We start from the raw sequence: 70,203 nt of genomic DNA on the forward strand, positions 1-70,203 counted from the left end.
TAGAAAGCAACAGTGATCCAACAGCAACAGGTGGAAATTAGAGGTAGGCTCAGGAAAGCAGACAGGTGAATTGTCCAGGGCCCAGGGAGAGAGGGGGCCTCAAATTTGGTCCTCATTAGATTGTATGTATTGAATGGGGGCCCCTTTCAGATGACTTTGTCGTGGGCCCGGCAGAAGCTGAAGCCCTGGGTAGGCTAATGATTACCAAGACATCCTATGCAAAAAGTTATTCAGATGGTGTCCAGACACTTTCTTCATATTCTTTCTGGCTGATGTTTTGGTCCCATTTGCATTTTGTGAGTGTTTCACACCTGAACACCCTGAGGCATTGTCAATCACCCACTGAAGTCTATCATCCAAGTTGGCACATCAATGCGAGCTGTGGCAAGAAGGCTTGCTGTGTCTCCTAGTATAGAGACAAGAGGCATTTGTATTTTTGCTCTGTGTGTGTGTGTGTGTGTGTGTGTGTGTGTGTGTGTGTGTGTGTGTGTGTGTGTGTGTGTGTGTGTGTGTGAGAGAGAGAGAGAGAGAGAGAGAGAGAGAGAGAGAGAGAGAGAGAGAGAGAGAGAGAGAGAGAGAGAGAGAGAGAGAGAGAGAGAGAGAGAGAGAGAGAGAGAGAGAGAGACCAGAATGGTGAAGAGCGGTGAGTGTATGTAAATTCAATTGCACTTGTTGCAGAAAATTACATACAGTTTTTTAAAAAGCACCTACTTTACAATGATTTTAAGTGTACCCTCCTTCTCTTTTCAACTGTATCCCTCGTGCACATATCATGTTTGTAAACACAAGTTTGTAAATATATGGAAACTGTGTCTGAAGAGCCAGTGCGCTTTATTAAACTTATATGTAATTATTTTTCACAAAAAGACTGTACAGTTGTAAATTGTGTCAGAGTTGTAGATTAACAGAGAAGCTACAAAAGGTGTGTCAAAGTGTTTAATTTATGATTAGGAAAAGCGGGTATATCCATTCCTCTTTCATAAACACTTGCATTGAGAGGAGGCTTAGGCTTGTATGCATAACTTGCCAACTGAAGTAGCAAATAGCAGTGCTCTATCGATCTTCAATGCAAAATCGTTGAAATGAATTTGTTGGTTTAAATAATACATAATTTGTAGCAACCTTTTAAAAACACCTACATCAAAATAGACTACACATAGTTCTTGTATTGAGCATCTTTTTGTAAGATACCATCGTAAGTACAGAAATGGAAAGAATAGTCTCAATCACTTGAAAACATATGAGGAGAATCAGTATGAGGAGAAGTTCAGAAGAACAAGTACTGTATATAAAATTACACTTGATTTCCATATTCAAACTAAAATAACATGAACACATGAACCACAATATATAGTCTTCTATTTTCTTGTCCACTGGTACAAAATTAAAGAATCAACAATACTTTTACTGTGAAAAAGAATAAACACGTTGAATAACTCATCCAAAGGCAAAATGGCAGGACTTGATTTCATCACTTGTTCAGTCCCTCTCTTACATCAAGTATACCTGTGAAAAAGGAACAGTGACAAAGATTCTTAGTTGATTACAAAGAAAAAGAAAATTGCAAGTTTTACAGCAAGTGGACAAGGTGGCAGGTGGATCCCCCAAGTTGACTTAAAAACATAATGCATTCTTCACGGAATGTCACCTCACTTATGACATGGTTAATACTTCTATTAAGGGTTACGACTCAGGTCCCCGAAATAATATTTGTAACGATCACTACAATGCTATACAGCCCTCAGGCATAGCCCTCGATCAGCCCTTAAAAGGAAGAGTGAGTCATTTTTAAGGCCTGAGCAAGGAGGTACAGTTCACCATGATGGTGCAAAGCCCTATACATGGGTTCACCGTGTTTGTAAACATGATATTCTGAGGAGGGGCAAGACACTGGCAGCCAACCACGTGAGCTAATTTTTTGACTGACAGCGGTTTCCAACAATCGGAGGCTGAGTTGTGCGCAGCTAGTTCCGCGCAGTCAGGTTGAAACAAAAACTAAGAACCCATGTATTGTTTCAAAAGATTATTAGGGCCCAAGCACCAAGGTGCATGGCCACTCAACAACTGTGGCCCTGAAGTGCAAATGAGGGATGAAGTCCTATTGTCTTTTGAAAATTATTATTACACATGAGGTAACACAAGGGGACAGACGCAAAAATGGAAGATCAAAACTTGTTTTAATGAAACAAAAAGTCTAGGGGTTACAAAAAGGTCGTACAAAGCTCGTCAAAGGGAAGCAAAGCATCTAAGCCAGCAGTAACACACACACACACACACACACACACACACACACACACACACACACACACACACACACACACACACACACACACACACACGCACACACACACACTACAGATAAGCACTGTGAAGCCTGTGTGTGTATCCCATACTCACACATTCATCAATGTGTTGTAGTCTCTCAGCTGAAGAGATCTCCCAGTGGATCCCCAAAAGCAACTGGCGTTGCTGATGTTTGGGTGGGAGGAGTAATCATCTATCGATTGGAGCATAAATGAGTGAGATTATTTTTTAAAAAACACATTAAGATAATAGTTTGTATGTGTAGCTACCAACACCATTTCTGACAGAAAAAACTGTGTCCAGATATATACTGTACCCTACCTCAGATGGCGCACCGAAAGGATCCGTACCAAAGGCATTGTGAAACTGGTCTAAGGCTGAAGCTGGAGCTAGTAGAGCAGAGTAGAGGAGAGCAGAGTTCTTTAATTAATCCCGAGGGAAAGTAAGGTGTCTGATACCAGATACAAAACGTACACAAAGACCTAATACACGTTATTTAACATTGCAGTAAACATATAGCACACACTTTAGTACAGGTACATCAATCAGCTTTACATTAGTTCACATACACACACACACTCTCTCTCACTCTCTCTCTCTCTCTCTCTCTCTCTCTCTCTCACACACAGACGCACGCACGCACGCACGCACGCACGCACGCTGACCTTGGTTGTTGTTAGAAGTTAGTTGAGGGGTGAAGGCCGCATCTAAAGAGACTCCAGGTGGGGGGAAGGACACTGGGATGTCCGGCTGTGGAGCTACATGAAATTGTTAAATGGTAACAGGACATAGTAGGGTAACACTTTACTTTACTTTATCATAGGTATGACATTACAGCGTCATAATGGTGTCGTAATGCAGCCATGGACGTGTCATACACATTTTATGACTGTTGCCTTTAAATGGCATTCGGTTATGGTTAAGACAACCCTGTCAACAATGTCAACTGTCATCGACCATAAAACGTCGATGTCATAAACTTTATGACATTGACGTAATGTTTATGACTCGTCCATGACTGTGTCATGACACTATTAAGTCAAGTTAAGTGTAACCCATAGTGACCCCTTAGAGCGTGTTGTTCCACCAGCGGAACACTGTTATAGTGACTGCAAAAAATGTATGACCAAGATAGTATTACACCACTATGACAGTAAACAGGGCTTTTAGTAAAATATTACTACTTGGTCATTGCCATTCAGCTAACAGATCATTTATAACAGGGGCCATGTCTTACTGGGCAAAACTTACTGTACTTTGGTCAGAGAGCAGTAAGTGCTATTCACCAGTGCTGTCGTGAATTGCCATGACACCTCAAGGCTTACAGTATGTTCTACCTCTGGCCAATACAATACATCTGTAATGACTGAAAACCCCACACCAGATGTCAAGAAAATATCGTATCTCAACTACTCTGAAATATAGTCCTCAGTTACAATTTCTTTTAACACACTCGATACCCGACTCTCGCCAGATGAATGTAGTTGCGTCAAGTTCCACTGGGCTCCGCACAATTCATCTGGGATTGTGTACGATGGGAAGGACGTCAACCAATCAAAAAGCTAATCAATCACATAATTGAAATGTGAAAATTAATGTTGACTCTAGGGATTTACAGAATCAAGGATTGCAAAATGCATTTTTATAGAGGTTTAAAAAGTATGTTCTGAAAACATTTGAATGGCAAGAATTCACACATATATTATAGGACTTCTTAACAGTCAATTCCAATATTAAAATGGAAAAAGTCAAAAATGGTGGATACAGCGTTTTGGAAAAGAGTTCTTCATATGTACATACAGTATGTACGTGTCTATATGCTGGACAGGCTGTTTCCCTCTGCACTCTCCTGGTTAGACACCTCATGCTGCAACACTGGGAGTCAGAGGCCTGCCCTCTGTTCCAGCAGTGGCTTGGGGACTTGGGCAGGCATCTGCACTTGGATCGGTTGCGCCACAGCAACACGGGTAGGGAGAGGGCATTTACCAGACCCTGGCAACCACGGCTGGACAGGTGGTCGGAGGCCCAAACAAACCGCAGACCCCTATTGCCTGAGCTGTCAATGTTCTTTTATTCCTTTGTTATTTTTCCCATTGTCACGGACTTGTGTTTCACTTACCACCATGTTTTTTTTGACAGGCTGCCTCTTTTTGTTCTGTTTCTTTCTTTCTTTCTTCCTCTCTTTCCTTTCTTTTTCTTTTTTTTCAGCTGGTGCTCTTGTGGGGGTGGGGGGTTGGATGGTACACAGTCATAGAGCACGCAATGGCTTCAGCTAGAAAATAAGACGGAGCATTTATTGCTTCAACATCAACGGCAGCTCGCATTGAGGAGTCACAGGACAGATTATAGACTGTATTAACTCTTTAGAGATTAACAGAAAGATTTTTGAAGGAATTTGTTGGTGATAAGGCCGCGCAGAAGCAATAAATGCTCCGTCTATTTTCTGGGTGAAGCCATTGCGTGCTCTATGGCTGTGTACCAGGTGGTAGTGTGTGTAGCTCTGCTCCACCAGGGGGCGCCGAAGCTACACACACATCGTCTGGTGCGAACCAGGATACTGTTGGCTATCTGCCCTCTACATGATATCTCCAATATTGTACATAGTGCTCTAATAGTTTTTCAACAAGTAGGCCTATGTGCACTTCTTTGCATGTGTTCACACAGTATGTACTAACCTATATCCTGGGCCTTAATCTCAAAAAGTGATGCCAATTTAGCAACTTAGATTTAGCGACTTTTCGACACCTCTGGTGACTTAACACCTCATAGCGACTTCAACAACTTTTTAGTGGCTCTGGCGACTTTTAAGAACTCGTATTTTCATTGTCAAAATTATTGTTTTTCAACATAGTTGTAACTATGTGCCACAGTCAGAAGCGTTTCCCACGGTTAAGCAGGGCTACAGATTAGCTCTGATCTCCAAAAAGTAGCTAGCACTACTGTTTTGTATTATGAAGATAGCCATGTAGGTACGTTTTCTAGAGATCAGTGTGTTGTGCGTGACGCAGAGACGTCATACATAACATTGTGACGTCATCCAGCGACTTCTTGCAACTTTTCTGAGAGCTAATAGCGACTTTTGCTAAAAAAAAAACAAATTGCAACACTGATCTCAGTCCTTCCCATCTCTAGTTTCACGCACGGTCGGTCTAGGGGTTGTACTTACGTCTTAAGTCGTTTGGTTTGAGCCAGAATAATGTAGTCGGTTGGCTAGTTTACTTGTTTTTGGGTTTAAGTACAGCGTGATTATAATATTAGTTGTGTAATCGAACATTTCAAATAAGCGATTTAGGGTTAGGGTTATGATTAGTGTTAGGGCTAAGGTTAGGGTCGGTTGTCATGGCGACAAACCATATGAAGTAAGACGTAAGTACAACCCCCGGACCGACCGGGCGTGAAACTAGTGATTCCCCCTTCCCTATCAGGTGCGATCCCAGATGAATGTATGGAGCTCAATGGAATGCCATGGGACCTTGGAGGAACAACAAATTCATAGATCCCTTTCACTATACAAGTTTATCAACCACTGAATTAACCTCGGAAACAATATTTGATGCTTGCTTGTAAAATCTACTTTGTGTCATTTAATTGGGATAAAAACATTATGCTTCATATCAGGGATGATCCATAGGGGGGGCAATCGCCATTCCAACACACCGCCATTCAGACAGAATCAATGGCGGTGCGTCGGAATGGCGGAGTGTAACCGATCCATAGCCCATAGCCCAAATAATTAGCCACACCTGTTCTAAGTGAATTAATAAGTGAAAAAGAAGCACAAGAAGTTTATACCTTTTATGGTGGTTGATATTTGATTGATGTCAAAGTCGTCATGGTCAGCCACGTCTTGAGGTACTCCAACTTTGCTGGAAAAATACTGAGCAAATGCTTGGTCTCCATTTACGCCAGTGGGAGCAGTGGGCGCCGGGCCACTGCTAGTGGGACTACTGGCCGGGTTTGAGCCAGGCTTAATCATTTGGAAATCCTTGAACATGTCTTTCCCCATCTTTTTCTCCTTTTCACCCAATGGGTCCAGAGTAGTGAAGGCACTCTTTGTCGGTTGTGGTTCTTTAACCGGTGGCTGAGGAGGTAAGCGTCTGACCGGCTGTTGTCCTCCCATGATCATAGCACCTCCCATGGGCATTGGCTGTTGTCCTACCATCATACCACCTGGACCAATTGGGAATGGCTGTTGTCCTACAAACATACCACCTCCAACTGCCATTGGCTGTTGTCCTGCTACCATCATACCACCTGTAACAACTGGTCTGTGTTGAAAGTTGTTGGCTGTGGGAGGAGTCGGTTGAGGCCAGGCACCTGGCGGAACCATGGTAGGAGGAGCCTGGCCCCACTGAGGTCCAGGTGGGACTCCGCCCATTGGAGCACCAAAGTTCGCCCATGGGGTGGGGGTGGGCACAGCACCAAAAGCAGGTGCGGTTTGGACGGGGCCTGGAGCACTGCCTTGGAAAGGCGATGCAGTTGCAACTGGTCCCCCCCACATTGGAGCGGTCAGTTCTGGAACTGTGGATGGACCTAAAGACGTTGAGAAAATCCAAACAATAATGTCATACTCTGGAAATGTTAAGTTGTTTTGTTATGTTGGGGATAATGGCCACTGATAAAGGGAAATAATGGAAGCGTAGAACAGTCAATCGGTAGACACTTTGAAGGAGGGTGGCTTGTTTAAGCCCAGTTAAGGCACTTTGCCACATACAACCTGTGCTGTGCTGTGTCGTGTCGAGCTGAGTGGTACTGTTCAGTCAGTCTGGTTTGTGTTTCCATTACAAACCGTGTTACCCGTAGTATGTTTGGAGTTAAGTTTATACTTTGTCAGGTACGGTAGCATTACTTCACAGGGTTAGGCTTGTTGATTTTGCAAGACCGACAGATATCTAATAGATTGAAGTAGGGTTTAAATAGTTTGAGCAAGATCATATTTGAATACTACAATGTTGATTTTCAGCTTTGATTTTAATAGCAAAGTAATGCAGTGTCAAACTAAAGAGAATTCCAAGATAGTTGATCTGGTGGCCACCATGATTGTTTTTTAATTCACTGTTGCAGGCACCCGCTCAGCTCGGTTCATCCAGCCGAAAAAACGATGGCTGGTTTTCGAGCTGTGCCGTGCTGTACTATATTAATCGAAATGCAGTAAACGGCGGCAGAGTCATGCTGTGCCGCACCGGGTAGAAAACCGGCAGTGGAAAAAGGCCTTCAGAAAAGTGTAAACATATAGTATATGAGTGAGCAAGGAGATCATCATATTTCTTACCCAGACCACTGGTAGGGATGGTGGTGCTGAAAAGCTCAGCTGAGGGAGGTGAATCAACTTGAGTTGTGCCCAAATCCTTTTGTTCCTCTGGTGCAAACAAGTCTGCTCCAAACAGGTCACTGGAGGGAGGCTAGAGGAAATAATGTTTTGCATTTTTTAAAATGGCTACATTTTACACCCACAAAAATCCAACCCCCTTTTTAAACACGTTTTTTAAGTTGTCATCTGCATTGCACCAATAAGCACTAAAACAAAATTACTCATTTGCTTTGTGAGTTGGTCGAAAGATTTTGGTGTTAGAAAAACTAGTTTAGTGCTTGACATACATTGTTTTTGCTTACTAGCCATTTTGGCTTGGGGTTTTCCTGAAACCCAAAAATTTGTGCAACTGACAAATCGGGCCAAAAATCACAGTGTATGCCCAGTGTTAGGCTAAGTTGGAAATGGAGGCACCTAGAGACACACATATAATATGCCCATACCAAGGTTTAGAACATGGCATTGTATGTCATGACAAAAAGGCCTGGCATCTGTAAGGGTTAACGTTCGGCGAGAAGGTCGCTACCGTGGAATAGCAGCACGACAGAGAGAATCTTTAGACCCCGACGCGGAGCGGAGGGGTCTTGTTCTCTCTGAAGTGCTGCTATTCCACAAAGCGACCGAGTCGCCGAAAGTTAACCCGCTTATTATATGGATTTACTTAAATGATTCACACATGGCGGGGACATTTCTTTAGGCCTATTTAATGTTAAGTCAAAAGACTGTTGCTGCGCAAAACAAAACAGTGCCGTTGTGGAACACCGCTAGGCAACAGCTAGGTAGCCAGGACAACAGGTGTTGTCTATCACAGCAGCTGATTAGAGTCTTGTTGAAAAGTCGCTTTAGCAGTGAAAAGTCTTGTTGCCATTGACAGCGGTCTGTTATAGACCAACCCGTCCGTTATCGAAAAATAACAGACGTGCGAACGTTGGGGAGCCCCGTTGAAATGAATGGAGCATTCGACCGATGACGTCACAACCATATAATAAAATGTGTTAACACATGTGATGCCAAGGGGTGTAAGGATTCATAAAAATAGGAGAAACCATTACCACATGGTTAGCTCTTTGGTTAGTTTCTATGGGGAATGGGGGTTGTGGAATGAATCATTTTAACATTGCTGCCTGATTTAAGTGGAACTGTGTTATGGATGAGGAGATGATGTGTACAAGACTTACTTTCACTGTGTTTGCTTCATCCGCAAGAAAGAGCAAGGCATCACCACCACCATTCTGAGAAAACAAAATCAGACGGATGTTTAAGATGCAACCGTTATGATTCTGTTGAAAATAGTTACTTTCCTGATAATTTCCTGATGTCAAATCTTGAAACAGTACAAAATGTCTTATCATAGCTGTGCTGATGACACTCAAATTTACATTGCTGTCTCTCCAAATGACTGGAGCCCCATTGAGTTGCTGTGCTTATGCATGGCCGTAACTACCATTGAGGACACAGAGGTCATGGCCTCTGTATTTTTTTCCAGTAATGTAAAATCTATGGAAGATATCAATATCTGATCAAGAATGATAAATTCATTTTACGCCACCCCCCTTTATCCTCAAGGCAGTGATTAATGAAAACAAACAAGTTTGACTGAAGTGTTTGAAGCATTCTAAATGTACAGTATGCAGTAGCCTACAGTATCTGACCCCGGGATTTGAAAATGTCTGGTTACGACCCTGTGCTTTTGCCTTGAAAAAATTACAATTTCAGGATTTTTTTCATTGCACTGGCTAACGAAGGCTCAAAATGGCCATACAAATATATTATTATTAGTAGTAGGCCTGTTATTAATAGTATTATTAATATTATTATTATTACTAAAAAAGTCTACGAAAGGCAAAAAAGTTAAATGCATACCTCCTTTACCGCTGCATCATCTGGTTTGACCTTAAGAATATTGAGGACATTAGTACAGAGAAAACACAGAGAATGTTTGCAGTAAATGTAATGAAAAATTCACTGTATTGGCCCGAATATAAGACGGGGGTCTTATATTCAGGGTCGTCTTACATTCAGGCCAATATGGTAATACTGTACTTAATACTTAGAAATGGCATTGCACGTATCAATATTTGGGTGCAAAATGAATCATCACATTGACACACAGCCAGCTTCACCACAGTCAGCATTAGTGGTGAGACAGTGGGTATTTCTCAAAACCTAGTGCAGTGCTCTTCCAAGTGTATCAGCCTAATTAGTCAGGCCCAGTGATTGGATTCTCTTTGGTGAACTCTACGGAATATCCAATCACTAGGTGTGACTAATAATGAGTATCCAATCACTGAGCGTGACTAATTAGGATGATACACTTGGAATTGCACTAGGTTTTGAGAAATGCCCAGTGTTTCTCAAAGAGAAGAGACCAATCAAGCACCAAGAACCAAGCACCACAAATTGATGCGGCAAAACAAAACAAAAAACCTTGGGTGTTCTGGGTGCTCATCTTCTAAGTGTTTAGTGAGATTGGAGGTGTTTCCGCTCATTTGCTCTTTTGCTCATTTGAGGTCAAGCCAAAATACTGCCATATTGTCAATGAGAGGAGTAACGATGTACCACGGTGTATCAATAAGATTTATAATATAGAAGTCCATAAAGCAGTGTCTTATACTGTGTATACCCACTCTCAGGGCCAGATTATTCTCGAAACCATAGTTGATAGCTACATTAGCTACTTTCTTGTTTGCAATGCAATTTCCCATTGACAACTACCAAAGTTGCCAACTTGCTAACAACTGCGCTTTCGAGAAACCCAACCCAGGTTAGATATGGCTGCATCCCTGGTTGGCCAAAAGTCAAAAATTGCACAATTGTGACTAGATGCGATGCTGAAAACTCTGTCGTATCTAGTACAGTTTTAAACCTAGTAAATTTTCCTTCCAGGAGGGCCTACAGCAGCCTAGGGGCCCAGGGTCATTTTAATCCGGCCCTGCCATACCTTGCAGAACAGAAGTGAGAACTAAGCAGTGAGTCTTCGCATTCAACCCATGTCTGTGGTTCGACAGCAACTTGAAGTACAGTAATTTCTAAGGTAGGTTTTTGTTTTTTTAAACATTGTTTTAACATAGCTCCATTATACTACTCCGTATTTACATTTTCCTAATGTGTAGCACCACCCACAGGTTTCCCAATAGCCCAGATCACAGACACAGGTCAAATGTACACTTTTTTCACCTAAAGCGTATGTAATCTAGCAGCACCCACCTCTTCTGGAGCTTGGGATTCTTCTGCTTTCATGTTGAAGACTAACTGGAAAAGGTCCTTCAGGTCCACAACTACTGGTTCCGCCTGAGAAGTTAAAGATTCTACATTCAGAATGCATTCAGCAGCAGCTGTATCCCATAGTGTGGTTCAGGAAAACCACTCACTCACTCACACAGTGCTGTCACAAAAATAGAATGTATTCAAATGTGCCATTGTCACATTTTATGTTTTTATTTTTTTATTTTTTATTTTTTGGCAAGGGCTATGTTTCCATAACCTGGCTTGCTCTCACCAGATCTGTGTAGTTTCGCTAAGTTTGATTTCATATATTGATTCTAGGTACCACTAGGGGTCCCGAACACCAGTTTGGGAACCACTGGTACAGTGTGTATGCTGTTCAATGTCCTCACCTGGTTAGCAGTCTTGATGGCAAAAAACTGATGTTGTCCCTCAGCACCGCACACATAACCAAAAGCACGGCTGTCTGTCACATCCCTGGCGATGAATGAGATCTTGTTCACTGCATGCTCATGCTCAATCACCTAACAAAAAGCATGGACCAAAAAAGAAGAATATGGAAGAATCAGTGATTGTCATGACAAATGTCTGCAGAATAATAGCAGTGAATTTAAAAAGGAAATAGTTATGTCCTTGTACGGTCAGTTCACGGCATATGATACTCTAGTTCAGTGTTTCCCAACCAGGGGTACGGGTACCACTAGGGGTACGCGAGCACACTGCAGGGGGTACGTGGAAAAAATTAAAAAATGCATGGGGAATAGTCACATTGCCATAATAGAGCATGAGTGAGGGGTACTCATCTTAGGACAAAAAGGCTTAGGGGGTACACAAGACAAAAAAGGTTGGGAAACACTGCTCTAGTTCAGTGTTTCCCAACCAGGGGTATGTGTACCACTAGGGGTACGCGAGCACACCTCAGGGGGTACGCGGAAAAATGTGATAATGACAATTGAATAGAGTATAGTCATACTGGGATAAAGGAATATATAGAGAGCATGGGATAGGGGGTACTCATGGTACAACAAAAAGGCTTAGGGGGTACGCGAGTCAAAAAAGGTTGGGAAACACTGCTCTAGTTGACAGCAACGCCAAAAATACTGGATATGAGAAAGATTACGCAAACCACGCCCACTCAATGCAAAAGCGTGGGCTCAAGTTGGGTCTCCTAAGGGGGCGTTGTCCCCTCCTTCTTCTTCTATTTTTGAGGTGTTTGCTCAAGACGTGCGCTACCGCCATCTACAGCGCTAAGGGGACTTGATTTATTCTCAACCTCAGGACTCCGAAGGTCTCCTAACCGAAGGTCTCCTAAAGGGGCGTTCACCCGACATAAAGTGGATACCGGAAAAGAAACAAAATGACGCTTCTTGGTTACATCCAGTTTCTTTGGCAACGCTGAAGGTGTTACATCATGAGGAGGGCGTGGCCAGGCTTCATCACTGCCACCATCAGGCTGGAACATTTGTAAGACTTTGTAAAGAAAACACCATTGCAGTAGCCAACTTGGAATTCATATGGAAATTAGAATGCATTATTATATTATTATCTATATAATTTCATATAGACTCATAATGCATTATGGTTTAATGTTTCACAATATGTAACAAAGTTAAAAGAATAAAATATTATGCTTATGTTATCTTGGGCCTATGCCATGGAATAAAAGTATGCAGTCCCACTTTAAAAGATGGCAAATGTGAAGAAGTTAAAGTGCCAACCCCTGCTATATCAGATCTTATTACATGGCTCGTCTTCATTCTCAACACAACCCATTTTCAAATCATTGGGGTATGCAGTTGCACATTAATCAGAAACAAGCACACCTTAAATGTTGAGTCTGCTACTTTTTAGTGACTCTACGACATCTACTGGTAAATTATTCACCCTGTAGGCTATTCATGAAATGACCTGCAAAAAACAGTGAGTTGTTTACTTGTGTCTGGCTGGTGTTATTTTCACTGCAACAGCACAGATATTCTAATGGGGCTATACATTACATTACATTACATTACATTACATTACATTACATTACACTTAGTTGACACTTTTATCCAAAGTGACTAACAGTTATTTACAGGGTAATGGTTACAGTCCCTGGAACAGTAGGGGATAAGGTGCCTTGCTCAAAGGCACATCAGCCATGAAGTGTAGGTAGGGGCAGTCATGGGTGAGCGGTTAGGGCGTCAGACTTGCATCCCAGAGGTTGCCGGTTCGACTCCCGACCCGCCAGGTTGGTGGGGAGAGTAATCAACCAGTGCTCTCCCCCATCCTCCTCCATGACTGAGGTACCCTGAGCATGGTACCGTCCCACAGCACTGGTACCTTTCGTTGTGTGCAGTGTGCAGTGTTCACTTGTGTGCTGTGGAGTGCTGTGTCACAATGACAACGGGAGTTGGAGTTTCCCAATGGGCTTTCACTTTCTTTCACTTTTCACAAGTGTAGTAGAGAGTGGGAGGCTGGGATTCGATTGCCTGATGAAGGTCTAGTACCGAAACGTCGTTTATTAAAGAAAGAACAGCGAAATGGTCAGTGTGCGGGAGTTTCTTTGAACTAAGGCTGGGATTCGAACCAGCAACCAACAGATGTAAAGCACATCTCCTCAACCACTAGGTCACAGCTGATTACATTTCTGATTACAAACCCGGTTTCACTCACCCCAGTTTTCTCATCAATGATTTTAATTCCTGTGAGGGAGATGATAACCCAGATCCGCTGCTTGTGTTTGCCCTGGGAGCGAGCAGCAATGGCCATTCCCTGTGAAATATAAACAAAAATGTAGAAATTATTTCCTGTGAAATCTGCATAATGCCGGGTATCTACTGTGAGATTTTTGGGAATGGGGTCGATTTTTGGTTCAATTGGAGGTCAATCGTGAGTCACGCATCGTGTAGCGTGTGCATGGGGTAACGACAAGCGAGTTCACCTCACGACCAGCTACAGGTACTGTATCAGCGTATGGTGGCAAAAAAATCTAAACTGTCTGAAATCCTGGTCGCCCATTTCACAGTCACGACCTGATCTGATCCTCATCTAATTCACAATATTTGTGGTTTGAAAGACATTTAGGGAGGCAGGTGCTGAAGGGAGGGACATGTGGAACTTACGGCTGCCTTACTAGGCTATAGAGGCTATTATATAGGAGCATTATTGTGACATGCTTTTGATTGTGAAGCATTTGTAGATTATCATGTCAACATGTTGACCACAGTACATTATTACCCAAAAAAACACTATAGGGCAAAGGGGTAGGTGCTTTAGCACCTCCTCGTCCCTATGTGTTGTAGTTTGAAAGACCATTTCTCTCTCCACTGAAAACATTCTAGGCCTACTGTAATTCTAAAATGATAATTAAAGGGTTAGTGAACCTGTTAGCCAAATCAGAAGGTAGTGGACCTGTAGCCTGTCAACTGCATTTCACATGACAGTCACATGTCTAGGTGCGAATTGAGTGTTGTTAAGGTGTTCACAGATTCCAAAGTCCAGAGTGTGAAAATTATGTCAGTGTTGAACTCAGGCAGGGTGGATTGTTTTTTTTCATTAACTTAAATTTACCAGGAGAAAAGACAGACATGGATTAATAATCTCTCATTTCAAGGGTGCCCTGGTCAAGCAGCACAAGTAACAAGATTTAAACTAGTGTAACATTCAGCACAACTAGCTTTAAAAAAAAAATTTTTTTTAAAGGTGTCAAGGTGTGAATATGAGTTCAGTAAACAGGAAAGAGGCCATGTACAGTATTTTGCAAACCTTCATTAATCCACCATTTGTGGTCTTTAGAGTGCCATCTTGTGGGTGATGCATGGATCAGCATTAGTAATGATCACTTTTGCACCTGTGGTGCTTACCATTGTAATTTTGTTTTCCATCCCATATTCAATTATAATAAATAAAGACTTTCATAGCTGGTTATTAGTTAATAACTTGTAGTTAGGTAGTCACCTACCCCCCACCTGCCAATGTTGGGAATTGAACCATAAAGCTTTGGGTTATCAGCCTGATTAGATGTATTAGCAATACTGCCCATCCCTGGTCTTGATCACATGCAAAATTTCATGCTTGTTTCATAATTCCTTTGGTCAATTCTGTGCAACCAATCAATTTCTAATGTCCTTTTCAGGGGCCATCTTGGAAAATGGGCGTCATATTGAGTGTAAAATCGAGTAGATTTAATTGTCTTGTTCTTGAGCATATAAACTGCCTACATGTCAATTGTCATGTTTGTATCGTCATTTGCTTGGTCTATTGTTATGTGCGATAAATTCATTTCTAGGGTCTTTTAAATGTGGCAATGTGGCAAATCAAGATATATTTAATGGTATTGGTCTTGAGAACATACATAGCAGATTTAATACTTGGATCATACTTTGATCAATTCTGTACATCCCAAGCTAGGCCTACTGTAAGCGGTCCCCACTGCAGGGTAATGACAACAAACTTCAGACGTTTGTAAAAGAGAGGTTTTTTTTTGCCAAAACGCTCAATGGTCTGCATGTGGCCCAGCAGCATGGTATTCTGACTAATATACTCTGTAAAACTTAAACAGAGACATCACATGATGCGCATAATGCATGATGAAGGAGACTTGTGTTGTGTCTTCCTTCTTCCACTAGGTGGAGTAAGAGCCTAGCTCTGCCTTTGGGCCACTATGTATGTCCTGTTGCAAAGTTGATTAGTAGGATTTGTTCCCCACTCCAAACATGCAAGAAAAATGGAAATAAAAATATAAAAATAAATATGTTAAACACTATTGATCTATCTATTGATCCATTTATTGATCTATCTATCTATGGTAATAAAAAAAAAAATAAAAAAAAAATCTATCGATCGATCGATCTATCTCTCTATCTATCTATTTCATTAACCTTGATTACACATCATCTCTTTAACAACTCTTCTTTGCTACCGCTACAACAAACTATTTGCATGTAAGGGCAAAGCCTGAGAGGAAAATCCCTTCGATTTACCTTCAACTTCATCATGGAGTCCTGAGTCATTTTATCACCCCTGGCCTCCGGGACGTCGTCCACTCCAATCAGCTTGGCTTTGTACCTCACCCCATCTCCCTGGAACCTGCCCTTTAAGTACTCATTTGTCTTTTCTGGAACTAAAGAAACAAATGTAAGTGTAAAAAACAGAGTGAAACTCTATAACAAACATCTTCACTAAAAACAAGAGCACACAGACTATCCGATCCACATCCGATTACCAGTTTGGATTGATGCTGTTGGAAGAGACTGTGAAGTTTAAAAGAAATTCTTTCATACTGTACATCAAAACATGGCTGAGAAGAAGTAAAAAAAAAAAAATGCTTCACCCTTTTTTTTGTCCTTGGCTGCAGGCGTAGTCCTGATTTCTATCGTAGGTGATGGTGTTGTATCGTCGGGCACAGCCTCAGTGGCAGTGACAGCAGCTTGATCCGTCTCTGTTGACATGTTGATGTCTAAAGGCTGGATAAAGACAACATATGCAGATATGCAGACAACAGGCATGTGATGTACTGTATATCTACTTTGGAACATTTTGGGGAAATTGACATTTTTCTATTGGGCATTGCATTGCATTACATTGCATTTTATTAAACCTAGGTTTAAAAGGTATGCTCTCAAAATATTAAAATGGCAAGAATTCACACATAGACGATAGGATGTCTGAACAATCATTTCCAATAATAAAATACATAAGTCAAAAAATGGTGCTTACGTCATTTTGCAACAAACTCTTCTAAAGTAAATAAGCCTGGTGACATGTTGTTGTGAGGATAACCAAGAAATCTTAAATTAATAGCAGTCATTTTCAAAATTGTAATCCATACGTGTTTGATATGATGAAAGACTCCCAAGTCTCCAAACATTGATCATATGAAAACAAATGGAAGAAATCCTTAACGTCCTTGCAACCTTGATAGCTAGAACATTCTTCTAGGGTATAAAATTGATATATTTTCTTTTTTGCATGGGTGTAATTTTAGGTGTGGATGGTGGGGACATGTCCATACCACTTTTGAGATGAACCTAGCTCATCTCCACCACCTTTTCCAAATATATAATGGAAAGAATAGTTGACCCAGACAACTTACCATAATGTTCCCACCACTTTCAAAGCCAAATCAACACCTTTGCTTTTTTGGAAGAATAAAACAAAACCTACCTTCAGTTCCTCGTCTCCCTTCAGCCCACACGCAGAAGATGTAAAAATGAAGCGCTGGGATAATGCTGAGTTAAGTTGTAATAGGCTCAAAGGTTGTGCTGTTACATTCCGTTATGCTGCTCTTCTCTTCCTTGTTTGCCCATGAGGGATCTTGTGACACCTTCCAGTGTGGCCAAGTGACCATATAGTCATATATTCATGCTCATTTATTACTGCTAGATTTTAACATGCAGTTAAACTTTTCAACATGCTACCTGCATCAACAACAACATACAGTCCAAATAATTGTAGGTGTAAAAAAAAAGCATAGACTTGAGTCTTTTATTTGTGTCGAAAATCTTAGTAACACCACATATAACACCACAACTGAACAGCAAGTAAATATCTAAAGAAAACCTTTTGACCACTTTTGTTAAATGCAATTGACAGTACAATCAACTTGTGCCGCACGGCTATGTATTCTTTTTTTATTTCATGGTCATACTTTACAACACAGTCCAGGTCAGAACACCCCCCCCCCTTTCACTCTCACACACTCTCTCATACACATACACACTCTCTCTCACACACACACATACACACACACACAAGTAAAAAAAAATGGTCAGCAACTAAAGGAGAAAAACACATCTGCTCTTTTGCCTGAGTCAGCACATAAAAGCTGTCCGCCTTTCCTGTTCTGTAGTCAGACTGAGAGGAGTACAATTACTGTCATTGGGTTACCACAAGACTGCTGTTGAAACATTAACTCAGATACCCAGTCACCTAGGCACTGCTTACTGCGTACGTCAAATAACTCAGATTTCTTTCTGACAACTTTGTCTTTTGTATTTGCTATGGTGTTAGTCATAACTTACTGGATATATTCATGAGAAATAATGCACGGTTGAAGGTGACGATTGTGCACATCCCAGCAAAAGGTGCAGGACAAAGGCTGACTGTAGTTTCAAAGTGAGAGGTCCGCACACTTAAAATCCTTTTTGTTTTCTTTTATTATTTAGGATTTTAAGTGTGCGGACCTCTCACTTCGAAAATAATGCACAGTGACTTTGTTAACCAAATCTGACCACATAAAGCTGAACTGTGCAGATGCATTCAAGATGTAAGATTTATATTATTACATCTCGTTTTAGTTGTATAACGAGAGTAAAATTATAGGTGCATTGCCTCCACAAAAGATAAATAAATGAAAGGGGTGTGTGTGTGTGTATGTAGCAGTGTCCCTCCTTTCTCCCCTGCTGTCGACCGCGACCACTCTTCCCCATTACAAATATCCCTTCACTGTGTGTGTGTGCGTGTGTGTGTGTGTGTGTGTGTGTGTGTGTGTGTGTGTGTGTGTGTGTGTGTGTGTGTGTGTGTGTGTGTGTGTGTGTGTGTGTGTGTGTGTGTGTGTGTGGTATCTACAATATCTAACCTAATATACTTTGAAGGCTTTTTTTCTCAGTTTCAGTGTTGGCGTAGTTTCTGCTAGTTACTTTGCCGATTTAGGGCAGCATTGCTAGGTGAAGTGCAATATGGACAATGTAAATTTTAAGAATGGACTGCCGGGTGTGCATGGCTTTGAGTGTGGTATACTGTATATAAAAGACAGATGGGTAGAAGCTTATTTTCAGCTTATTTTGAGAACGTTTGTTTTGCATGTGTGCGTTCCCACTAGCCACAGCTACAGCATATCTTTATTTCATCTGAGACAAGTTACGCGGAATTGGAAAATTAGGGATGTGTGTGTGTGTGTGTGTGAGAGAGAGAGAGCTGTAAGCTTGTTATTGTTTGTGGCCAGGCTAGTGTGCGTATCACACTTTGCATGTTCCCAAATACAGTATGCCAGAATGCTTGGCTGACTGCAGACAACAGACAGTGCACAGAACATCCCTTTAGCTGAGTCATAACAGTTAGGCCTACCTACCATGCATTTTTTGAGTTGGTTGCATGTACGAAAACTCGTCCGAAATTCCCACCCAGGAGGACATTTCACTTTTCATTTTGTCAACAACCAAGAAGATTTGGTAAAATGAGATATCTTTTTTTACTACATGTTTGATTACATTGTTTTCTGCAGCCCAAGTCACACATTTCTGCAGCCCAGGTCACACATTCTAGCGTCTGGCTACCCTAGGGCAGTCATGGGTAAGCGGTTAGGGCGTCAGACTTGTAGCCCAATGGTTGCAGTTTCGACTCCCGACCCACCAGATTAGTGCGCTAAGTAATTAACCGGTCCTCTCCCCCATCCTCCTCCATGACTGAGATACACTGAGCATGGCGTCCTTCCACACTGCTCCCTTGGGGCGCCATTGGGGACTGCCCCCTTGCATGGGTGAGGCACAAATGCAATTTTGTTGTGTATAGTGTGCACTTGTGTGCTGTGCTGTGTCACAATAACAAGGGGGTTGGAGTTTCCCTATCATATTATTGTAATTCTGTGGTAAAAGTAAGATACTATCCGAAAATCGTAACAAAACTTGGGGACATGTAAACAGTAAATGTCCCATCAGTTTTTGTGTAGTTAGGCAGCATCTGCACATCAATTACTCTAATGCTCAAGCAAATCTAAACAGCCGATTAAGGAGTAGTTGTTGTGCAGATGCTGTTGAGTTTAACTTGTTTAAGTTTTTAAAATGTTTTATTAGCCTACATTGTGACAATAATGCCACAGGTTAACAGGGATGTCTTGCAAAATTGTTTACCAGTACATAAATTATGCATGAATTTCTTTCAGTTCCATAGAAAACCTACAGTGCAACATTTCATAGTGAACTACACTCAGGCCCAATGACTCACTTTTCTCCCTAGTCAGTAGCAGGAACACTATTGCTCCACCCATGGCCGTAACTACCATTGAGGACACAGAGGTCATGTCCTCTGTATTTTTTTCAGTAATGTAAAATGTATCTATGATGAAAATCGATATGATGAACAATGATAAATTCAGTCTGTATACTGTATACTGTACACTCTCAAGGCAGTGATTAGTGAAAACAAACTTAAGAGTTTGACTGAAGTGTTTGAAGCATTCTAAATGTACAGTATGCAGTACAGCACGCAATATTTGACCTCGGTATTTGAAAATGTCTGGTTACGGCCCTGGCTCCACCCCTCTTAAATCGTGTAAAGGCCACAGGATGTCCACTCCAAAGGAATGTGCTGAGTTGGGGCTTTTTTTTGTAACTTTGATCATCAGCCTTTTTTGAAGATGTAGTCTTAAACTCCAGCAATTCCAGAAAGTAGAACACACTAAAAGTCCATTTCTTAGTCAATTTGGACGATTAATCACCTAGCTGATCAGGCACACTTTGCCCTACATTGTCAATGGGCATACAATTGAAAACAAGAAGTTTACATTCACTGAATGGGGCATGTAGACTTGGCCTTAAAGAACATACTTAGGCCTGAATATTGCCTTAAGTTCCCTCTAATTATTCTGTCAATGAGACATAATTTTGGCATTTGTTAACATCTTGATAATTTCTACATAGGCCCACCGGTAATATAAAACCGGAATGTTGTTGTATTCAGTGTATGTAAACCATGGAAATACCTCTTTCTATATTCTCTTTGTGGAAACTTCTGGTTTCAACTGTAAATAAGCCTCAGGTCTACTGTATCTAACTCAACCTGTAAAAGTAGATAGGATGCTTACTTGGTAAATAAGGTGCTCATTAAACAGACAGCTCACGTTTTACTTTGAGAAGGAGGCGACATTTTTAATAAGCACATTTGTTAACTTCAGTTGATAGCCAGCCCAGAGACTCACTATAGAAGTACACACTGTGCATGGGGGTCGTATTTTCTGTGTCCATTTCCAGTCTTCTCCTTTGACCTTGACTTCCTGCACTCTTCCTTCCGCCGTCCATGTGATCCGAAAACCACATAAATCTGACAGCATGGCAGTTGCATTTCTCTTGTCCCACAGACACTGCAGACGACGAGCCTGTCGTCCTGAAAAGCTGAGTTCCCTCTCAAGCCCTGACCTTCCAAGTTTGCGACCTGACTCCTTTCTTGAATTGCTGGCAACGGTCTTTCTTTTTGGCTTCCAGAGAGGCGTCTCTCAGAATGAGAAACCTGCTTTGGCCTAGAGTTTTTAGGCCTCAGAGTTTTTTCTTTTGAATCGACGAAGCCTTTCGTGCCTCTGAGTTTGAATTCGACCTCTTCATCCTTGAGTTCTTCAATGAGGTCACGTCTTCTGTTGATATATGCTCGCCTTTCTGCATCCATGCGCTTTGCCTTCCTCCGTTGACGCGCCTGGAAGCGAACCAGTTTTCTCGCACTTTTGTGAGATATCCCAGAGAGCTGCATCAGCTGTCCAATAGTGCAACGGTTAAGGTCAAAGGCTCCCCTCTTTTTATGGACCATCTTAATACTTGATACAAAGTCCAATCAAGAGACAGGGGAGATGGTGACACCAGGCTTTCCAGGTGGACACTGCTGAAAGCAACCTGAAAGATGATGCTAATAAGCAGATAGGAGCTGGATGATGCATTGTGACATCATCCCCCATTGTGACATCATTGCCCCCTGGACCAGTGTTCCATTTCCCATCAGAATGAGGGACTTGGTTTCCGGAACAGTTTGCAATAGTAGCCTAGCATGTAAAACGTCTTAAGTTATATCATGCAAAAAGGGCTTATCCAATTCTCTACAAAGAATGTTTTTTTTCATTTACAAAAAGAAGAAGAAAAAAAAGAGGAAGAAGAATGTCCTTCTGAGTTTAAATAAAAGAAAAAAAGACAAAAGACATGAAAAAGCCATCCAAGTAGAGGAGTCAATTACATAAATTATATAAAAAAATATGTAAATACATTTTCTTTCACTGACATGTATTATTATAGAGGTCAGTCTTTGCTTTAGATGTCAGATATCTGTGTGTGTGTGTGTGTGTGTGTGTGTGTGTGTGTGTGTGTGTGTGTGTGTGTGTGTGTGTGTGTGTGTGTGTGTGTGTGTGTGTGTGTGTGTGTGTGTGTGTGTGTGAGTGAGTGAGTGAGTGAGTGAGTGAGTGAGTGAGTGAGTGAGTGAGTGAGTGAGTGAGTGAGTGAGTGAGAGAGAGAGAGAGAGAGAGAGAGAGAGAGAGAGAGAGAGAGAGAGAGAGAGAGAGAGAGAGAGAGAGAGAGAGAGAGAGAGATCAAGCATTTGTCCACCGGTGGTAAAAAAGTGATTTGTACAAAGAGTGTCCCATCTGTAACATCAAGCATGGAGGTGGGACTGACATGGTTTGGGGCTGCATCATGAATGCCATCAACATTAAAAAGCTGAATTTCACCCAACGAAACCTGCATGTCAACATAGCCTGCTGTTACTACTGAAGCAGCTCATAATCCTCTCTATGGGATTTTAACAAAGGGTGTACTCACTTTGAAATAATTCTGAGACATGTATGGCTGCATTTCAAATTATTTTGAGTGAATAATAAATTGAAGTGGCTTCATAAGTTGTACGCTGGCAACTGTTCATTGTATGAAAGGGAAATGTTGTGGGTGTCCCATCAACAGATATACTTACAAAGCAGTAGAAATGTGAGGGGTGTTCTCAACTCTGTGACGTACTGTACATGTAAGACCGTCAATGTTGGCAGGACCGAATTAATGTAGAGGCTAGATATGGCTGCAGCCTAGGGGCCCCCACCTGCCAGGGGGCCTCTGACTGTTAAAAAGTGAAAAATTGCATAAATATGACAAGATGCAGTATTGAAAAATTCATCGGTCATGTTGAGTAGATTTGGTAGACATGTTATCCTTAATTCTTAGCATATAATTATGACATTGTCTCTGTAAATTTGTCGCGAAATTTGCTTTCCGGGGGCCCCACAGCAATTTGTAGCCTAGGGGCCCCAGGCCATCTTAATCTGGCCCTGAATGTTGGTGTAGTTACTGCACTTTGCCTTTAGGCAAAACTATCAACGTCCAGGTGGAAGTCTAGGGGGCTTGGTGCTGATGTATAGTTGTGCGTCATCAGCAAAGCAGAGGACACCGAGAGCAAAGAAACGAATGTGTCATGTGATGCCTAGATCCCTAAAGCAGTGTCTGTCCTCTCACTCTCCACTAGGGGGTGCCAATGGTCCATCAGAAATGACTGTCACTGACATAATGTAATGTAATGTAATCTAATACAATATAAAATAAAATACCTTTCATCCATGTAACCACTAAAGGGATGTAGTGGTGGGGTGGGGTAGTTTGGAGAGCAACGTCAGATAGTGAGTGAGTGTGTGCGTCTATATCTACTGTTAGTACTTAATTTTGTTTTCTTTTCTGTTTTTGTACTGTACTGTCAGTAGGACCCCCTCGAAAATGAGATGGCACATCTCAAGGGGTTATCCTTGTAATTAATAAATAAATAAATAAATAAATAAATAATAATACAAAAATGTACTGTGTAACACACTGGACTATTTACAAAAAGATATACAGTACGTAAACAAAGAAACGTATTCTGATTGTCTCTGATAAGACCAAGATTAACAAATTTGGTTTAGATGGTGTCAACCAATGTGTGGTAGTAACTAAGTGAATAGTACAAAAATCTTGTCCTAACATCCTTTGACAGCTTTTAGTCTTTCCCATATTGGCAAGTTTGGAGTCTGATTGATTGACTCTTCATGTGGTACTATGGACTGATTTTACACTGTGTGCAGAATTATTAGGCAAACATGTTTTTTGACCATATTGTCCATTTTATGCGTATTTTCCGCCACCAACCTTTATGAACATGAAAACCTATTGGATTTAAGTATTCCAGATCATGCATATTTATATAATAAGATGGGGTGTGATCAAAGGAGCCCAACACCCAATATCCGGTGTGCATAATTATTAGGCAACTTTGCTTTCTTCTGGGAAAATGGGCCATAAAAGAGATCTAACAAACTCTGAAAAGTCTATAAACAATTTTGAAGTCTTCCAGAGGGATGTGGCTGTCTTGAAATTGGCAAGACGTTGGTCACGTTAGCACAGAAGTATCAAATGCACAGTTACAAAGTCATCAGTCTCACATGAAATGTCACTGCCAAAAATTGAGAAGAATTTAAGGTGAAACTACAAGAAAATTATTACCCTGCAGTGCTATCATATTCCTGAATGCAAACTTACATCATGTGTCCAGAAGAACAGGTTGTTGAGCACTCAGAGACATAGCCAAGGTAAGAAGGGATGACACCAGACAACCATTTAACAACTTAATTAAGTGAAGACTGGGTCAATAAATACCCTAGGACAGAGTTTTCAAATATATTATGGACTGGTGAAAGTGACTATTGACAGACAGGGTGGATGAGCCCATAGCTGGATCTGTGAGGAAAACGTTTGCATCTTTCAAGAAGACAATGGTATTTATGCAGTATTCTGCTGGCATTTGAGTATAACTCAGGAACTCATCTGAGTGTGCACATTACCGATCTAGCTATGGGCTCATCGATCTGGTCCATTAACAGTCACTTTCACAAGTTCATAAAACCATTGGCAAAATTGTCTAAAGACCTTTCTTGACCCAGTCTTGACTTACTTTTCTTGTTGAGTGGTCTTCAGGTTTCAACCTGTTTTAACTTGGCCATGTCTCTGAGTGCTGAATACAATGTTCTTCTGGACACTCAATGTAGGTTTCAGTTCTGGAATATAACAGCACTGCAGGGTAACAATTTTGTGGTAGTTTCACCTTCAATTCCTCTAAATCTGGCATTTACTTTGTGAGCACAATGTATGTGACACTGATGGCTTCGTAACGGTGCATTAGATGGATATGAACAATATCTGGGCAATTTTAAGACAGCCACATCCCTCAGGAAGACTTCAAAATTGTTTATAGACTTTTCAGAGTTTGTTAGATCTCATTTGTGGCCTATTTTCCCAGAGGAAAACAAAGTTGCCTAATAATTATGCACACCTGATATAGGGTATTGGGCTCCTTCTATCACACCATCTCCTAATATACAAATATGCATGACCTGGAATGCTTAAATTCAATAAGTGTTCATGTCCATACTGGTTGGTGGCGGAAAATATGCATAAAATGGACAATATGGTCAAAAAACATGTTTGCCTAATAATTCTGCACACAGTGTACAGGTGCAGGTGAATTTTTATAGGCATCTTCTAATTCAAAATAACAAGTTGATTGGAGGTGCCAATCTAGTCTGTGGTACCAGAACTGTTAATGGACGGCCGCGGATCAAATGCTTATTTCCCTCAATGAAATATAAAATCAATTAATATATGGTTATTTTCAGGAGTTTCTTTTTGATATTCTGTCTCTCCGTGTTACAAAACACATACCATTGAAATAATAGACTGATCATGTCTTTATTAGTACGAAACCCAACAAAATCAGCAAGGGATCAAATATTTATCATTCTCACTGTAGGTACTGTTGTGGCCACAAGTCCTTAGTCATGATGATGGGTGGTTTTTTTTTTAATTTTTTTAACTTACTTTAATGATTTACATTCTTTGTTTATGATATAAGAACAACATAAAATTGAACAGCTGCTTTGAAAATTACAGTTAAAAACAAACAATTGCTGTAAAATTACATCATCTCAAATCAAGCACAGCCTTTACAGTTGAGAGGACCTGCATGACCAGTTCCCTGAGATTCGAGGATTTCATGCATGCCTGTTGGATGAAGACATGGGGCAGCCGTGGCTTAATGGTTAAGGAGATGGGCCGTATGTCAGAGGGTTGCAGGTTCAAATCCCACCCTTCCACTCCCTACCACACTACATGGCGGAAGAACCCTTGAGCAAGGCACCGAACCCCACACTGCTCCATAGACTGGTCGTTTTGAATAAACGCGTCAGGTAAGTGTAATGTAATGATGACGTTTAACTCTTTTTGAAGAAGTGATCAATAGAAACACCCTTGCCCGCTGGCTTTTTCATTTTGGCTGGAGTACGACTGGTGGCAGACTTACGGCGCGAGGCCTGAACGGTCTTACACTGGGAATTGCCATCTGACGTATTCGCTTTTGATATATTCGCTGGAACCTGACTGGAAGAAGGCAAACTGGATGACCAGGAAGTCTGCAAATCCTGTGCAAAATGATAATCGGTGTGCTCAGGCATCTCCCAGGCCAACACCTCCTGTCCACAGCTGTCACACCGAATATAGTCCTCTGGGGCAAAGGTGAACGCAGGCGAACGTTCTGAAGACGCACAAGGGCCACCATGGGTAATTGTGTGTATTGTTGCATCTGCCTGACTTGTTGCAGAACTACAAGGATCATCTGGGATAATTGTGTGCGTGCTTCCATCAGTCTGAATTGTTGTGGGACTACAGTCCTGTGTCTTCAAGGGTAGTACCGTTTGTACTACTTGCTCTGCAATTGTGCTATGCGAGTCAATTCTGTCGTCTTCACCGTCTTCACTTTTGTCCTCTCCCTTCTCATGCTGGTCATTGAGTTCCGTTGCAGTGTCCTCTGGACGTTCAGCATGACCCTGCCGAATCCTTTTGGAGGCATTTTGAAAGAAGGACATGATCTCTCCTGTTTTTTTGTCCTCTCCCTTCTCATGCTGGTCATTGAGTTCCGTTGCAGTGTCCTCTGGAGGTTCAGCATGACCCTGCCGAATCCTTTTGGAGGCACTTTGAAAGAAGGACATGATCTCTCCTGGTTTTTTGTCCTCTCCCTTCTCATGCTGGTTATTCAGCTCAGTTGAAGCAGCGCCCTCTGGAGGTTCAGCATGACACTGCCGAGTCCTTTTGGAGGCATTTTGAAAAAAGGACATTATCTCTCCTGGTCTTTTTCCGGGTTGTTGTGTTGTTGAGCCATTGGGTACTTGGGAGGATAAAAATGGTTTCTGCTGCGTGGGAGCAATATCAGATTTCAGAAAACCTGTGATTCCTCCAGACAAAGACGTCGCAGCATCCATGAATTTACTAGCCGAGAGATGCAGCAGGGTGAATGGGGGAGACCTACAGAGAAACACATGACACAAAAATAAATCAATAATTTCCTGCAAACAATCACATTACTGTATGATGGAAAAAGAGTTGTTTTCCCCTAAACAAACTTACTGGGGTTTCCTTTTCTTCAGTATTATACTATTTTTTTTGTAAGTCTTCCAGCTCAGATTTCTCCCATCATCTACTATGGAGTGGCTCACACTGAAAGGTTCCTGTAGACCAGGAGTCACACTCAAATTGACTGAGGGCCAAAAGTAAAATCTGAAATGAAGTTGTGGGTCGAACCCAATATTTATTTATTTTAAAAAGAAATAAAATTGTGTGTGTATGCACTTAATACCCATAGTTCAATTTCTCACACACACACACACACACACACACACACTCGTTCCCATCATAGATGGTACTCTCTCCACGGATCACTCTTTCCACGGGTGCACCATAGATTTCCAGTTGAGCGGAGTTCGACTGTTAACCTCTTCTGTAGTCCATCACTAATTCTTGGTTTAACTCATAATGTGTGGCAGGCAGGAACATCCCATTAGACCCAAACAATCACTGCTGTTTTTGTTGTTGTAGGGGAAAATGTTCAGGGGTCCGTTTCTCGAAAGAGCCTTTGCTATAGTCGTTAGCAAAGTCCTTCGTAAGAGCGACTCAAGTCTCTCTCGACAGCGACGCTCACCACTAAATCCAAGGGAACGGTAAGACGGTCTTAAGACGGTTAGCAACGACAAGAATCGAGAAATGGACCCCAGATCTCTACGTCCCAAACACACACCACCATTGCATTTGCTTCACTTCTTGCTAGGAGACTTATCTTCCGGTAATGGAAGTCTGCTAATCCCCCCTCTTTCCTCTGTTGGGTGAAAGGCGTCTTGGCTTTTTTGCCCTTAGAAAAGCTTAGCTACAGACAGTCTGTCTTTCTCTTGAGCATCAATGGTACTACATACCATATATCAACTGGTCTGGGAGGTAGAATTGACACTACCACATAGACATATCCACAAAGTGGGCCTAAATGTTAAAATGCTCCTCAAGGTAGCAGACCTTCTTTTTGTTATAGCCATTATCTTGTTATTGTTGTTATTATTATACATAACAGTGTGTGCTATATTTCATTGTCCCTTTTTTATTTATTTATTATCATTTGTTTTCAACAGAGTACTGTATGTGTTGTGTACCCACCTTTGGGTGGGAGGGACTTGGGTCGCTGCTGTTGTTTGCAGAATTGTGAAAAAGTATTAAGTTACAGAAAAAAGATGGCAAGGCAAGTCACGTAGGCCATGCTTTGTTTACGTACCAGGCTTGTTGGTGGTTTCCTGCACAATTCAGGCTCTTAATAAGAGCTAAGCTGTCTGTGGAAATCCTCTCTGCGTCATATCGTGCTAGGGTACAGCACCGGGAAAAACCGCCAGTTTTTGTTTCTCCAGCCTGTTTCACTGCCACAGTTAAAAGCTTTGCTATTCGTCCATTCTGTCGGAAGAAAAAAGAGCCAGTTCAGCATAAACAGCATTGGGAAATATCTTTCCCACAGACACGCCGTGTTGTGCCTGTAGATTACCCTAATCCTAATGTATCTTTTCAGTTTCAGTTCAATCTTGAATAGTTTAGTAATTCTATGCAATAACTTATTTCATATTATATTGACTAATACTGTATATTACCAACATGTCTGAAAGATAGATTGGCAAATACATTTTCAATTCGAAAGCTAGAATACTAATGTGAAAGCTTATGCCTCACTGGTCTATGAAAATTTAAACAGAGATTATTAATAGTCTGTTTTTTTGGGTTTTTTTTACATTTTGATAAAAGGTCCTCACCTCATCCCTGTCTTTGGTTAGTCTTTCCTCCAACTCCAAAGACAGCTGCTGCAGCCAGTACTGCACCTATTGAGAAAAAAAAAAAACATCCAATGAGTTAAATGTCTAATCATGCTACACAGAAACAGAATGTACTTTTTAATGAAATTTGTAAATATAGATTATGCAGAATAATACCTTTTCTTTGGTGTCAAGGGACGTCTTCCCTGGAAAATTTTTGCTACAACCAATGGATTTAGGCAGCTGTCTAGGCTTCACTGGCTCAAACTCTATCCCCCTGCAGAGGTTATAAAGCCACGGCCTAAAGACGAAACAGGCCATGATAAGCATTTCAAAAATACGTCTTGGTAATACTTCATGATAATGGTGCATGAATTATGTTATATTACCAAGTCTTTTTATGTGTGGTGGTGGTGTGTAGTTACTGTAGGCCTAATGAAAAGTGAAGTCAGTGGAAATGCCTCACGGCCTTACCCAGTCTTCATCCCAAACTTCTCTACCAAGTGCTCCAGAGGGAACTTTGACAGCTCTCCAATGTTGTCCACATTTAGCGTCTCAGAGATGGAGATGCCCAATTTACCTCCCAGATGGCGACTATGGCGACAGAGAGACAAAGGCTTGACTACCTAACATTAGTGACAGAGTCATGGAAAGTAAAAAAAAAAGAAAAAGGAAAAAAAAAAGACGAATGTGAAAGAAAATAAATGAAATAGACCATACAGAGAGCCAACTCACATTTTGCTGATGGGGAGACCATTGAACAGTTGTGGAACGGAGCTGAGGGGAAGTATAGTTTGGCGATTGGGTTTGTTTAAGCCACAAGCAAGCTTGGCAAGGACCTGGGGAAAAAGAGACATTGGAAAAAAACATTTAAAATAATACAACACAATTTACAAGACATTACATTACATTACATTGCATTTGGCAGACGCTTTAAAACCAAAGCGACTTTCAAAAGAGGACATAATCAAGGCAACATCACAAGCAAATACAAAGTGCACAGGAGATATACAGAACAACAAGTGCAGTTGCAAAGAGGGGTTATTCTTTTTTAATTTTTTAATTTTTTTATAAAGAGTAAATAACGAGAACACACACACAAACATACACACACAAACTAAACTAAACATCATGACGTTAAGATGTTATGACCAGACAGAACCAGAATAACACACATTTGATGACCTTACACTCGACCCTGGTGAGCTTTTATTGGCTCAAATAGGAATAGAGGGTGGATTCCAATCTGCGGACTTCCGTCCTCCCTTGCTCACTTGCCTGCTTGTGACCTCATGATGATGTCACAGACGACAGAAAAATAATTCAATATCTTGCAAAAGCGCAATTCTAATGTCTTTTTCTCATTAGCAATTGGGGTGGTGAATGAAAAACAGACCCCAAAAGTTGTTGTGGCTTGGCTGACAGCTGGGAAACTTTATTGTTTTCTCCACAGAGACGGGGCCAGGAGGCGGCGCGAAGCCACAAGCACAAGTGGAGGACTGGAGTGTGCATATTGGAATGCACACAGTTTTTGCCCTGCTAGGTAGCTTGGTAGCTTAGCTCATGTCGCTACATATCGGCAGATTACGGACAATTCAGCCTGGGAGAAATATACATTAAGCGCTGCAAGGGGTCGTTTCAGCTCTTAAAGAGGCTCTAACGTGGTGGCTGTTTGGGTACGTGATCTGCCGCCACCCCCGCTGACAGTATGTGTCCTGCAACTGAAGGAGGAGTCTGAACTAGGCTTTACTTGATACAAATGAATGCCACAAACCTTGTTGTGTGATATTCCAGCTGAGCACCTAAAGCCAGTGTCCTTCTCCACAGCGGCCCTCATCTCCTCGATGATCACCGCACCCACAGCCAGCTGCAGGTCCGCATTAGTCCTTTGGGAGGTCGGGGGCAGAGAGTCCATCCACTGACTCAAACCCTGAATCCTCAATGCATCTGCATGAGAAAAAGAAACAAGACTTCATTAAATCTGTCTGTTTTTAGTAGTTAATTTCCAGAATTCACACGGTCCATTCACACATTACTGTTTTAACAAATACTTGCCACCACCATTATATTCTATTCTAGATATCCGTTATGATTGGGAAAATTGCATTTTACAGACATGAAAAGCGGGATATTCTCCATGGTCCGCCATTTTGAATTTCCAGAAATAGGAATTTTTAGCTGCAAAATGTGCCGTCCTTTGTTCATACTAGTAAATATGGGTTTAGTATTTATTAATATTTGTGAAAAGATCAAATTTGGCAATAGGCAGCACCGTTTCAATGAGCAGCATAGTTGCAATACCTACTCTGGCCACAATCTTACACGGTGCACCTTCACGCCCTTTGTTGATTGTTGGATGCATGTTTATCACTCATCAATGTACACATTTCTGATGCTATATATGCACACTGCGATGTTGTCAGTCATCACCTCAAAGATAAGTTTGTCTGCTGTAGCCTTGCAAACAATCCACTGAATTGTGTGTAATAATAATTAGTATTACTGCATTATTATTGCTGGTATTTTGATAAATATACTAATTTAGTAGCGAAGCTAAGGGGTCTTGATCTCTCTGAAGAGCGCTATTCCACAAAAGGGACTGCCTTGCTGAACATCATCACTTCAGACAGATCAAGACACCTTCCCCTCGCGTCTGGGTCCTGCTACTCTCCGTCGGGAACCTTCTTGCCGAACGTTACCCCTTAAACAGGGCTCTAAATTAACAACAGCCAACCGGTCAAATGCTGATGAAATTTCAGTTTGGCTGGTAGAAAAGACCAACTTAGTAGCCACTTTGACCCATAAGTGTCTGGCTAGTAAAATTAACATCTACTAGCCATTTTGGCTGGTGAGGGAGAAAGTTAATTTCAAGCCCTGCCCTTAAATAACACTGTTGTTTTCTGGCTCTTAAGACAGACCTTTAGGTGCAGTAGCATCTTCCACTTTCTCCTCCTCTTCCTCCTCCTCCTCCTCCTCCGAAGCCTGAGGGTATCCCTCTACGAATGTGGACATCAGGCCCTCAATCGCAATCGGCTTGTCCACCAGGATGTCAAGTCGTTGCTTTACACTGGCAGTAAGGTCCATGTAGGCTTCATCAATGCTGGCTCTCTCAATGACAGCAAAACGCGACATCACCTCAAGGACTTCAGAGCTTGCTTCCCTGTAACTGGAAAAGCAATTATTTTAGATAAGCCATATTTGTCACATGTAAACAAACAAACATTCAAGTATATTGTGAAGAACAGAAATTTTTTTTTGGTATCTATTAAAGGAGAATTACGACTAATTTCAACATGCAGCTGTATTGCTCACTCTGCCCTTGACTTGTCAGTACCCGAAGACGAGTCATTCAGCCCTTTCCGAGAACCTGGTCAGCTAATGGGGTCATGCGTTTTGGTTACATTTAGTTTGAACTATCTTAAAGGTGCACTGTGTAGGATGGTGGCCAGAGTAGGCATTGTAACTATACTGCTCAATGAAACTCTGCTGCCTATTGCCAATTTTAATATTTTCATGACTATTCACTAAATAATAAACAATTATGTAGTAGTATTTAAAGTACAGAAAGTTTTGCAGCTAAAAATGTCTTACTTATGGAAATTCAAAATGGCGGGCATTGAGAAGATCCACCTTTTCATGTATGAAAAAAACTGCAGTTTTCCCAGTCATAATGAATACTTGATGTGAGAGTGATGAAAAGAGTGATGAAAAGGTGCACTGAGTAATATTGTAGTAGTTTATTTCCAGAATTCATGCTGCCCATTCACAAATGTTACCTTTTTTAAATTATCACCCGGTGAGCAGACGGAACGTCTTCTGATTGGCTGCGCAGGTGTCCATTATTCCCAGAGAGCAGCATACCTACGATGTCATGCGGGCATCTCAGCTGCTTCTTTTCATAAACTTCCCAATAGTAAAAAAAAAAAACTGAAAATAACTCACCAAGTAAGATCTGCTTTCCCATGCGACTCCCTGACTCTGGCAACCTGGAGGTCAGGACACAATTTCTTTGCATCATCTGCCCACATGTTTTTGGTCACTCCAAACGCTCTTGCTTCGTAACTGACAGCAATGATCCTACAGAAAAGATAGAAAAGCAAAAAAGAAGTTGACATGTCGTCGATGTGATGTAAATTTCGCTTCAAAGTGTCTATTATCATGGCGACAGTCTGCAACTTGAGAACGCCGCTCTAGTTCACACAATATGTTGGGCTTGATCAGCTCAGCTGTTGTCGATGTGAGAGAAATAACCTACGCTTCACGCAGCTGTGGGTTGCCACAGTGATTAAGTTTGCGCTGCAATTCTGTAGGCATGCTGTTTGCAGTTGTTTTGCTTTACACCTCATATTATATAAATGCTACACGTGTTATACAGCCCATGTTATTTCATTGTTTAAGTCGGCTTGCACATGCCCTGATGAATGTGAGGTCACATTTCAGGCCTTTTCACAGCGTTGTGTAGACAGGGGTACAATGATCTGGTGATACGAATCAATATAAACGCTGCCTAGGTCAGTCAAGAGACGAGCTATCTTCTCCAAAGAGAGAATGGGATTTGTTTCTGAATCCGTTCTTTTTAACCCATGGTGTTTTATACTAGCACATCATACAAACCACGGACTCCTTACATCTAAAAACAGCAAGGTTATTAAGGTTATTTTAAGTTAAAACCTAAAACCTTACCCGCCTCCTTTCCAGGTCTTGTATTGAGCTACAACACATGGCTTCGCCTTCAACTCTGGGTTGATCCGTTGCTCTACCTGCACGTAGAAGCAGTCCATATCCACCAATGCCACAACTCTGTCCGTGCCAGTATCCATCAGGTGCTTTATCTGAAAGACATCAGATGCTTTATCTGAAAGACAGCAGTAACAGGGAAATATTAATTAAGGGCAGTCATGGGTAAGCGGTTAGGGCGTCAGACTTGAAGCCCAAAGGTTCGGCTCCCACCGCCAGGATGGTGGGGGAGTAATTAACAAGTGCTTTCCCCCATCCTCCTCCATGACTGAGGTACGCTGAGCATGGTACCGTCCCGCCACACTGCTCCCTTGGGGCGCCATTGGGGGCTGCCCCCTTGCACGGGTGAGGTTGGTATAAAATGCAATTTCGTGTGAGCAGTGAACACTTGTGCGCTGTGTCACAATGTCAATGGGAGTTGGAGTTTCCCAGGTGGGCCTTCGCTTTCACCAGGAAATGAGTGTATGGATAATTAAAGTTGCATGTCATGTTGGTAGGCCCTCGCAAAAACATGGCATGCCAACCCCATAAGAGGCCCGTGGTTGGAACCATTCTTACAAGAAGGGTGTTGGAGAACAATGGCTTTGTGTAATGAATTCAGGGTTCTCACACCTTTTTCATTAACAAATTCTAGCACTTTTCAAGCACCTTTAAGCATCAAATTTTCAGTTTTCCAGCACCTTTAATAGGTCGTGGGAAGGGGGTGTAGGGGTTCTCCCCCAGAACGTTTTTGTGTTTTTAAAATGCAATTTCCTGCATTTTAATCAATTTTAAGATGTCGAATGGCAAATCCCATCTGACATCTCACTCCCTCAGATTTTTGATGTACCTGAACAATTTATTTCTATTATTTGGTTTACTGAGTTGACTTGACACAAATTTCAAGCATTTTCAAGGAATTCAAGCACCAGTGGGAACCCTGTGAATTGCATTGACACTGGAAGTGTGTGCATGTAGGCCTACAGTATATAGGCTACAGGTCCTTCTCAAAAAAATGCATGTTGTTATGAAGTTCATTATTTTTTTCCATAATGTAATGATAAAAATAAACTTTCATATATTTTAGATTAATTGCACACCAACTGAAATATTTCAGGTCTTTTATTGTTTTGATGCTGATTATTTTGGCATAACGCTCATGAAACCCCATACTTTTAAAAACTCCCAGCCTGGTTCATCACTCAAAACAGCAATCATGGGCAGGACTGCCGATCTGACTGTCTGACTATCTGACGTCAATGGCAGTGGCATTACATGAGAGTTATGGATGCCCAGATATCCTTGATGCTTTGCTGTCAGCTGTTTTTGGATCTGGTGACCCACACTCTAGGTCTCGTGCGACTACACACGTTTCTAAAAACCTCACCGCTTATACCCATACTGTCTCTGGCTGGATCTCAACGATTCCGTTTCATTTCAAAGACTACAAGCTGTTAGTGAGTAGTCTACAGCCTTGGTGAACATCTACAATGTAGTTTGTGATGTGTTAGCATGTCCAACCTGACCTGAGTCATGATGCATGTGACGCGTCCGACTCCATAATAATATAATAATGTACGAATGTGAGGCATTAAATTAAAGTGTTATTTTCATTTACATCAAGTTTCTTAATCACTTACCACCAGAGAATGATCTTCCCTTTAGCTGCCTCCTTCTCCTCCTCCCAAACACAATCTCCTACGGCTGCCGCCAAAGTTGTTGTACAACAGTAACTACTTCCTCTTAAGTGAAGCCAGCGACACCAAAGAACGTGGATCTGCAGATATGTTCAAAATCAAAGCATTTCGAGATAAAAGTTTTCTTGTGCGCTTCGTTTTTTTTTTCTTCCCATTTCTAGGTACCACTATCCTATTTACGCATTTTGCCAGCAGTGTTGGGGAGTTACGGATTATATCTGGATTTCAATCTATGCAAAGGTAATGGTATTATATGTAGCCTATCTGGTGAACAAAAACCCATTCCCCAACTGTTGGCTGTTGAACTTGTCAGGGAGGATGGTCTGCCCAAGTCAACAATGAAAAACAATATCAGAACAAACAAGAACACTTAACCACGTGGCTCCCTCATCCTGATGATAAAATGGACCGTCTGCTGCAAATAACTTTAATATATTAAAAAAATAAAAATTAAGGGAACCACAATGAAGAGGAAATCATGTCTAGGACAAAAAAGAATCTCACCCATATTAGCTTAAAGCTGCTATCTCATTTACCCATAGCCTAGGGTTCAATATGGTGTCCGGCCATTTTTTGCAGCTTCAACTCTGGGACGGCTGTCAACAAGGTTGAGGAGTGTGGTTTTAGGATTTATTTTTATTTATTTTTAATTGTGAAAGTGCATTGGTGACGTTACACACTGTTGGTCTACTGGAGAAGGCCTGGCTCTCAGTCACAGCTCTAATTCATCCCAAGGTTCAGGTCTGGACTTCAGGGCCAATCAAGTTCATCCACACCAGACTCTGGGTCTTTCTCAAAGCCTAGGCCAGTGTCCTTCCAAGTGTATCAGCCTTATTAGTCACGCCCAGTGATTGATTGGATACCCTTTATTAGTCACACCAAGTGATTGAATATTTTGTAGAGTTCACCAAAAGGTATCCAATCACTGGGCATGACTAATTAGGCTGATACACTTGTAAGGACACTGGCCTAGGCTTTGAGAAAGACCCTCTGTCATTCATGCCTTTGTGGGGCTTGCTTTGTGCACTGGTGCATAGTCATGTTGGAAGAGGAAGGGGCCCGCTCCAAATGTGACAAATAGACATCCAGCCAAGACCCTAAAATAAACATCTTTGTAGGCCTAACAATTTTTAACTAAATAACACTGTTATTTGACCGTGTTTGACCTTTCGACCTTCAGATTTGACCTTAAAGGTCAAGTTCCATGTTGGCAACCAGGTGATTCTGAAACCTTAGTCCGTGCTGATAACTTCTGGCATGGTTGCCAACTTTTAACAAAAAATACCATCAAAAGTTTATTTAAGCACCTTAGCCTCTGGTGGCTGGCTGACTAAAAGGTGTTCACGCACGGTTCGTCCCCCTCGGGGCCACGAACCTGCCACCTCGTCAATTACTTTGGTTCGGGAATGGGAGGCACAGTACGAGACTGCTGAGCTAAAGGGCCAGTCCGATAGACCAATGCTACAGCACTGTATTGAGGCTTCAGGAGGGAGATTTATAGTGTTCCATGCCACACTTGGCCTCCGTTACACTCTCCCCCCTAAACCTCACTCCCATCCCGGGTCAACGGCACCACTGTGACAGAGGTGTTCCCGCATGGTTCGTCCCTCTCGGGGCCGTGAACCTGCCACCTCGTCAACAAGCCTACATCAGTTCGGAAATGGGAGGAGCAGTACGAGACTGCTGAGCTAAAGGGCCAGTCCGATAGCCCAACACTACACAAACTCGTCCCACAAGGTTGAGAGCAAGGATTATTAATACCACCATGTCCACAAGCAGATGCGTTTCGGCTCTTAATTCATCATTAAGTCATGCCTCCATCATGTCCATCATCAGTGTGTGATATAAAGTTCTTTTTTAAATCCACATGCCATGTTTAATGAAATAACAATTTGTAAACAGATAAAAGGAATGTACATTGTTTTAAAAGAAAAAAATAATCTGCATACGTGTAACCTTGGCCTAAACCTGGAGATTATTTGCATGACATTATGGTAACCCCTACCCCCCAAGACTCTCTGTTTAGTATTCGAGCATGCCACAATATCAAATAAATGCATGGTTATAAGGCAAAATAAGTCATTTTACAGTTGTTTCTTTTTTTGTCTTCCATTCCGTTTACTCACAACAGGACCATGAGAGACCCCGACAGGAAACATGGGAGAGAGAGATGGGGAAGAATGGGCAAAGGACCCGATCCGGAATCAAACCCGGGTCGCCGGCACAGCAGCCCAGTGCCCTACCGTTACAGCCACGGTAGGGCCATTTTACAGTTTGTGGGCAGCAATGGACCAACACTGGGAATTCCTTAAAGGTGCACCGTGTAAGATGGTGGCGCAGGGTGGCCAGAGTAGGTATTGAAACTATGCAGCTCATTGAAACTGTGCTGCCTTTTGCCAAATTTGACCTTTCATTAATATTTTCTGAATAATGAACCAATAGTATGGCCAAAGCACAGTAAGTTTTGTAGCTAAAAATGTCTATATCTGGAAATTCAAAATGGCGGATCATGGAGAAGATCCCCCCTTTTCATGTATGGAAAGTGCTCTTTTCTCAGTCTATTGAATACTTAGAATTTGATGGTAGTGGTGGTAAGTATTTGTTAAAAAGGTAACATTTGTGAATGGGCAGCATGGATTCTGGAAATTAACTACTAAAAATATTACACGGTGCACCTTAAATTGTCAGTTTTCAGGGCTGCTCGTGAGCTGATGCTGCAATAAAGGAAACGGATACATTTTTCAATAAAGTTAATGACTGTGACTTGGATGTAAATGGCTGGGTAAATAGTTGCCAAGGAACACCTGTGCCAAGCCAAACACAGTAGGCCTACGTACAATTAGTTGTATACAGACTACCCCTGGGTGCAAATAGCCTCTTCCATCTAATCATATTCGAGATGAAAGATTCAAGATTTATTTGATTAAATCTCATTGTAAGTGTATAAGAGAGTAACATTCTTTGTGTTCATTCTCCTCAAAAGTAAAAAAAAAAATGACAGGTGTATGTGTGTGGGTGTGTGCCCGTGTGTGCGTGCGTGCATGCGCGCGCGCGCGGGTGTGCGTGTGTGCGTGCGTGTGTGCGTGCGTGCGTGTCTGTGTGCGTGCGTGTATGTGTGTGTGTGTGTGTGTGTTCAATTCTGCACCGCCATTGTATCTTGTCTCTCCCAATGCTTTCTACACAGTAAATTATTACTATTACTATTACGAATAATTAGTACTATTTTAGAGCATATACAGTATGACTTCACAGTGTTGTTAACTGAACACTCAAAGAGTTATTACTTAGTCTGAATAGTGTTGGATTAACACTGTAACATTTTCTGTGTAGGTTTCCTGAGCTGTGTACTTGAATGAATGAATGAATGAATGAATGAATGAATGAACTTATTTAGTCTGTTCATGTAAAAACATTGTATAGTAACTAGTGTTGCACCGATTCCGATACCAGTATCGGCCGGGGCCCCGATACTACACTAAAATGGTGATATCGATATCGGCTGATACCAACAAATAGGGCACCGATACCATTTACAGATGCTCGTATGACACTTAAACGCAGCCTTGATCTTAGTTATTTTATATCATCGGTATTTAAAAAGTATAGTTTTACTGGAGTAGGCAGCAGCCTGACAAAGCCATAATAGCAATGATGTTACATCCAAGTAGTAGCCTATAAAACTTTTCAAATATAGACTGTATATAAATTTCAAACAGAGTAGTATCAGTATGGTATCGGTATCGGCTGACGCTGCACAGTCGGGTATCCGGTATCGGTATCGGGCCTAAAAAATGGTATCGGTGCAACACTAATAGTAACAGTAATCATATATTAAAAGGAATAAATAGACAAGGATATACTCAAAAAAGTCCCAAGACTTATTTCCATTTACTATATGTTGACTTATTAGCTGTGAATCCTCGAAGCCGACCATTAGATATAATGCATCTGCTTGATGTGATCAGTCTTCAAATTAAATATGTGGTGCTTGTTAGTGGGAGAAAAAAGATGTCCAGAGCCAAGCTTTGTATTTCTCGTTTTCCCTCTGTCTTTTGATTGGACGGGAGTGCCCCAAAGACAGGTAGTTGATGGAGCGTAATATTCATGTTCTATTGTGATATTGACACTTCTGAGTATTACAGTGTACATAACTTTTTTTTAAATCATGAGGAACTTTTTTTCACCAGCATACGTAAATACAACAGGAGGGGGTTGGGTGAAATATGAATCAATATTGCTCAAAACAGGTTTGCCTACATGCATTATTTGTGTGCCTGTCGACTATACACACCCATGAGTGCTGTTATTCATTTAACCCCACCCCTGTCAGTTTGGAATATCAGTGAACTTTGGATCCTGTGAAGTCTACTCTGTGCTACGTCAAAAAAGGCTGCATTCTCCTGTCCTGTGGAGTCTTAAACATTGCCTTCAAGGCTTCTCAAAACCAGAAAAACGGAAGCTGTCGGCACCTCTGTTTTCCAAAATCTGTAGGATTCACTTCACACACAGGTGACTATGAATGTACTACTCTTTCTTTCCTCTGTGACACACGAGTAGGACAATGAATGACTGATGTAGGAACTTGCTTAAAATGTCTGTAAAAAGATAGCTCATTACCGGGGTAGTAATTTGCTTTAAATGCCTGTAAAAAAAGATAGCAAATGACTGGTGTACTAACTTGCTTTTGATGTGAAATGTGGCAGACGGATTCCTCTTCATTGTAATGCTTTCAGCTCTTTGAAATCCTGTGACAGTTTGAAACTGAAGCGTGACACAAGGCAATCATAAGGCTTTATGTCTGATTCGCTTTCTTGAAATCCTGTCTGGGCTGCTTGACACTTTGAGTGGGAGACGTGATCAGGAAGTTTTTTTCTTTTTTTTTTCTTTTCGTGTTTGCCTGTCCATAGTATGTGGCAAAACTTTGGTATGACATTGTGAGTACAAATGACGAGAATGTGTTTGTTGTGTGGGAAAGAAAAGCAGGGCATCTTTAATATCTTGTTATTTCAACCAGGTGTGTTTCCAGATGTTCTGGAAATGTCCTCAATTGTTGCTTTGTTGAAAAAGAGTCTGCCAAATGCAGTATAATGTTATGTAATGTAATGTAACAGTAGGCCTTGTATGTACTTTGCTGACCTGCGACAACCTAACAATGCCTGGAGTAGTAGTAGGAGTGGCACAGTGGTGTAGTCTACTTTTTTATGGTGGGTATACTGTATATTTGAGCATTTTTTGAAGTGGGTATACTGTATATATTTGTGCTATTCAAAATAATGGATCAATCCATTTTAAGTGGGTATACTGAAATCCCTGAAATTTTGAAGTGGGTATACTCCGTATACCCGCGTTCTACGTAGACTACACCACTGGAGTGGCAGGAGGGAAGTAAGGCAAGGCCATATTGTATAGGCCTATAAATGGATACAGTCCAATAAAAGAAATGATATAAAGGGGTGAGAGCTAATCTTCCCAGGGCATGTTGAAAAGTGTGAAAAGGTGTGCTTTTTCAGACTAATGGCATCCCCTATGGCAGTGTTTTTCAACCACTGTGCCGGGGAACATTAGTGTGTCCTGAGAGATCATCTGGTGTGGAAAATTATAGTCTGTCATATAGGCAATAGGGTTTTGTTTTCTATTCACATTTACAATTGGTGGTGGTGTGCCTTGGCTCAAAAAAGGTTGAAAACCACTGCCCAATGGAACAAAGTCGACTAACCATAATGTGGTTGTATGTTTGAAGTAGTACATGATGTGGTTGGTTGAAGTAGTGTAGCCAGATGGGAAGCCGGCAGGGGGGACAAAGGGATCATTTGTCCCTGGCCCAGGGACAGAGGGGGCCCAAAATTGGGTTTCTATTACATTGGATTGGGGGCCCTTTCAGATTACTTTGTCCTGTGCCCAGAAAAAGCTGTCAGCGGCCCTGGCCAGATGCAGCAGTCAGATGTCATTTCACTTCATGGAAACAGTCTGAAATCGCAGCACTAATATTCTTTTGCTCCATATTACCTTGTAAATTACATTACATCACAGTACAGTGCATTAAGCTTTTGATTTAATCAATTTTGATCGAGATGTTTACATTTCCTGTGCACCTTGTATCTGCTAGTGAGGTTGGCTATGATTATGTCCTCGTTTGTAAGTCGCTTTGGTTATAAAGCATCTGCCAAACGCAATGTAATTACATGTGATGGTTGAACAAGAGACCTGGATAGACGCCACAATGTCTTCAGCTCTGTTCGCCAATTAGCCGGCCCCAGCCCGCCCGCACGCTCGCTCATACTTCCTGGTTTTCAAAAGACCAGGGGGCTGATTTATCAGATGACGATCATTCCTGAGCAAAGCGTGAGATTTATGAACATGTACTTGAACGTCGAAATTTGCCTAAATATACGCAGGTGTTGTAAAACAATTGTGGCTGAATTATGATCATATATGGCCAAAGAAGAGCTCGTAGTCTCTTAACACATACCGTTCTATCACTGGAACGTTGTAATAGTCACTAAAAAAACTTGACTACCATAGTACTACATCACTATGACAGAGCACAGAGCCTTCAGTAATACATTACGACTTGGTCATTGCCATTGGTACCAGCTAATTTATAACATGTGTTGTGGCATGAAGGGTTAAGCTCTGATCATCATAAGAATTGTGCACAAACTGAAAGTAGAAGGACATTTTCAGGGTTTGAACTTGATTGCGTTATCTCTGATTCCAGATGTGGAGGATTTCTTATTTCCACATCTGGGGCCAGCTAGAGGGCATGACCTTTGAGATATGACATTCCTAAGCATGGCTTAGAACACAGGCTCCCAAACTTTACCATGACAAGTTCCCACATATACAGTTAGATTCCAGCCAAGGCCCCCCTTACATGGGCCGTGCCACACTATTCTACTGTGCATCCCCTTTCAAAACCATAGTGTAAGTCTGTTGGTCAGTGCCCCATAGACTGCGTGGGTTTTCACTCACGGCTTATCTGAGATGGGTCCACGAAACACAATTCATTCCTCCAGAGATTGGGAACTTACGAACCATCATGGCATTAAAGGCTAGCAAGAAAAACTACCACGTGACTTGCGAACTCAACTCAACCAATTGTGCATCCACACAATCAAGTGGTTATTCAATTGGAACATCAATTGGACCACCGCCACATCAGACATATGATTGGACAGCCACATCCCCATCGGTCATCTGATTGGATAGCCACAATTGGGCATCCACATCCAGTTGGACATTTGTGTATCCTATTTGACATTCACATCAGATATCGGATTGTAAATCTACATCAGACATCCACCATGGAACACATCTGAAGCACACTTCCTTTTGGAACAGCACTGGGCGAGTCGCTATGACGTCAAATCACACTTCACTTTGAGAAACGGTCGGTGCATCACACCCGTATCAGACATCCATTTGGACATCCGCATCTCATTGGACATCTACAGCCAAAAGCATTTTTGACCACCATGTCCACTTCTTTGGCTTGCGTTTGTTGAATGAGGCTCTTCCTTCTCACGAAAAGCTCCAAATATGGATACAATTATTGTATGGAAGTAATTGTAATTCTAGCTGTTCAAAGCAAGGTTAGGAACACAAGTTGCTACTGTCAATCATGCCACCCCTGACAACCACACTCCTATTAGTATTGATTGATTGATTGCTTTATTGACAACACATCAGTTATCTTCTATTAGAAGCACTGTTCTTCCTGTGGTCAAAACAAATTCATACATTATTTTACATTTTTCTCTTTTCTTTTTACAAATAATACAAACCCCAACAGAAGACAAAAACACAAGACACACAAAACAGAACAAAACAAACTCAAAAGAGGAAATGAGAACCTGTCACTCATACGTTACGTTGGTCCTATTAATACTGCTTTCACCCTATAAATAGAGAGTGAAATAAAACACAAACGGAGAAGGTAGGCCTACATCAGAGCAAGTTAATAAAGTAAAGTACATCCAATAAGAAACCAAAAAAACAAAAAACAAGTCAAGTATTTTGTATAAACAAAAACAGTTTTAATTTAGTTTTGAAGCTTTTGTCAATGTTTTCCTTAATCAAGAAATTGGGCAAGGAGTTCCATGCCAGCATTCCTCTATAGTGCAGTGTTCTTTGTCCAGTTCCAGTTTTGTACGCAGGTAACAAAAATCTTTCCTCGACTGAGTGTCTAGTGGAATAGTATGCATAATTAATTTGGCTATGAGTATATTTAATGCTTTTTAAACAGTAGCCAAAATGATTGTCATGGATGTCAACAACCTTTAAACAACCTTTAAACAAACTTTAAAGTTTATTTAATGTTTTGTATGTTTATGTTTATTATTATTTAATGTTATTTGAAGCCGTAACACGAACGTTTCTGTCTTCATTACTTCAAGCGGAAGAGTGCCACTTGGCTTACACTTACCACATCAGACGGACAATTGCACTGTTCATGAAGTGGAATGTTCATGGTGCCATATACCGCAATGGAGTTGGGCCAAGGCAAATCTGTCAATAGTTATAAATGTCAATAGAACAAATACTGCTTGTTGCAGTGGAACGCTCATCTCACCATCATCAACATTAGCCTCGTTTACAAAACAGAATTAACTCAATTTAATTACAAAATAAAACTTATTTCCACTTTGAAAACATAATGTAAACACTTCAAGAGTCGGAATGAAATGAAAGTGCAATGTAAACTCAAAGGAACTATTTAATTCGGACTTTAATTTCTGAAGCATTATGTAAAGGTGGCCATTGATAAACATGCAGAATCTTACAAGTGAGTTTGACCATTTACCCTCTACAAGGACAGTTGATGACCCCTGGGTATACCCCTGGAGTTTCCCATGCATAAAAAGCATCAGACAGTCACACAAACCCCTTTACAAAGATTATTTATAATGCATACTTTACTCCATACATATAATACTGTATGTGTATAGTATAATAGTATATTATTATTAAAGGCTACTGTGTGACATTCAAGCAAAAAAAAAAAAGAATAAAAAGTGGATTCAACTTGTAGGCCTGCTTGACTTGTGGATGTGACGAGCAGAGGGAATAAAACGTGTTCAGGAAGTACAAACTCTGCCACATTTTCCTGGCCTTCAACTTAAAAATCTTGAGTTTTTGCCACATTCCTTGCAGACATCTAAGGACCATGGGTAGTTCAGATCATTTTCTTTTACCACAGAATATTCTCCTAGAGTGAAAATATTTCTCGTTTGTGTTGATATTTCAGAATTGCATCAGCAATAACTGGTTCATAAAAAAAATTCCGCAACTATCACGATGCCATGTATGTCCTTTGTCCTTTCCCTGGTGTCATAAACGGTTATCTGTTTCTGAGATTAGAATGAGTTGTCCTGTGAATGAGTTTAAGGGTGAAGTGTCCAAGCAACATGAAACGCAGTGATAGTCTTCTGAATACATGTACATTCCTGAAGGGTGAAGCACAGTAGATCTAAAAAGAATTCAAATACAATATTGCTGACAGCATACTTATAAACATAAGAGCATTCAATATGTCTAGTGTATTGAAATTGGACCTGTGATGTGTTGCGAATTTGTACTCGATAATGAGGAATGTTGTGTCGACAGCAGAAATGGGGTGAAATGTTACTATTCAACTAACTATTCCTATTCAACACTATTCAGGAACGGTGTGGTACAAGTGATATTGGGCTTGTGTTTTGTGTTGCTTTAATTGTGTGTGAAGTTGCAGGTTGTAAGTTATTTAAGTTATTGTAGTAGGTTATTATTTTTTTCCAGGCCTGTGGATTGTTTTGGGCTTGGCTTCTGCTCTGCAAATTATTTGGATGTTTGGGTGGATGTCTGTGAATGGCATCCCGGTATTTGGTTTCCTACGAAACCAAATGATGCATGCCGCCAATGCCTTCTCTCTCTTAATTGTGTGTGAAGTTGCAGGTTGTAAGTTATTTACATTATTGTAGTAGGTTATTCTTTTTTCCAGGCCTGTGGATTGTTTTGGGCTTGGCTTCTGCTCTGCAAATTATTTGGATGTTTGGGTGGATGTCTGTGAATGGCATCCCGGTATTTGGTTTCCTACGAAACCAAATGATGCATGCCGCCAATGCCTTCTCTCTCTCATGCCCAGGGGTGTAACTAGCAGGTTCAGCAGGTGTGGTCACACCCTAGGCTTGTGACATCCTGAGGGCCCCGTCGCAACGATAGACCTCACCATCCCAGATTATAAAATAAATGTATTCTAATTTGGCGTTGGAAAATGATTATTCTGTTCAAAGTGCAGCAAATCATCACAACTTAATTACCTCATAGGCTTGTCCAAACCTGACTCACCAGATGAATGTTAATCCACACATACCTAGAACTGTGAGAAAAGAATGATGTCATCAGAAATATGGCTTGATGGAAAGGTGGGGTTGTGCAGAATTTCGTTTGCGGGTGGTGGCGTTTGAGATTGGTTTGTTAAATGACACACCGATGCATGAACATGTTTTTATGAAATTGTCAGAGCATGTTGGTATGAAGTACATGTTGGTATTTTTTTGGGGGGGGTGATCCAAATTTCTTTGAAAATACTTTTAGCTCTTATTGCGCTTTGGAATGCTTTTTGAACCGTGTATGGAGGCTAATGCATACCCACAACAGGGAGAGAGAGAGAAAAGCTGCCAGCATTCACACACACACACACACACACACACACACACACACACACACACACACACACACACACACACACACACACACACACACACACACACACACACACAACCACACACACACACACACACACACACACACACACACACACACACATACGCGCGCACACACACACACACACACTCGTTGGGTTTAAGGGTTGCTAAAATATTCTTAGGGACAAACATTTTGAATGTTTTTATTTTATTTTAATATCATGATGTAGCCTCTAATTGTCTGAAAGGCGCCCGACCTTTGAGAGCCCTCAACTTGGATGTCTCGGCATGTTATTCTCTCACCAGTATTTCTATAGCCTACACCTGACAAATGAAAGTCATTGGGTTCCTACCTATTCTTTTCCCCATCTTTTATCAGTCTTCTTTGTCTTCCCCAGTTGGGCTGTGATCCTGATCTGGGATTAAGGATCATGGACAACAGAGACCCAAAATACCGCCGCTCCCTGGTGGTCACACCCAGGGTGAGCACCCAATTCAACCAGTTCCTGCCCACCAAAGACAAACCCTCTGGATATGTTCCTGCTCCTCATCACAAGCCAGCTGAGCAGGAGGAAGATGGCGGACGCGACTGGGGCAATCCTGTGTCATCGAGAAAAAATATGATGTACAGGTAAGGTCATTTCATATGTGGGGCAGCCACATATGGCCTAGTGATTAGGGAGGTGGACTTAAAGGGTTCAAAGGGTTGCAGGTTCGACTCCCACCCTCACCTCTCCCTATACCTCCATCCATGGCGGAAATGGCCTTGAGCCAAGGCACCTTACCCCACAATGTTCCAGGGACTGTAACCAATACCTGTATATAACTGTAAGCCGCTTTGGATAAAAGCCTCAGCTAAGCATAATATAATCTAATAATAATACTGTACATATATTTGTAGGCCTATATGCCTTTCAAGACCCCTAATCCTGCATTGTTATGGGTGAGCTGGCTAGTCAAAAGCAAACTGTATTTTGTTGTCAAAATCAGCACATCAGTAAAAGTACAATAAGTACCTGGGGTACAGTCCATTATCCAAACTCTCCTCCTCGACCTGTGCTGGTGGCCCTGCGCTTCGCTGACGGCCCGCTTCCATGGAGAAAACAATAAAGTTTCCCCGCTGTCAGACAAGCCACAACAACATTTGGGGGGCTTTTGCCCATTCAACATCCCGATTGCAAATGAGAAAATGTCCTTTGAGTTGCGCTTTGGTGAGATATTGAATTACACTTCTGTCATCAATGATGTCTTGCGACGTCATCCTGGGGCCATAAGCACAAGGGAGGACAGTAGTTAGGATGATAACGGAAAGAACACATAGACACACACACACACACACGCACATGTGCGCACAGGTGAGGCATACAGGTGAGTCTTACAGGTGAGACATCTAAGCTTCCCACAAGCAAGTATTTGTAATTGAGGTAGCTTCTTGCTGTAGCTGTTGGGCCCTCCCTGTCCAATACTGACAAATATCCAGTGTGTCCTACGTTGTATGCAATTGGATTATAGGTTTGAGAGACTTTTCATTCCTCATCAAAAACATTTTTGTGGAATGAGTCAGGGATATTATTAGTGGAGTCACTTAATGCAGGATTTTAGTAAGTAAATAGTAGTAGTATCATAGGGTGTCAACAACCTTACTTTGCATCATTGAATACTATCACTACGTTCACATGAGGCATTTAATTCCAAATTAACTCACTTTAATTCTGAATAAAGGTTAACTCCGCTTTGAAAACGTCATGTAAACACTTAACAATTCGGAATTAAATGAGAGATCAAAATAAACTCGACCCAACTATTTCATTCAGAATTATTAATTTGGTATTATAAAAGCCATGGTAACCGTAGCCATTATCTCTGTTCCCAAATAACAGGAGCAAATCAATGGCAGACATTCCGATGGACCCACAACAACAACAACAAAGATATGAAAGGTTACAAAGTGTTCGTCTTCAAATGAAGGAGAGTGACGACCAATGGCAAAATGTAAGTATGTGATTGTGAATGTCACCACATACTATGCAGTAAATGTAAAATAACAGTTAATGTACTAATGCACTAACACTGATGTACATCAGGTTATTCAATTAGAATTGAAACCAAGAACTTAAGTCGGGCCGCACATTTTCAGCCATCTCTAACATGGAAAAGACACTTCAAATCAGTACTCCGCAACCAATTTTTCAAGATGTTCCTCTAACCTAAAACCTAACCAAATTTAATGTGAATGTACAAGACGAGCAGGAGATTCACAAGCAAATCATGTGTTGCAGTATCAAAACTGAAATGTATACTGCTACAGTTGGGGGCCATGCCTGGACAGCATGTGGACTGCATCTGGGCCGCCAATTTAATAGCCCTGATGTACATCAACGTAAACGGCATGCATTTCAACACATAAGCCCATTTTTACTGTGAATGTGTGGTGTGAGAGGGAATTGAATCCTGAGATTGTGGGAGAGCATGGGATTAGTGATTTATCAGAATCAAAAGAACACATTTAACATGGAGTTCCAATAGTCTTATGGAGGGTTTTCTGTTCATATTCTGGCAGCTGAATTCAGTGCTGTTGAACTATACTGGAAATTCAAGCTTAACATCATTGTTTCACAAATCATCGCTTGCACAAATTCTATAATGGGTGGATCAGAAATGTTCTCATGTTCTCCAAGTAGTTGCTGTAATTAAATGAAAGTGAGTGGATGCATCAGGCGGTCAGGCCCGAATGAAGATGGCCCGGGGCCCCTAGGCTACAGGTTGCTATGACCCCCCCCCTTAGGGCAAATTACTGACATTACAGATTCATTTTTCAATATTGCTTCTTGTCAAATTTCTGCAATTTTTGGCTTTTGGTCAGTCAGGGACCACCTGGAGGGTGGGGGGCCCCTAGGCTGCAGCGGTATCTAACCTGTGCGTTACTCCTGCCCTGCAGGTGGTATTACCCTGGTTATGAACTCACTCAGGCAATACAAATTTACGGTCAAGATACTGTAGCTTTTTTTCTTACCTCCACCAAGGAGGATATGTTTTCAGTCGCGTTGTTACCTCCACCAAGGAGGTTATGTTTTCGGTCGCGTTGGTTTGTTTGTCTGTCTGTCTGTCTGTCTGTCTGTCAGTCTGCCTGTCTGTCTGTCAGCAGGATAACTTAAAAAGTTATGAACGGATTTTGATGAAATTTGATCGATTTTGTGGAGATGTTGGAGATGACAAAAAGAAAAAGTGATTAAATTTTGGTGGACATCCGGATCCAGGATTTAAAAAAAAGATTCTTCACCATCGCGGAATAGGGCTGATTTTGACGTTCTAGATTCTAACGCCACAAAAACAAGGCAGAAAGACTTATGGTGTACAGTAACACAGTCAAATGTTCTGTCAAAAGCTTCCTTAGTGGAGGTCTGCGCTCTCCGAGAGCATTTATAGTTTCTCAGTGTTTTTTTCAGTTTTGAATGCCTCAAGCATTCCATTATTTTGCACAAAGGCTGACTGACCTCTCTGTTTCACACAGGACCTAACAGAGTGGAAGAATCGTCGGAAGAGTGTGAATGTTGATCTTGTGAGAAAGAAAGAAGAAAGGGAGAAGATTGACCAGATTACCAGTGGCACAGAAACCAAAACATTGGAGGAGAGGAAGGAGAGGTACACTGCAATAGACATGTCCATTAGTAGTGCTTTTTTAGGGCCCGAGCACAGGACTGTGACTGGTGGGGAACTTCCACCCCTGGCACGAGGCCAATCTCCCCATTTATTATTTTTTTCAGATATCAGGCTTTTCTCTAATCATACCTTGTTTTTTGTCAACACCGTCAGACACAATTAAAAGCAATTAAAATTGTATTCATTTGGTTGCATATGTATCTGGAGTTTCTAAGTCATTATGTGTATTTTTTGGTTCAAACATATGCCTTTAAATGTTGAAAATTCACTTTTGTTCTATTTTAATACGGTTTTATGTGTACTAATTTCAAAATATGTACCGTCATATAGTGCTTACTTTATGCCTAAATAGAGCAAACATTTTTTTGTTATTTCACAAATATTCGTGTAGGCTTAAATTTGCTATTACTTTAATAATTCAACAACTCCTAAGGAAAATCTTCATTTAAAATATCGTGCTTCATACCTCTTCTGAAAAAGTATATATTAATTAACATGAATGTGGTAATACTATTAAACCCCCTGACGGTGTTGACAGTTTATGGTTGGGAGAGTACTAGTGTCCAAACAAATTAACAAATTGAGGAGAAAATAGTAAACCTAGAGGAGCTTCAGTGATGGTGAAGTATGCAGTAGAGCTACAGGTTTGAAAAGGGGTCCTCAGTAATGACAATGGCCTTGTGCATACCTGATTTTATTGCCGTTTTAACAAAAATCTGACGGTGGTGACCAATATACTGTATGTTACACATTTTGAGCAATCAGAAAATAACAGTAAATATTGTTTTACACTCACTATGTGCACATCTGTAGAACCACTTCAATACGTTCTTCCACGTCACGGTGATATTTTTCAATACCATCAGTGTTTTTCTACATTTTGAGTCAATTGATGTAATGATGATGTCTGTCCTTGAACAGCCATTTTTACAGGGTGTGGGCTGGTTTGTAGCCATGAAAAGTAATAAAATTAAACTTAAATATTTCAAACAACTGTGCATTTGTGGGACAGACCCCTTGGTCATTACCTGGATTAATTTTTTTTAAGAAAATGTAGCTGATTTTCAACCGAATCAGCACGTTTATTGCAGGAACAGGTTTTTGCCAAACTTTCAAGAATCAGTCAAAAGCGAAGGTAGCACTGGCTGCACAGACCGATCTGGTCTTAGTTACCATCTGTTTTCACAGAATATCTGCAGACTACATTTGTTATACTACTCAAAAGTGTTCTTGTCCTGTTTTGTTATGACAGACCGGAAGTCCAGAGGAACAAATTTGGCAGATCTCACTACTTCTCGTATGACGATTCTGACTTATGGGGGAGGAAGACTGTGGGAGACTACAAAAACACTGCAAGTGACGACGTGTTCAAGACCAGTCAAGTTTCAAGAGACTACAAGAACACTGCAAGTGACGACGTGTTCAAGACCAGTCAAGTTGCAAGAGACTACAAGAACACTGCAAGTGACGACGTGTTCAAGACCAGTCAAGTTTCGAGAGACTACAAAAACACTGCAAGTGATGACGTCTTCAAGACCAGTCAAGTTTCAAGAGACTACAAAAACGCTGCAAGTGATGACGTCTTCAAGACCAGTCGGGTTCCAGAGCAATCAAGTTCCCCGTCTGAGGCCCTCACATCATCACAGGCCACTCCAAGCTCCTTGACACGTGGATCAAATCCACCTGCCGTCACCTCACTCAAAAACAGCAGTAACGCACCGTCACAAACTCTTGTCGACGTGCCCAGCAGTGCCGGTTCTGACCCGGAGGAAGCCCTCTCGTCAAGCGGCGACAGCAGTCCCACTTCCAGCACACCACCACCTGTTTTTGACCACCGCACCCAAATCGAAGAGGTCCGTAGTAGCACCAAAGAAGAAGAGCACGTGTGGGAGAGTCACAGCACCTCCACTGCCGTCAGTGACTTTGCCAGACACCCCAGCCCGTTTGACAGAGCCTCAGAGGAGGGACACCACAGTCCTGGCAGTAGTAACAGCAGTCCTGGAACTACCCCTGTCACCAGAACGCCTGTGTTTGATCACACCCAAAATGCAGAAGTCTTAAATAGTCCTAAAAACGAGCCCTCCTGGAGAAGCTGGTCCAATATCAACACCTCTGCAGAATCAGAGCAGCCCAGACGCCAGGTGGAGAGAGCGGAGGAAGAGGATGATCACAGCAGTGTCACCAGTAGCAGTCCTACTTCCAGCCCTGTGCCTACTTTTGACCACACTCCCGCAGTCCAAAGCAGTCTAAAAGAGCCCCTGTGGAAGAGTAGCGCCAGTATAAACCCCCCTGCTGACCAGCCCAAACAGCTGTTGGAGAAAGCATCAGTTGATCTCAATGCAGCTGTTTTTGGTCGCACTCCCGCAGTCCAAAGCAGTCTAACAGAGCCCCTGTGGAAGAGCAGCACCAGTATCAACCCCCCAGTTGCCCAGCCCAGACGCCTGTTGGAGAAAACATCAGTTGATCCCAATGCAGCTGATTTTAAAAAACCGTCAGTCTCATCCATCGCTCCAACGCCTTTTCAAAGATCCAACACCACAGGATGGTTATCAACTATGGTCACTCCACGCCCCTACGGATCTCAGTCCAGTGGACGAAGTACTTTAACTAGGATATTTAGTGTAAGTACAGTTAATTCTTCCATCCCATCATTAATTGCATATGTTGTTGTACAGTATGTTTGCTTTACTTTGTGAACTTGTCCAGTAGGTCTACATATCATAGGGTATAAAAAAATATTCACCTCTAAAATATGTTATATCACTGCTTCCCTTTAAAGGTTGACAAAATCACAAAGAAGGACACAGCACAGCCATCTGCTGGTGAGGGAAATCAGCATGTGAGTAGCCAGATTTTCAACTGAACTATTCAATAGTGTTATCAAAACCACGTGGGCCCTATTTCAAAATGACATGTAGGCCTAGTGTGTACTTTACTGGGATAATGAAACAAACGAAAACAAGTAACTTCTTAGGGACCTACTGTACATGTAATAGGCTATGTACTATGTTCAGCAGACAGAGAAAGCCCCGGACGTGAACGACTTTGGATTTAGGCGATCCCATTCTCTCTATGATTCCCGCCTCACCTCAACTTTGAGTGAGGGGAAAAAACAAGAGGAGAAAAGGAGGAATTTCGAAGAATATCATCACTATCAAGAAGAAAACCAAGAGAAGCAGAGGCCAAACCAGACGGAGGAACCATGGGGTCACAGGGAGAATAGAAACCATGACGTGAAGATAGCAGAGGAAAAGCAGAGAGCAGTACAAAGCATACAAAGTGCCCTTCAACACCTGGAGGTGAAGACAAATCCGCCAGAGGAAGAGAGTGAAGAAGATACAACAGCTGAAGATGGAAATCGAATCCTTCTAACATGGCAGCCACGGTTAGACTTAATGATGCCTTCATCATGTGCAATGAAATGTTTCCATTCATTTATGTAGTAGTCATTTGTGTTTTTTAAATCTTTTGTTCCAGAACATACTGGATTTTTTTTGGTGAAAGGACAGCAAAGTATTTTTCATATGCAATTGCTTTTAAGAATCCGTCATTTGCGGGTATCCATTTGCTAAAAGACCAACCAAACCAACCAAATATATTCTCATTAATAGGCATATTAAAATAGATTTTTTTTAATTGACTCTATTTTTTTAGAGAAAAATAAAGATTGCAGAAATACATTTTGTTGACATTTGCATACTACCCCAGCTAAGAATAAAATAATCAAGATAATTATTTTTTTAATCATTTTGTCATTTTCAGGACAGAGTCTCAATCCATACCTGCTCCCAGTGAACCTGAAAGGCCCATGGGTTTGTTTGCTTCCAATCTGGTTTTCAGGCTGAACATACTGTATTTCTACTTCTCTACTTTTTCTACATTTTCTTTTAACTTTTTTTTTTGTCTTTTTTGTGTGTGGTGTCGAATACTAATGTAATTTTATCTAATTAATTTTTGAAGGCTTTCAGGTGTTTATGGGCCTATGTTTTCTTTCTGTTCCTATATTTAGGTAAGGTTACTAAACCTGGGGGAATGACTGCATGGTTCCTTGGTGAGGAGTCGAAGAAAGAGAGCCAACGAGCGGCATTAGCAGAGCTGGAGGCAGACAGAAGGAACATTGTAAGCACGTCGAGATACAGTAAAGCAGAAAAAGGTAATAGCACCAGCAGGGACGCTCACAGTGGGGGTCTGGGGACAAAGGGAGCAGCTGTCGCAGGCCCAGGGAAAGAGGGGGCCCATAAATGAGTTCTCATTAGCTTAGTAAACTAGCCCCACCCTAGCCTGGCGACGCCATCCGATGTACTCCACCCAAAGATTTTGGCTCCGCACGGAGTCGGCTTTTCGCTCAGGCTAGCCCCACCTAACCTGGTTCTCATGATGGTTAAGTTTAACGAAGATGCACGAAGCACGAAGGGTCTGCATGAGAGCAAGGCAAAGCCTCACCCGCCAGCGGGGGGACACACACACAGCTGTCGTTTTTTCCTCTGTGTGTCAGTTTGAGGTTGTTTGGGTTTTTCTATTTGCTTTGTATGACCGTTAACTGTATGCAGTTACCTCACATTAGGTGCAGCATCATTAAAGTGTCAGCAAGTAGCAGGGCTTGACATTAACTTTTTTTTCCCATGAAAATGAAAATGAAGTGATAAAATAAGACAATCAGTGATATTAACATACAGTAGCCTTGCGTGCCATCCTACGTACTTCCACCAAAGGATTGGCTCCACTACTACGAAATGAAATGGTAGTATTATGGGATGGTCAGGACCAGGCTAAACATACAGTAGTGTGTTAAATGAAACTACCTACAGTGTATCAGACCAATAGAATCTGAATGATCTTTCTTGAACCTAAATATAACACAAGGGACAACACAGGATAAAACTACTGCAATACTGTATGTCATACCCAAGAAGTAGTTACATGCCAAAGTGGCTAGTGAGACAAAAAATACTAATTAAATTATAACTAATTACTTATTATTCAGTGCGCATTTACCCATTTTTGATCAGTTGGCAGGTGCCAGTGTCAAGCCCTGGTAGGTATGTGTAGTCAGCCCATTCCATCCCATTGCAATGGTAACCAAATCAAGAACCATACGCGTTCATGTCATTTATGACTTCTGAATATGAAGCCTATGCCAACATACCTTCAATGCTTTATAATTGCAGTTGTGAGCAGCAGTGAGGAGGAAGAGGATCCAAAGTATGGATTTCGTTCTGAAATGAACTACGAGCAAAGTCTGCCGAACACAGAGAGAAACTCTGGTCTGTCAGACAGGAGTTGGATGAGGCAACAAGTCAGTCAGGAGCCAGATCATTCTTCAGATCAAATTGCAAGGTTAGTGTAAGTTATTTTGATTATGTGTTTTAAAGCTCTAATGATGCCCAGAGAGAAACTAACAAGGGATAAAAGCAGTCCTTTCATAAATCTTGACCCTACGCCTGTATGTATTTGACCAATGCACTAAAGACAATGCCACTAACATTTAGGGTCCATTACACCACAAGTTCAATACACCAGGAGTATTTTTCTCAAAATGGAAAACACATTGTGCATACAGTACTGGTACATAACACTGCAAATACACCCTGACCCTAACCGTACCCCCTCTGTCTTAAAGGGTTTGTGCTTTTCAGTATCAGCTTGTTCAGAAAACCATACTGTTTATATGTTGTTACGTTTATTATTTTCATTTTATTATTCATTTTAATATTTTCATTTAAATACAGGTCGGTCAGTGGGAAGAAAATCTGTACGTTATGTAACAATCCACTTAGCAAAGGAGCAGCCATGATCATTGAGTCATTGTCACTGTGTTACCACCTGACCTGTTTCAAGGTGAGTCCATGTCTGTTCAAATTCAAAATAGTGCTGGGCGGCCCAGCCGTGACTTAGTCGGCTGGGCACTGGACTACTATGCGGGCGACCCCGGTTCGATTCCTGACCCGGGTCATTTCCCGATCCTCCCCGTCTCTCTCTTCCACTCATTTCCTGTCCCACCCTTCACTGTCCAGTGATGCGCGGGCCGACGAAAAAACAAGACACACCCGACCGCTTTTTTCCCTAGTCCGCCCGCTTGCCCTGCCCGCAAGAAATATTCATGAAAAATATTGCCCCGGCCCGCTTCCCGACCCGCCTTTGAAAATAGTAGCCGTGCGTCTTTATGAACACCCTGGCGTCATTGGCAAAGCGTAATCACGTCAATAAAGGTCTCAGCATGGTTCACTTCCGAGGGGTCTGGATACACTTCACATCACAGAAAATGCTGAGCTGCAGGTAGGCTATAAGTTCGCTTAAATGGTTGATAGGGAACAGGTAGGCTATGAAAACACCCATAGTGGCAATGTAGCCTACACTTTGTCTTCTTTTGGTTTGGTAGGCTACTCCTCTGCTCTGTCCTTTTCCTGAACTGAAATTGGTTTCGCTTTTTCCTATCCCGAAGTTGAGGGACAGGGTGCCAAGGCCACCCCCTCCCTCACCAGAGACCAAGCGGTTAATTCGGGAGTTTGGGAAAGATAATCGCGTCACATGTGTGTGCACAAACCACAAACGCAACCTGCGCCGCCTGGTGCCACTATAGGCAACGCTTGTCTTTCTAGCGCAAATGATCATTTAGCCCACACAAAGCGTGAACTTTCGTAATCTTAGATGACTGCAATGTAAAGATCCATACATGATCACGTAGGCTGCAGAGCCCTTCTCAACTGATTTAGGCCGACAGTTGCACTCACGATGCTATAACGCGACATGCCCTGTCCAACAAAAAGTAGCCTAGTCTATGTTGAATAGGCTAGATAACATTTTCTCACAAATTAGGCCTATTATTTTCTAATATGAGCATTTCGATCATAATGTTTGTCTGTTACCCAGACTACCAAGTTTGCTCTTCATACAATGCTATTTCATTATTTAGGCTATTTATTAGCCTATTTATTTATTTTAAGTGGCGAGGGCAATGTTCTTCCACTGTAGGCTAAATTACTCACATGAGCACTGCATTCAAAGGGAATAGGCAAATAATTTGGACATTGTAGGCTATAGGCTATAGTAGCCTATTCTATTTCGACAATGTAGGCATAGCCACTCGAATCCCTACCTGTGGAGGAAATTAATCTGTAGGTTGGTGAGCAGACGGAGCCAGCCGTCAAGTGGATTGCCTCGTAGTCGTGGTACGACACAGGAAATGAAAACAAACTCTGTAAGCAACACATGAGTGCGAAACCATTACAATTGTATAAGAAAATATGTAGGCTATATCCATCACTGCACTGTTTAGAGAGCACCCTCTGTGTTCTTCAAAGTGCACTCGATGGTTGCACCTGCTGCACCAGTTACGCGCAGAAGATATTCGGCCGACGCAGGAGCCATTAAGTCTCCTGCAGAGCGCGTGGCACCATCGTAGTTATTCAGCCATATAAACTTTGATCTATTTCGCAAAAAAATGTCCCTGTCTGCTAAAGTAAACTATAGCCTATTGGCTATAGCCTACTTTAAAATTCGGCATCATTTCAAAGGTCCTGACCGACCGCACCCGACCCGAATTTCATTAAAAATAATATTTCATAACCCGTGCCTGCGGTCGACCGCAGTTAACTGCAAGCGCCCGCTGATTTCGGGTCAGCCCGCGCATCACTGGTCCTGTCTATAGTAAGTTGAACACCTCCCCCCCCCAAAAATAAAATAAAATATATATATATATAAAGTGCTAGACAATATGGAAAAAAAACCCATCACGATATGGATTATTTTATATCACTATAACGATATACATGAGTGATTCTACAATTCCCCTACACTTTTGGCAAAAACAAAATGTCAATTATCAGTATTTTTTTTCAACTAAATGACCTAGATGTTTACATAGTGTATATATTTAAGTTTCCAAACAAACAAATTGCCAAGCTTAATCTTAAATCATTTGATAAATACTCTAATGAAAGCGAACATTTGCTTGATTATTTTGTCAACAGTGTTATGGACAAATACTGTCATTTCAAACATATATACAAATACTACAGAGTTGAAACAACATACGTTTGAAAGTGCTTATGTCCCTTAGCAATAATGTTGTCATTAATCTGTGCAACTGATATAGAAAATGTGATTGTTGAGCTTCATAAGTAGGATTTTATGATTCACTGTGATACAGACTGACACATTTTTCATTATAAATCCCTGTAACGTCTGATTTGAATTTAGTCGCCCTCCTTACACAAGACTTCCTTCTCCAGAGATAATCCCTAGTGTCTGTTCATATGATTTTTTCAACACATAAGGGATCAATAGCTCAAAAACACTTTCAAAACAGTCAACCGTGTTACTCAACTGTGTTATGGTCAACAGTGCAGGGGAACAAGTCGGCACTTTTTTAGGAGAAAAAACGAACCCATCTCCCTAGAACACAAATTATTTTGTTTGTTTGTCTGTCAATATGGAGATAAATTGGCAAAAACATACTCCTCCTCCACTGTCATCAGTGTTGCCAATTGGGCTGCTTAGGATGGCCGTGTGCGGGTAAAAATGGCATTTATCAGAAAAAAACGCCCACTTTTTGCCATAGAAATCAATAGAATTGGGCGGGATTTTGTGCTTCTAGACTGAATCTGACATTTGGAAAACGGGACGGCATGAAAACGCCCAAAGCCAGTATTAAATATTCATTCTTGCTGATTTTTTCTCTTCTCTCTGTGTCTACCATAGTGCATCAAATGCCAGGCTGAACTTGGTGGATCAGAAGTTGGAACTGAAGTCAGAATAAAAAATGGACAGCTGTATTGTAACTCTTGCTACATTCGCCTGAAACGTAAGCTTTGTTGATAATCAGTATGGTACTAAATGCACGGTACTACTAAAATTGCCTTTTCTCATAGTACCACAAACCAATGCTAGAAAACCTTTACAAACAGTTGTGGTAAACCTCCTTCAATTGTACATGATTTAAAGTTATTGCATCCAAATTAAATGTTCAAGTTATTTTGTTTTAGTCATATAAAAGTTAGTTATCTTTTACCTGACATGATGCAACGGTGAAACTAACGGTGAAACTTCCATCTTCATCAGGAGTCTCTGATGAAGACGGAAGTTTCACCGTTGAAACTTGTCAGGTAAAAGATAACTAACTTTTACATGTCTGAAACAAAATAACTTGAACCTTTTAATATAACCTCAGTCAAGACATAATGAACGTCACACATTTGTTCTGGCATCCAAGTTCTGTATGTGCCACCGTGCAGCCCGGGGGCCATATTTATAAAGCGTGCATGCGTACCAAAGAATGCGCACATGGAGTTCTGCACAAGCGTTGGTATCGTGATAAGAATCAGGATTCAGTCTGGTAGCTCCTGTCAACTTCATTGACTTTTAATGCAGAATTGCTCTTAGCTGTTCCAGCTTGCTTGAATGAAATGTAGACTGGAATCTGACATATCTAGTTCAAGGTCAATGCAATGATGTTCCCCTCATCACACACAGTAAAGTCATTTCATGGAATGTTAACACAGTGCTCTTTCTTTGTCTCCATTCCTCATAGAAAAAAACTGATCCATCTCTGACAGATGAAAACAACCTGCGTAAGTATGGTTGACTATGTAAAATCAGGGCTGGACTGGGGGAGCTTAAAGGGCCCCCTCATAATTAGCGGTGCAGAATTTACTCACCTGTGGGCCCAACACCTCGTTCAGAATTTTTTATTTTTCATTTTTTAAAAAGTCAGTTTCCCGGTGGGCCCTGCACCCTTGTGGGCCCCTTTTTTCAGAAATGTTAAAGAAAAAAAATGCGTGACTTGAATGTTTGGAATGTTTGTTTTTTTGGGGGAGAATGGTAGTACGCAACAAGTTGGCGGAGGGAGTATTTTTTAAGATTTTACATCTAAAACTTAGATGTAAAGAATACAGAAATGATGACACAACTCTTATCGACGGCAGCTTTTAAAATGCAGTAACCTCTGAACGCACACCATTCCACCAGTGGAACGCTGTAATAGTCAGTCACAGAAAAAAACTACCACAGTATTACACCACTATTACAGTGCACAGGGCCTTCAGCAATAGGCTACATTACGACTTGGTCATTGCCATTGCTGACTAACTTAAACTAAACTAACTAACTAAACTAAACTAACTATTAACGAAACTAAATGTAACGAGTATTAGAATAGAAGAATAGAATAGACTTTATTGTCATGCAAGCATGAAATTTGTCTTCGATCTCACCAAATAAAAACATAAATTGACAATCATTCCCATTGCTCAAAAACATAATACCGTACATAAATCTTTAGATACATCCTGTCCCTCTCGCCACCCTACCCAGCATACACATCAAGATCATACACAGTACAAGTCAGGTACCAGATCCAGTCCCTTATATTCGTTACACCAGTCTAGCTTTGCAGCACATGCAATCATTACTCTATGGTAACTTTTGTCTACTTCTGCTCCTCTCTTACAGTGTGTTTTCTGGGGGTCTTGGAGAGCCAATCAGTCATCCCATTTACTGTACATGCACATGTGACGCCCTCTCATGAAAGCTGTTGAAGAGGAAACAAGCCTAAGGAAATCATACAACCCTGATTGGAAGTTCAGAACATTCTGATTTTGGAATTACTCTTTGTCATTGTTGAGCACAAAAAAGTACAATGATAATTATGGTATTGGTTAGTTGTAGGCCTACTTTCTTATTTGCACTTGCTGATCAATTTCAAGTAAAAATAATAAACTGTCTGTTGTGTCTATGTAAAAACTTGAATAAAACAGATTAAAGCAATATTCACAAAATGTTTATCAGTTTGTTAGAGTATGATCCATTGCATGCCATCCTGCCGTACATCCTGAAGATAATGAATCATTGTAATAATATGGGAATAGTTTTCAGATGGTGCAGACAGGTCTATTTATTTCATACACTGTAGAGTAAACCCAAATGTTTAAAGTACATTAATTAAAAGAAATATGTTAGAAGCACTCAAAGTTTTACTATAGTCATCTTAAGAAAAAAAGATGTAATATATATCTTGTCAAATCTTTTGAGTACTGCTTACTTTTCGGGTTTACAGTGTACAAGGTAACATAGCCTGGTTGTAGGCTACATATAAAGAGATGGAATGCCAAAAGGAGGGTTTTTGTTGTTGTTGCTTATGCTGATAGAGAAATATCTTTGAAATAATTATGCAAGCAATTAATCAGTTAATCGACCCTAATCCATTAATGCTTTAATCGATTAAATAACATTAATTGATCGCCAATTCAACTGGCAAGAGACCCAGGTGAAATGGGCATGTGAGGAGTGTGGGTGAAGAGGGGTGTGACAAGTGGTAATATTTAAATCACCTTTGGATTAAATATTTAAATAGAATTCATCAAATGTAACATTTTATCTCAATTTTTAAATGTGCACTTTTAGATAAGGCAAAGCCTAATAGTTTTTTTCATGAATGATGGTTGGTGTAAATCATCAATTTTGAATAACATGGTCTTATTTAACTGTAATATTTGACTTTTCTCATTTGAGCCAGATCAATTTGGCTACTTGTGGTTTCAATGAGTAGAGTTGCAGTAGCCTACGTACTCTAGCCACAGTAGGTGCATTCGAGATGTGTCAACGCATGCATGCGCATTTAGACAGCAATGCACCCTGGATGGAAAATGCTGCATGACGGTTAGATTTCCTGTCAAACTTCGAAATTTCGTCGACGTTGCGTTGACGAGGTGACATGTCACATGGTGTAAAACTATCGCGGGATGAATGCGGCTGCAGTCAGATCTTGCAACCTCTGCAGTTGCTTCTCCCCTTCAACGCTCGTCGGCGGACTGCCTCCGAGGTCACGCGCCCATGAACTGGTTGGTCAACAACTCACTCACGTGTGTATATGGGTCTTGTCTCACACCTCTACACAAGTTTGCGCAGGTTCCCACTTCAGCTCCTCCTCACTGCCTGTCCCCCCACTCCTCACACGTGGTGTGTTAGTAGAGCAAACCGGTGCGAGCTCATCGTCTCGTTCATATTTGTGGCCGACTGCAAATGCGCTGTATTTAATAACACCCACATCGTGACAAGTTCTCGCTCACATGCTTCCGTCAACGGTGGTCGACAGCAACAAAGTCGTATGGGCTTAGTCATACACAGCCTACCAACTACTCTACCAACCTTGAACACTATCTGCAACCAATATTAATGTGACTTGTTTCAAAATCCATACAATCAATAGGTTTACATGGGACGTAACATAGTCACAGAGCGTCTCTTACAGAATCTGTGACATAGTTCCGAATGAGCTCAATTTAATTTTGACTAAAATGTGGTCTGCTTTGAAAACACGCAATGAAACTTTTAAGTTGGAAAATGAAGGGGGCATGAGTAGCGGAGGAAGTGTTGTTGTTTTACCTGACATCACACTTCCGTGTTGTGCACGGTGTAGCAACCCAATGTAAGTAGGCTGCCGGATGTGAGTGCCCGGATATCCGCCCGAGTATTTACGTCTATTTTACCTCAGCTACTCGATTTCGGTCGTGTATTTACGACAGTTTAACCTCAGCTATTTGATTTCGGTCCGATTTGAGTCTGACTGAAGATGGAAGGGACATAGGTGCCGTGCGTAAACAGCCCACAGCACATCGCCGTTTCGGCGACACCAGAGAGTTCCTTGATCTCCCAATCAAAAGAATAGGCCCGGTGACCAATAACATCAAAATAATAAAAATTATATATAAATTGTATATAAAATTATAACTTAAAACCGAATTGATTTGGGTGTGAAAATTAAACTGTCTCAACCGGGCACCCAAAGGGAATCCATCAAAAGATAACGGCGTTACTTTCTCGTCGGCATTATTTTGTTTTTATTATCCAGGAGGACTGAGCTGAAAACTGCAGCAGTCACCTTCCACAGTTCTAGCTGCTCTGAAGCACGTGCGTGTCTAAGCAAATCATCCTGCCCATTCGCAATGTTAAATAAAAAGTTTTGCACAAGACTATAGCCTAAAATAGATACACTGTCACAGACAGAATAGCCCGTTTCGGAAGGCATTAAAGTCACGAGTTTACCCAGTCTAAATGTAGCTATAGCACTCGAGAAGTTTCTGAGTTTTACTCCTTACATTAGTGAAACATAACATCAGGATATCCTACAAGTTAAAAGAATATCTGGGCATATCCTTCTCTCTGAGTTAGAAAACAGCAGCTATGCCGCATATTGTGTAGTTATTATTTGGTGGTGCAAAAACAACACGCGAAACCATGCCGCATATTGTGCCATTATTATTGGTGATACCGAAACAACAAAGCCAGATTGGTGACTAGAGCCTGCCTAGTACATTTAGACATAGCCTACTCATTTGATTGTGCCATGTAAATTTAAAAGTGTCAGTGCAGAATTAAACTGGGCGCTGAATATAAATATTGGAGCCATTCTCCCTCCGTGTCTAGATACAGTCAGAGGCGCGCGCGCACGCTCTTATTTCTGTATTATATGAAAATATCCCAAAACGGCCACAACATCGGACCTTCGTGGTGGAGGATAGCCTACTTGCGGCGGGGGCCGAGACCGAGTTGTTACGGGACGGGACACTCTTAATATTATTTAAGGGACAGACCATGCTCGATACTTTACCCGGTCTAAATGTAGCACTCGAAAAGTTATGCCACATATTGTGCAGATTATTTGGTGATGCCAACCACACGTGACACTAGGCACATTGGAGACTACAGCATATAATTTAGAAATAGCCTATTCATTTGATTGTGCTATGTAAACTTAAAAGTGTCAGTACAGAATCAAACGGGACGCTGAAATATTGGAGCCAGTAAATTCCTGTCTGATATTGTGCAGATGTGTGTGCGCGCGCACAACTAATTTCTCTCCCATCTCTTTGCTAATCAAGCCTCCGATCTCCAAAAAGACAGGGGCACTCAGGATAACTGTTTACACGAGCTGTTTAAATAATGTGATGCACGTTCTTCATGACATGGCATGGGTTGGCCACCCTAAATTCAACATGACTGCATTCGCACATAGGCCTATCGTTTAAACATCCATGATGGAATTGTCACTCTTAATGTGCAAGTATTGGATATGAAAAAAATATCCTAAAACGGTCACAACACCAGAGGACCCGTGGTGGTGTGGTGGATATTTGTTGCGGCGGGGGCCGAGGCGAGTTGTTACGGTAGGCTACAATCATATTAGGCCTATAGAAGGGACAATCAGGCGACACAGAGCGACTCACATAGGGTAGCTGTGGTGCCGCAAAGCATTCCTGATGGTGGAAATGAATGCAAATGCATGCAAATACTCGGGCGGATATCCGGGCACTCACATCCAGCCGCCTACTTACATTGGGTTGCTACAGAGCTCCGTGAACCTAGCGAAATTAGCGAGTCTCCCAGCGAAAATAGAACGTTCGCTCAGGCGGAAACGGACCGCAAATTAAGTCAAAATAAAACCAACTTCAACTCTGCTCTTAAACTCTATAAAAACGCAATGAAAACGAAAAACTGACGGCATGCATGTCGAATTAGAAACACAACTTTCATATGAGGTCATGTTTTAAGACGTGGAATGTTTAAATAGATGGCAGTTATGAATGAGAAATGGACAGGCGCAACGTCAGTCTCGAGACTCATCTGCCGTCCGTCTCAGCTCCAGTGAGGGAAAACACCATCACTACCGTCTCTTTTTCTTAAGTGGTAAGAAAGTAAACGGGCGATGTTGTAATATAAAAATACAATATCAGCCGCGAATATTTCAGTAACTTTATGTAGGCCTACGAAAAGCATCATACTCTCACTTATTTTAGGTCTAGGGAAATTTAGAAGGAGATAGGCTAGATGATAGGCCTTCCATTTGTTCTGCTGGCCTGAATACTGCCCTAATTAATTTGGCCTCGTACTTTTTTATATAGTCAACAAGACTCAACAAAGAGTGAAAACTTAGCTTACATTTTACACATACATACACACACAAAGCAAAATATTTCAAAAGAGTTAAGGCCCCCACAATAGACATTTAGTTTTATTTTTAATAATTTAGTTTTATTTTTATTATTACTGAATGTAATGTGAGAGTTAAGAAAAAAACAATAGCCAGCAGGATATATACATCTGTTTTTGCATTAATGTCGCAGTTAGCCCACTTGGACTAGGGCCTATGTAAATGAGGAATGGTAGGCATGGTGCATGATCCACAGAAAAAAACATAGCCTAATTTGAAACTTTATAGTGTGAGGATTAACATGATGCTTTAATGAATATGTACATAAATATTTTTTTTAGCTAATGCCAGGCCTTTTTTATCACACATGCTCTCGTTTTCAGTTTATGACCAATGGCCTGGCGCAGATTGGGCCTCCATCATCTCAAAGGCGAAAGATGGTGTTTATATTATATATAAATTGAAAATTCATGGTGTGAGGATTAAATGCTGGAGTGGACGTCTTGACAGGGAAAGCTGTTGTCTGCTGTTGTTCCAGCTGTTCAACACCACAGAAGGACACACAGAAAGAGGTCATTATAGGTGACTAGACTGCTTTAAAGCAGGGTGTACTCAAATGGATTGAGGGCCAAAATGGAAATCTGGAGCAAAGCTGTGGGCCAAACTCAATATTTATTTTAAAAAATGGGCTGAAATTGTGCTTGCATGTGTAACGGAGGTCAACTAGCAAAGTGTGGCGTGGAACGTCAGTAAGTTTACTTCCCCCCAGAAGCCTCAATAGTGTGCGTTGGGCTATCAGACTGGCCCTTTAGCTCAGCACGCTCTTACTGTGACTCCCATTGCCCAACCAATGTAGATGACGAGGTGGCAGGTTCGCGTCCCAGAAGGGGATGAACCGTGTGGGGACACCTCGGTCACAGTGGTGCTGTGACCCGGATGGGAATGAGGTTTAGGAGGGGAGAGTGTAACGGAGGCCAACTAGCAAAGTGTGGCGTGGAACGTTCGTAAACCTCCCGAAGACTCAATACAGTGCGGTAGCGTTGTGCTATCAGACCGGCCCTTTAGCTCAGGAGTCTCGTAGTGTGCCTCCCATTGGCGAACCTGATGCCTTGACAAGGTGGCAGGTTCGTGGCCCCAAGGGGGACGAACAGTGCGGGAACACTTCGGTCACACTGGGCCCACTCATACCCCTGTGAGTGAGACACCAAATTTTATTTTAAAGTCTTGAAATGTTATACATCAATGGTGTATGTGGTCCAACTGAAATAAAATGTAGAAATGATCTTGCGGGCCCGAAAAAAATGGCTCTGCGAGCCAGATTTGGTCCCCCGGGCCTGAGTTTGACATCCATGGCATAAAACAACCCCCCACACCTGCGCACTTATCGGCACGGTTCTCCTCTGTGGAGGCTGCTGTTCCCCCAACTCCACTTCCATCTCATCAATGCTTAAAAATCAAGAATGCGAATGGCCCAGTTAGCACAGATTGTGCCCCCTTCAGCCCAAAGGCGAAAGATGGTGTGTGCATTAGTATCACATTCTCTGCTTTTGAGTATGACGAATGGCCCGGTTAGCACAGATTGGACTTCCATCACCACAGAGGCGAAAGATGGTGCCTACATCATATATCATTTTAAAGCTTATATAGTGAGGATTAAAATGCATGCTTTGATAAGGATGTACAAGAACTCATTTTCTTATTTTAGTTAATTAAACATGACACGTGCCTCAATTTTAAGCGTATTGGGAATGGCCCGGTTAGCACATATCGGGCACCCATCACCCCAAAGGCGAATGATGTTGTGTAGATCATACATCATTTGAAAGCTTATGGTGTGAAGATTAAAATGCATGCTTTGATGAGGATGTACAAGAATACATTTTCTTATTTTAACTATTTAAATATCACATGTGCTGTCATTTTAAGTGTATGCTGAATAACCCGGTTTGCACAGATCAGGCCTGCATCACCCTAAATGCGAATGATGTTGTGTAGATCATATATCATTTTAAAGCTTATGGTGTGAGGAGTACAGTGCATGCTTTGATAAGGATGTACAAGAAGCCATTTTCTTACTTTGGCTACTTAAACATCACACGTGCTGTCATTTTAAGCGCATGCCGAATAACCCGGTTTGCACAGATCAGGCCCCCATCACCCCAAAGGCGAAGAAAGTTGTCTAAATCATACATTATTTGAAAGCTTATGGTGTGAGGATTACAATGCATGCTTTGATAAGGATGTACAAGAAGTCATTTTCTTATTTTGACTATTTAAACATCACACATGCTCTCATTTGAAGCGTATGGGGAATGGGCCGGTTTGCACAAATCAGGCCTCCATCACCCCAAAGGCGAAGAAAGTTGTCTAAATCATACATTATTTGAAAGCTTATGGTGTGAGGAGTACAATGCATGCTTTGATAAGGATGTACAAGAGCTCATTTTCTTATTTTGACTATTTAAAATTCACACGTGCTGTCATTTTAAGCGCATGCCGAATAACTCGGTTTCCACAGATCCGTCCCCCATTGCCCCAAAGGCGAATGATGTTGTGTAAATCATACATCATTGAAAAGCTGATGGTGTAAGGAGTACAATGCATGCTTTGATAAGGCTGTACAAGAGCTAATTTTCTTATTTTGACTATTTAAACATTACACATGCTGTCATTTTAAGCGTATGCTGAATAACACGGTTTGCACAGATCAGGCCCCCATGACCCCAAAGGCGAATAAAGTTGTCTAAATCATACATTATGTGAAAGCTTATGGTGTGAGGAGTACAATGCATGCTTTGATTAGGATATACAAGAAGTAATTTTCCTATTTTGACTATTTAAACATCACACCTGCTCTCATTTTAAGCGTATGGGGAATGGGCCGGTTTGCACAGAGCAGGCCCCCATGACTCCAAAGGCGAAGAAAGTTGTCTAAATCATACATTATTTGAAAGCTTATGGTGTGAGGAGTACAATGCATGCTTTGATAAGGATGTACAAGAGCTCATTTTCTTATTTTGACTATTTAAACATCACACGTGCTGTCATTTTAAGCGCATGCCGAATAACCCGGTTTCCACAGATCCGGCCCCCATTGCCCCAAAGGCGAATGATGTTGTGTAAATCATACATCATTGAAAAGCTGATGGTGTGAGGATTAAAATGCATGCTTTGATAAGGATGTACAAGAGCTCATTTTCTTATTTTGACTATTTAAACATTACACGTGCTGTCATTTTAAGCGTATGCTGAAAAACCCGGTTTGCACAGATCAGGCCCCCATGACCCCAAAGGCGAAGAAATTTGTCTAAATCATTACATTATTTGAAAGCTTATGGTGTGAGGAGTACAATGCATGCTTTGATAAGGATGTACAGTGCTTCATTTTCTTATTTTGACTATTTAAACACAAGGTGCTGTTCATTTTAAGGGAGCATGCCGAATAACCCGGTTTGCACAGATCAGGCCCCCATGACCCCAAAGGCGAAGAAAGTTTTGTAAATCATACATTATTTGAAAGCTTATGGTGTGAGGATTACAATGCATGCTTTGATTAGGGTGTACAAGAAGTAATTTTCTTATTTTGACTATTTAAAACATTACACGTGCTGTCATTTAAGCGTATGCTGAATGACCCGGTTTGCACAGATCAGGCCCCCATGACCCCAAAGGGCGAAGAAAGTTGTCTAAATCATACATTATTTGAAGGCTTATGATGTGAAGAGTACAATTGCATGCTTTGATTAGGATGTACAAGAAGTAATTTTCTTATTTTGACTATTTAAACATCACACGTGCTCTCATTTTAAGCGTATGGGGAATGGGCCGGTTTGCACAGATCAGGCCCCCATGAACCCAAAGGCGAAGAAAGTTGTCTAAATAATACATTATTTGAAAGCTTATGGTGTGAGGAGTACAATGCATGCTTTGATAAGGATGTACAAGAGCTCATTTTCTTATTTTGACTATTTAAACATCACACGTGCTGTCATTTTAAGCGCATGCCGAATAACCCGGTTTCCACAGATCCGGCCCCCATTGCCCCAAAGGCGAATGATGTTGTGTAAATCATACATCATTGAAAAGCTGATGGTGTGAGGATTAAAATGCATGCTTTGATAAGGATGTACAAGAGCTCATTTTCTTATTTTGACTATTTAAACATTACACGTGCTGTCATTTTAAGCGTATGCTGAATAACCCGGTTTGCACAGATCAGGCCCCCATGACCCCAAAGGCGAATAAAGTTGTCTAAATCATACATTATGTGAAAGCTTATGGTGTGAGGAGTACAATGCATGCTTTGATAAGGATGTACAAGAGCTCATTTTCTTATTTTGACTATTTAAACATCACACGTGCTGTCATTTTAAGCGTATGCTGAATAACACGGTTTGCACAGATCAGGCCCCCATCACCCCAAAGATGAAGAAATTTGTCTAAATCATGCATTATTTGAAAGCTTATGGTGTGGTGAGTACAATGCATGCTTTGATAAGGATGTACAAGAGCTCATTTTCTTATTTTGACTATTTAAACATCACACGTGCTGTCATTTTAAGCGTATGCTGAATAACCCGGTTTGCACAGATCAGGCCCCCATGACCCCAAAGGCGAAGAAAGTTGTCTAAATCATACATTATTTGAAAGCTTATGGTGTGAGGAGTACAATGCATGCTTTGATTAGGATGTACAAGAAGTAATTTTCTTATTTTGACTATTTAAACATCACACGTGCTCTCATTTTAAGCGTATGGGGAATGGGCCGGTTTGCACAGATCAGGCCCCCATGACCCCAAAGGCGAAGAAAGTTGTCTAAATCATACATTATTTGAAAGCTTATGGTGTGAGGAGTACAATGCATGCTTTGATAAGGATGTACAAGAGCTCATTTTCTTATTTTGACTATTTAAACATCACACGTGCTGTCATTTTAAGCGCATGCCGAATAACCCGGTTTCCACAGATCCGGCCCCCATTGCCCCAAAGGCGAATGATGTTGTGTAAATCATACATCATTGAAAAGCTGATGGTGTGAGGATTAAAATGCATGCTTTGATAAGGATGTACAAGAGCTCATTTTCTTATTTTGACTATTTAAACATTACACGTGCTGTCATTTTAAGCGTATGCTGAATAACCCGGTTTGCACAGATCAGGCCCCCATGACCCCAAAGGCGAAGAAAGTTGTCTAAATCATACATTATTTGAAAGCTTATGGTGTGAGGAGTACAATGCATGCTTTGATAAGGATGTACAAGAGCTCATTTTCTTATTTTGACTATTTAAACATCACACGTGCTGTCATTTTAAGCGTATGCTGAATAACCCGGCTTGCACAGATCAGGCCCCCATGACCCCAAAGGCGAAGAAAGCTGTGTAAATCATACATTATTTGAAAGCTTATGGTGTGAGGAGTACAATGCATGCTTTGATTAGGGTGTACAAGAGCTCATTTTCTTATTTTGACTATTTAAACATTACACGTGCTGTCATTTTAAGCGTATGCTGAATAACCCGGCTTGCACAGATCAGGCCCCCATGACCCCAAAGGCGAAGAAAGTTGTCTAAATCATACATTATTTGAAAGCTTATGGTGTGAGGAGTACAATGCATGCTTTGATTAGGATGTACAAGAAGTAATTTTCTTATTTTGACTATTTAAACATCACACGTGCTGTCATTTTAAGCGTATGGGGAATGGGCCGGTTTGCACAGATCAGGCCCCCATCACCCCAAAGGCGAAGAAAGTTGTCTAAATCATACATTATGTGAAAGCTTATGGTGTAAGGAGTACAATGCATGCTTTGATAAGGCTGTACAAG

At 41.4% G+C, this 70,203-nt stretch overlaps 3 protein-coding genes across 6 annotated transcripts; 1 reads left to right on the forward strand and 2 right to left on the reverse strand.

The window, feature by feature from the left end:
* Window positions 1–827: 827 nt before the first annotated feature.
* LOC134461566 (disabled homolog 1-like) lies at window positions 828–17,161 on the reverse strand. Of its 2 annotated transcripts, XM_063214459.1 has the most exons (14): window positions 16,988–17,161; window positions 16,155–16,287; window positions 15,805–15,944; window positions 13,496–13,594; window positions 11,233–11,364; window positions 10,823–10,906; window positions 9,479–9,508; window positions 8,794–8,847; window positions 7,577–7,706; window positions 6,097–6,837; window positions 2,970–3,062; window positions 2,626–2,693; window positions 2,398–2,497; window positions 828–1,506 (listed from the first exon to the last, which is right to left on the reverse strand). In XM_063214459.1, the coding sequence occupies exons 2-13, from the start codon at window positions 16,270–16,272 to the stop codon at window positions 2,423–2,425; spliced, it is 1,764 nt and encodes a 587-aa protein (XP_063070529.1). In that variant the 5' UTR covers window positions 16,273–16,287; window positions 16,988–17,161; the 3' UTR covers window positions 828–1,506; window positions 2,398–2,422. The 2 variants fall into 2 exon arrangements, with proteins under 2 accessions (XP_063070529.1, XP_063070528.1); XM_063214458.1 differs by lacking the exon at window positions 16,988–17,161 and having other exon boundaries at window positions 16,155–16,447.
* Window positions 17,162–25,247: 8,086 nt separating this feature from the next.
* Window positions 25,248–35,144, reverse strand: polh (polymerase (DNA directed), eta). 2 transcript variants are annotated; one of them, XM_063214460.1, is made up of 11 exons: window positions 35,051–35,144; window positions 33,378–33,526; window positions 32,637–32,771; window positions 31,613–31,860; window positions 30,469–30,641; window positions 29,430–29,533; window positions 29,169–29,288; window positions 28,872–28,995; window positions 28,695–28,760; window positions 28,172–28,344; window positions 25,248–26,880 (listed from the first exon to the last, which is right to left on the reverse strand). In XM_063214460.1, exons 2-11 carry the CDS (start codon window positions 33,512–33,514, stop codon window positions 25,794–25,796), a joined length of 2,367 nt encoding a protein of 788 aa, XP_063070530.1. In that variant the 5' UTR covers window positions 33,515–33,526; window positions 35,051–35,144; the 3' UTR covers window positions 25,248–25,793. The 2 variants fall into 2 exon arrangements, with proteins under 2 accessions (XP_063070530.1, XP_063070531.1); XM_063214461.1 differs by having other exon boundaries at window positions 33,378–33,549; window positions 35,051–35,118.
* A 4,317-nt stretch (window positions 35,145–39,461) lies between these two features.
* On the forward strand, window positions 39,462–60,218 carry LOC134460697 (LIM and calponin homology domains-containing protein 1-like). Of its 2 annotated transcripts, XM_063213080.1 has the most exons (14): window positions 39,462–39,616; window positions 46,191–46,423; window positions 47,673–47,784; window positions 49,304–49,434; window positions 50,705–52,073; window positions 52,232–52,291; window positions 52,467–52,837; window positions 53,215–53,264; window positions 53,462–53,605; window positions 54,621–54,789; window positions 55,182–55,290; window positions 58,153–58,255; window positions 58,982–59,021; window positions 59,902–60,218. In XM_063213080.1, the coding sequence occupies exons 2-13, from the start codon at window positions 46,224–46,226 to the stop codon at window positions 58,990–58,992; spliced, it is 2,829 nt and encodes a 942-aa protein (XP_063069150.1). In that variant the 5' UTR covers window positions 39,462–39,616; window positions 46,191–46,223; the 3' UTR covers window positions 58,993–59,021; window positions 59,902–60,218. The 2 variants fall into 2 exon arrangements, with proteins under 2 accessions (XP_063069150.1, XP_063069151.1); XM_063213081.1 differs by lacking the exons at window positions 55,182–55,290; window positions 58,982–59,021; window positions 59,902–60,218.
* Window positions 60,219–70,203: the final 9,985 nt, after the last annotated feature.

The sequence above is a fragment of the Engraulis encrasicolus genome, chromosome 13 (assembly GCF_034702125.1).
Source record: "Engraulis encrasicolus isolate BLACKSEA-1 chromosome 13, IST_EnEncr_1.0, whole genome shotgun sequence".
NCBI lineage: Eukaryota > Metazoa > Chordata > Actinopteri > Clupeiformes > Engraulidae > Engraulis > Engraulis encrasicolus.

What these genes read in the sequence shown, in the direction of transcription:
- LOC134461566 (XM_063214458.1), bottom strand. Translation starts at nt 16,359, where the DNA reads ATGTTCCAAAGTAGATATACAGTACATCACATGCCTGTTGTCTGCATA. An exon ending in TCATTGATGAGAAAACTGGG is followed by an intron (nt 11,365 to 13,495) that starts GTGAGTGAAACC and finishes GCTTTTTGTTAG; the next exon opens with GTGATTGAGCATGAGCATGC. An exon ending in AATATCAACCACCATAAAAG is followed by an intron (nt 3,063 to 6,096) that starts GTATAAACTTCT and finishes AATTTCATGTAG; the next exon opens with CTCCACAGCCGGACATCCCA.
- polh (XM_063214460.1), bottom strand. Translation starts at nt 33,514, where the DNA reads ATGGATACTGGCACGGACAGAGTTGTGGCATTGGTGGATATGGACTGC. An exon ending in AGATGCTACTGCACCTAAAG is followed by an intron (nt 30,642 to 31,612) that starts GTCTGTCTTAAG and finishes TTTCTCATGCAG; the next exon opens with ATGCATTGAGGATTCAGGGT. An exon ending in GGTCTCCCCATCAGCAAAAT is followed by an intron (nt 29,289 to 29,429) that starts GTGAGTTGGCTC and finishes CTGTCGCCATAG; the next exon opens with TCGCCATCTGGGAGGTAAAT.
- LOC134460697 (XM_063213080.1), top strand. Translation starts at nt 46,224, where the DNA reads ATGGACAACAGAGACCCAAAATACCGCCGCTCCCTGGTGGTCACACCC. An exon ending in AGAAAAAATATGATGTACAG is followed by an intron (nt 46,424 to 47,672) that starts GTAAGGTCATTT and finishes CCCAAATAACAG; the next exon opens with GAGCAAATCAATGGCAGACA. An exon ending in CTGGTGAGGGAAATCAGCAT is followed by an intron (nt 52,292 to 52,466) that starts GTGAGTAGCCAG and finishes TACTATGTTCAG; the next exon opens with CAGACAGAGAAAGCCCCGGA.